Genomic DNA, 72,089 nt, shown 5'->3' on the forward strand with positions numbered 1-72,089 from the left:
TTTATAGGCATGAGTCATCGACAAATGTCACCAGCTGACATGGACCTGAGTTACAGAGCTGCACGTAGTTGTACTAGTACGCGGCAGAGGTCAGCAGTTGAGGGACAGTGCTAGCAGTTGTAGTCAAAACAATGTTCTAAAGTTATGTTTGAATAATATTTAATGTATTTGCATAATTATAATTGTTTTATATGTGTAGTAAGTAGCAGTGTGAGTGTTGTATGAGTGAAGAAGAACAGAAGTAAATGAAAATTGTTTTGTTTATTCACAAAGTACCAGTTAAATTATACAGGGGATTTACTATAATTAAATGTGCAGTCCGTTTATGGTACTAATAAATCGTGAGTAGAACACAAATTGATCGGTAATTTCAGAAGGAGTAATTTTATATTTGACACTTTTCTAAATTTATTTATTTAGCAATTGCCATAGGAAGAAATGTTTTACTATGATTGGTCATTGAAGTAAGGCGCGGATTAGCGTGGGATAATACTGCAAGTGATTTGCTGTTTGTGATATCAGCCAATCAGAAAAATGCTGGGAACAAAGCCTTTGGTGTGATCTAAGTAAGTTGGGGCTGAGGGTTCGAACTAGTAACATCTCATTGAAAGCAGCTCCAACGAAAGTACTATAAAATCGCGGAAAAATGCTAATTACGAGTTCGCGAAGTAGTACAAAGCGTATTTAAGTGAACGGTATAGTGGAAGTCGTGTGGAATTTTGTACGGAATATCAAAATTATTGCTTTTGATTGTTAGTTAAAACCGAGTGGCGTGTTGTGCGGTGTAAGACTGGAACAAGTATTACGTGTAGAGCAGAGGGCACAGCATTTGAGCGAGCATTTTCATAACTAAACGATCTAATGAACTCTATTAACTTCGGTAACGTGTGTAAATAACATAAACTGGCTACGTGGGTGATTGTGGTATGTGTGGGAACTTTACATTTTGTAGACACTTAGTACGGACTTGGCAGTATTAACTGTGATATTTATCGTAAAAATACACCTGAAAATTTACATTGCCAAGTTAAAACTTTTATTTCAGTACTAGCCACATGTCGTTTACCGGACAATTCTGTGTATGTTACGACCTACAATAGACAGTAGTGGTCTAGTATTTTCTACTACAGCTTTTAGCTAGACAAATGAACATTGCTGGACATTGGCAGGGCGGAAAAAAGTAACGTTGCCGCGCCGCAAGGTGACAACTCACCATAGTGGATTGAAGTGTGGAACACAGAAGCAGACAACAGAAAACAGCATTTTTTTCTACAAAAAGTACACTCATTCACACACAATAATCTATTGCAGTATCAGAAAGATAACAGAAATCATTATGTCACTAAAAGTAGCAACTCATCTGGCTATGTGAGATCCCAGTCAAAGTATTAAAATCTTGTGCTGAATTTGTAGTGCTACCCTTAATTACCATTGTAAGTAGTCAATGAGCCAGGGTGTGTTTCATGGAAGTCCACATTATGTGGTAGTAACTTTTATTTATAAAAGTGAAAATAAGTGAGAAGGTAGCTGAACTATCTTTCCAAGAATATTTTGTTAATAACAGCTCAGTTTGGCTTATGTAAAGGCTTCTCTACTGAGAAGGTATACAATATCACAAATTCAGTTCTACTACAACTCAACAATGAAACTCAACTTATTAGTATTTTCTATGATATTGCTAATTCTGTCAACAGAAACTAAAATAACATGTCATTCAAGTTCTTTCTCTTGAAAAGATAGAGTCACATTGTAACAATAGGAAACAAAGCAAAATACTTGTGGATGATACATCAAGAATAATGTTAGTTCAGAATGGAGAAACATTAAATAGAGTGTGCATCAAAATTTGATGTTTTTCTGTTTCTTCCTCCCCCCCCCCCCCCCCTCCTACCCACGCACCTCTTCCCGAAAGCTTTAAGTGTGAAAGTCTTTTTGTTGTGCCTATCTGCGACTCAGCATCTCCACTATATGGTGAGTAGCAACTTTCCTTCTCATTTTATTATGTTCTTTGTGTATATAAAGTGTGACAATTATTGAACTACACAAAATTGTCATAACTTCTGAACAGTTTGCATTAGGATGTTCAAACTGCACAGTTGGCCGCAGGACATGATGGGAATTTGTATGCACATGCAAGGTTTGGTTTAGCGACAAAGCCGACTTTCATTTGGATGGGTTCATCAATAAGCAAAATTGGTGCATTTGGGGGACTGAGAATCCACATTTCACAATCAAGTAGTCTCTTCACCCTCAACAGGTGATTATGTGCTGTGCAATGTCCAGTCACGGAATAATCCGTGCGATATTCCTTGATGGCATCGTGACTACCAAACAGTAAGTGAAGGTCTCGGAAGATGATTTCATCCCATTACCAAAAGTGACCCTGATTTTGACAAGATGTGGTTCATGCAAGACGGAGCTCAACCCCTTCGAAGGAAGAGTGTGTTTGATGTCCTGGAGGAGCACTTTGGAAACCACATTCTGGCTTTGGTGTACCCAGAGGCAACTGGCATGGGCCTCGATTGGCCGCCATATTCTCTGGATCTAAACACAGGTGACTCCTTTTTGTGGGGCTATATTAAAGACAAGATGTACAGCAATAAACCCAAAATCATTGATGAGTTGAAAACACCCATTCGGGACATTATTGACAGCATCAACGTTCGAACACTTCAGCGGATCAGGCAGAATTTTGCTATTCATCTGCGTCACATCATCACCAATGATGGCAGACATATTGAACATGAAAGAACGTAAATCGAAATATCTGTAGTGATGGTTACAAACTGTAGTTTGCAACTAATTTATGTTTTCTTTCATATAGTTCAATAATTCGTATGCTGTGAATGACCTACCTGGGATACTGGAGGATTCTTAAAAATGAACAATGCTTGTTGATGACACATGTACACTCTAAGACAAAGGAAATGACACACATGAAGGAATTATTTGAACAAAATGGAAATCAGTAGATGTAATGTAGATTACAATTTCAGAAAAACTGGATGATTTACTCAACAGAAAGACTTCATAAACTGGGAAAGTCAATAGTGCACTGTGCACCTCTGGCCCTTATGCAAGCATTTATTTGACTAGGCATTGATTCCTAGCATTTTTGCGTGTTCTGACGGTATCAGGCCAAATTCTGTCCAACAGGTGCATTAGATCATTAAAATACTAAACTGGTTGGAGAGCCCTGCCTGTAATGCTCCAAGCATTCTGAATTAGGGAGAGATTCAGCAACCTTGCTGGCCAAGATAGGGTTTGGCAAGCATGAAGACAAGCTGCAGAAAGTCTTGCCGGGTGTGGGTGGGCATTATCTTGCTGCAATGTAAGCCCAGTATGTTTTGCCATGAAGGACAACAAAACGGTGCATAGAATATCATTGACATACCACTGTGCTGTAAGGGTGCAATGGATGACAACCAAAGGAGGTCTGCTATGAAATGAAGTGGAACCCCTGAATACCACTCCATGTTGTTGGACCCTGCAGTGGGTGACAGTCTGGTTTGTATACGACTGCTGTCTGGAGCATCTCCAGAAAAGTCTTCACTGGTCATCAGGACTCAGTTCAAAGTGGAACTCATCTCTTGCAGACAAATCTACTCCAGTCAAAGTGATACCAGACTGAAGACGTATCTGGAGATGCCCTGGACAGCAGTGGGATCCTGACCCGACTGTCGCCCACCATACAACCTGACAACTATGCGTACTGATCTCGGGCGCTCTTTGGTTGGCATCCACAGCACCCTTACAGCACAGTTGTATCTTGTTGACGTTCAATGCCCTGTTATGTTGCACTTCATAGACAGCCAGTCTGGGCTTACATTTCAGCAAGACAATGCCCACTTGAACAAGATGAGAGTTTCTACTGCTTGTCTTTGTGTTTTCCAAACCCTACCTTGACAAGCAATGTCTCCAGATCTCTTCCCAATTGGGAATATTTGGTGCTTTACGGTCAGGGCCCCTCCAACTAGCTCTGTATTTTGACGATCTGATGCACCTACTGGATAGAATTTGGCATGACACCCCTCAGGAAAACATCCAACAACTCTATAAATCAATGCCAAGCTGAATAACTATTTACATAATGACCAGAGGGGGACCAATTCATTATTGACTTGATCAATTTGTGAAGATTTTCTCTTGAATAAATCATCCAATTTTTCTAAAATTGTAATAATTTCTTGGCTACACGTGTACATCACCTCTACCGATTCCTGCCCCATTCGGATAATTCCCTCGTACCGTATTGTTCCTTTTGTCTTAGAGTGTATATTGGTAATGCGCTCAAGCACATCCATAATAGACACAGCCAGGTGGATAATGGAACATGTTTGCAACTGGATCATATCAACACTCCACAAAAATCTTTGGTTAGCAACGTCAACAACCGTCAGTTTTCTGCAATTCTCAGAAAATGTTGTAAAAAATAGCCAACTTAGTATCAGTTCATCTCTAAATTGTGTTGCCGCGTGGTTGTGGCATCAATACGATCCTGCGCAGTGTGCTGGGAAGCGAGTGGGGCAACAATATACTAAACCTTTGAAGAAAAACTGAGTAAAATGACCACACTCAACATAGTAAATACAGTACAATGGAGTTTTTGATAGGAATGCTGTTAGTACCTCACAATTTGAAATTCATGAATCGATCTTTAAAGATCTTGGAATTGTAGAATATGATATATTAGGTATTCAGTTGGATTTCATTCAAAATACTGTGTTCATCAAATTTAAAGATGCTGAAAATTGTGGCAAACTCTTGACTGCAGGTGGCAATACTGCGAAATTCAAGCAGCACCTTCGCGAATCAGTCAGTAAAATTGCCGTAGAACATGCAGATTATCGAACAAAATGGGATGATAGCGTGGTACCTTAAACAGCACGGCACCGTTTTGAAAACTGAAAATGATAGATGGTCTGGCACTTTTCGATATCAAATCGACAGTGGTATAAGAAACGTTCGGATGAAATTAAAAAGACACATTCAGTCTTACTCATTAATTGCGAAAATTGAGCGTTTATAACATATACGGTAGTGGGCAACCGCAGACATTTTCCATTTGTTATTCTACTGACCATCTGAGTGTTAGTAGTACTAGGAGAGTACCGCTGCAGCCAGCCGCTGTGGCCGAGCGGTTCTAGGCACTTCAGACCAGAACCGCGCTGCTGCTACAGTCGCAGGCTCGAGTCCTGCCTCGGGCATGGATGTGTGTGATGTCCTTAGGCTAGTTAGGTTTAAGTAGTTCTCAGTCTAGGGGACTGATGACCTCAGATGTTAAGTCCCATAGTGCTTAGAGCACTGCAGCACTGCAGTTCCCCACGGAAATAAATGATACTTTAACGGATACAAGTGAGATCCCCAGTAATCATGAGGAAGTCGCGAGTAGGGTAGTGGCATGCACTTCACTGACACCAGTTACCACGACTGTTGCTCTAGTGAGTGCATGGGACATTTAAACCAGCACAGAAAATGGTAACGGAAACTCAAAAACCAGTAGCAGAAAGCGAACAAATCACACTACCCTCAATAGAGAGACCATCTGTGGCTGCAAATCTTACAGAAATTCTCTCCAAAGCCGAAGAAGATACGTCCCATGAAGCAAATAAAATTTGAAAGTTGAAAAGAAAAAGGAAAAACTGAGGAAATTAAGACATGTGACGCACTGGAAACAACCTGGATTTACGATATTTCCGAACCGGAGGAAAAGCTTGATAGTGGCGCCCCCTCCTCCCCCCCCGCCCCCACCTCCGACCAAATCAGCCTTCGAGGGTCAAATATTTAAAAAAAATTGATTTTTCAAAAATATGTTCATTTTGTAGCGCACGTTCTTCTGAAGAGTTTGCTGTATAAAATGTATGTGTTCGAGGAGATGCAAGACATTTTACTCGGCCTAAGAGTGCCAAAGTGCCACACCTCTTGAGAAAGCATTCTTCTATCGCACATCACTGTATTTCGCTCTGTAGAATTCAAACATGTATATATTGTGATGGAAGCCATTAAACCTATATTCAGGACAGTGGAAACTAAAATGTGTCTCTCCTGCTCCCAGCCGGCCGGTTTGACATCCTACCTCCTTAAAAAAAAAAAAAACTCACAATTAATACTGGGTGCGATTATTTGTGAACGGAAGAATAAGAACTCTTCAGAAAACTTGCCCTCTTTATAGCCTATTAGCTAATAACTTTCTCTTCTGTGTGACATAAAATTAAATATAGGAAACAAAAAACCAGTTAAGACAAGGGACAGACAAAACAGTACACATTTCTTCAATCCTCAGGTCTCAGCATTTTTTCTCTCTAATCTTGCTACCGTTTTACACGGTGTGCTTTCCTTTCTGTGAAAGAATCTATTACTTTATCAAAGTACGTCAAAAGTTTTGCTACATGAAAAATCAAAATGTCGTTGTCTAATACTGAAAAGGCTGTTACTATGAATAGTACCTGAGACTGATGTGTCTCTCGATTCGATTACGTCTATTTTGTCACTGTCTGCTAGATAACAAAATAGGTCTTTCTAATACTGCAGCAATTGTAACACATGCCAAATAAGCGAGATTGTTTTGGCACGAGTGGTCATTTTATGTACCTTATTTACATAAATAACGCGACAGATGTTCACGAAGTACTGATATCAAATGCCGATTCGGCCTACTATAAGCAAAAAGTTTAATGTTAGAAAATAATTTCACATTTCATTCATACGCCCCAGTTTCTCAAGCATGAGATCGACTAGTGGTATAATTTGTATGTGTCACCGTTATTTCTCCTTTCTCGTTCTAACAATCAATCTTGTCATCACTAATTCTGTAACAGTTCCTGCCACTGTCAAAACTTATTCTCCGGTTCCGTTATCCTGCGTTTATTACGTGTTCGTATAACGCGATTTCTGCGCTATTCTAAGAACAGAACTTAAGCGGCTGCTAATCAGGGACCCCTTAATAGTGTGGCGATCTGGCAAAAATTTTCTGTCAAAATTTCATTTTCTTTGATACACCGAGATGGTGATATGTAATCTTCTTAACTTTTATTCCTGTTAGTCGTTTATTTTAACTTTGGCGGTCTGAATCTGTGGATTTTGCTAATAATTATAACAACGCTGATCATTCGCACACCCAATGAACCACAGAAACATTACAGTGATTGGCATTGGCCCGTTTTCGGCTCAGCGCTTATAGCCCTGTCCCCTTTCGTCTGCGGGAAAGTTTTTTTATTTCTTGACGCGCAGGGGATTCCCCTAGCAGAGACATCATGTACACTATGGACGCATTCAAAAATCAACTTATAATTAGTTCAGAAATCAGCTAGGAATGCGTTAAAATGTTCAAAAACAAACTGGGTCCTTTTTCAAAATCATATGAATAATTGATAGAGAAACGTGAGCTGAATTCTAGGCGCTATGTGAAATAAGGTCTTTTTCTTCAAGAATATGAATTTGGGGCCCCAGAAATTGCCGCCTGGGCCAGATACCCTGGTTTGCATTCTCTAGATTAGGGCCTGATGGGACCCGTAGATGCAACGTTACGTTACTTCCGAAACTGATGTGTTCCAGACGCTTAGGTCAGTCGAAAATACAGTAGACACACCACGCAGAAAAAAGCAGAAACGGGCGGTCAAAAACCCTGTGGCCTCTGAAGTTACGGATGATACCTCTGAATAGCCTGTTACAGAATCATGTCAGGTAAAAGGAAAAACATAATCTGAATGTCGATACGCTACGAAATCTGTACAATCGTCTGATCTTGACATTATTAACGCACACAGTTCCAGTGACGACGGAAGTGTAAAACCAATGGAATGGGTAGACGATATAGACGACGAGGTGTCAGCATAGCCTGTCAAAAAATGTCGCACAGTCATACTCTCTGGAACATTGTCACTCTTAAGGGGCTCCGGAATGCCCTATACTTGCAATGGTAAAATAACGCTTATAAATTACATCTTTCCTCACAAAGTATTTGAGGTAGGAAGTTGAACTTGTTACAGATTATTTATTGGAATATGGGCTACAACTTAACACAGGGATTTTACAAAATTTTAGTTCAGTTATTAAAGATGATTTTTTTTCAATTGTAATGAAAATTCACAACATTTTTTTGCAATTTTTTATTTATATATTCAAAAATATACAGTTTTTTGGAAAAAGGCTGTGTTAAATTATGCAGAAGGTACTGTGTAACATTTACTGAAAGTTTGAAACGAATATGTTTGGAAGATCCTTAGAAAACATGTAATTAGTATGAGAAAATAAAAGTTTTGGGAATCGAGCGACAAAGATTGGATTAACTTTTTAGTGCATTCCAGGTCCATAGGATGGATTATCTTCATCCTCTGCAAACTCCTCCTCCAGCTTCCTCTTGTTCCTCCTCCTGTTTACTCTTGCTTGTATTTCTAGACTCTTTACAGCCCTGTCTGCAGCCCGAAGGCCTTCCTTGTCTAAAGCATGCATCGCTCGTACCATGTTAGAATGTTATTATTTACAGTAATAACACATACCTTTGGCTTTTCAACATTTCTCCTTTTCTTAAAAGCCTTCAGAGGATTTCTAATAACTTTACTTTTACTCATTATTATACTTCAACAAAACAGAGACTCAAGAAACAGAATTAATTACGAATATTTTCGAGATAACGACAGAGTAAATAAAAATGAAACAATCGACAATCACACCAGCGATATATATTGAACCATCACAGGTTAGCCACAACACATACTTTATCTCACATCACTAAAATGTACCTGATGAACACGGACGTTAATAATAACACCATTTGACAGCAGTTTAACAGCGCCACAGTGGGTCACGCCCATGTAGAACACATTTCAAAAAAAATTTAAAAAATAGTTGTAGTCTTCGGAATTGAATAAATTATATATCTATTAAAAGGTAATAGTCTGCAGATTCAGAAAACGCAAAAAAGTAAAAATTGAACTTTTCATGATTTTGAGCCCTTTTGCCGGCCGCGGTGGTCTAGCGGTTCAGGCTCTCAGTCCGGAACCGCGCGACTGCTACGGTCGCAGGTTCGAATCCTGCCTCGGGCATGGATGTGTGTGATGTCCTTAGGTTAGTTAGGTTTAAGTAGTTCTAAGTTCTAGGCGACTGATGACCACAGATGTTAAGTCCCATAGTGCTCAGAACCATTTGAACCATATATAACATTCCCAATGATACTAAGATAGTTGCTCTTAACAACTTCGTAGGGAGATTAAATGTCATATAGCATTAGAACAAGAAGTCACAAGCGAAGCAGTTAATCAAAATGGTTGAGTTCACAGTAAGTTTTAACATCGACCCGGAGACTAGAACTGGTACCACAATTATAATAAATCGTGGCATTGAAATGAGGAATGCAGAATATTTACCGAGTGAACGTGGACTCGCTTGTGCCATTCACGATGTAACTCTTGCGAACGTTAATGCTAGGACAACAGTCTGGATGATTGACTGATCTGGCCTTGTAACAATAACCAAAACGGCCTTGCTGTGCGGGTACTGCGAACGGCTGAAAGCAAGGGAAAAACACGGCCGTAATTTTTCCCGTGGGCATGCAGCTTTACTGCATGATGAAATGATGATGGCGTCCTCTTGGGTAAAATATTCCGGAAGTAAAATAGTCCCCCATTCGGATCTCCGGGCGGGGACTACTCAAGAGGATGTCGTTATCAGGAGAAAGAAAACTGGCGTTCTACGGATCGGAGCGTGGAATGTCAGATCCCTTAATCGGGCAGGTAGGTTAGAAATTTTAAAAAGGGAAATGGATAGGTTAAAGTTAGATATAGTGGGAATTAGTGAAGTTCAGTGGCAGGAGGAACAAGACTTCTGGTCAGGTGACTACAGGGTTATATCAGGTAGTGAAAATAAAGCTAATAGAAGCTGTTTCTTTGGTCAAGAACTTTACCAGTTACTTCACAAAAATGATAATAAACTTGTCATGGTAGGCGATTTTAACTGCGTAATTAGTAATGACGATCAGAAACCTGTTCCAAACAAGTTCAATGAACTTAAAGCACTGTTTGACGGTTACCGTCTTGAAGACACTTGGCGAATTTTGAACCTTAAAAAAACCGAGTAAACTTGGTTTTACAGTAATGGACATAATAGACTGGATGGGATGTACGTGTCATCTACAACCCAGGAACAAGTAGTTGAAACTGAAACAAAACCGGTGATATTCCCGGATAATTGCAGCTACATCTGCAAAATTAAATTCCCGGAAACACAATTTAGTCATAAGAAAAGCATTTGGAAGCGTAGCATTAGTCATTACGAGGATCACGTTTTGATACAAGAGCTGTTAGTCACATGGCAAGAGGTACTTAAAACGCTGTGCCACGCTAAAAGCGCGTTGGAATGGTGTCTCACGCGAGCTAAGCCTGCTGTTGGAAATTTATTAATCAACTATAGGGTCGAGAAAGTCCATTGGCTCCGATCGACCTCACATTTGTATCGGAGTTGTCTGCAAGATCTCATTGGTAAAATAACAGTTCAGCCGACCTTACTGCCGATGTTGAGTCAAATGAAGGCAGAACTTTTATGTGACCTGCGAAGGAAAACAGAAGGTACCTTTGCAAGGAGTCAACCGCGAGGTGTTTCCATCTACCACTTAGACAGGCAACGGAAGAGATCAGGAATTATTTTATAACAGAATGAAAGAGTAACATAACTGCCAGAAAACTACCGATCAGAATGAAATAAAAACGGAAATCACCGCATACTTTAGAAACGTATTCAAAGAAAGCAACGTCAACCTAGCCGCATAGTTTCTTCACGAAAAAACTCACAGGCTTACGGGAAATGATCTAACGCATCTTACCGAGCCTTTTACTTTATACGCAAATGAAGAAGCAATAAAACGAGTTCTAAAGGAAAATCTCCAGGAGTGGAAGGGGTTCCCGGTGAATTTTATCTGATATACTTTAATATTTTAGGGAAAGTTTTTGCTAGATATTGCTAATGAAATCCGTAATGGTGTCGACACACCGGAAGAATTTCTAATAGGATGCATCACTTTGATTACAAAAACTAAAGAAACACCAAAGTTACAGAATCTACGTCCGATCACACTAGTCTACGGTGACATAAATTAATCGCTCGGTGCTCTGGAGGGAGATTAAAGCAAACAATGAAAAAAGTCCAGAATGAGATTTTCACTCTGCAGCGGAGTGTGCGCTGATATGAAACTTCCTGGCAGATTAAAACTGTGTGCCCGACCGAGACTCGAACTTGGGACCTTTGCCTTTCGCGGGCAAGTACTCTACCATCTGAGCTACCGAAGCACATCTCACGCCCGGTACTCACAGCTTTACTTCTGCCAGTACCTCGTCTCCTACCTTCCAAACTTTACAGAAGCTCTCCTGCGAACCTTGCAGAACTAGCACTCCTGAAAGAAAGGATATTGCGGAGACATGGCTTAGCCACAGCCTGGGGGGTACTGGCAGAAGTAAAGCTGTGAGTACCGGGCGTGAGTCGTGCTTCGGTAGCTCAGATGGTAGAGCACTTGCCCGCGAACGGCAAAGGTCCCGAGTTCGAGTCTCGGTCGGGCACACAGTTTTAATCTGCCAGGAAGTTTCAATGAAAGAAGTGATTAATCCGTCTCAAATGTGTGCCGCTCTGGACAGAATCATGTATGACGCCTTACTGTCATACAGTTATTGTATTTCGTACACAAAAACCGACGTCTGAAAGAAAGCAGCGGTTTTTATTAACAGAAATTAAGAATGCTTTTATTAGGGTTAGTCATAAATATCTGGAAAATATCAAGATTAGAATGGGTTTTGGCACCAATTTCACACATGGAATTCAGAATATTCTGGTCAACACTGTCACAAGTCACTGTTAGTGGCAGATTAAGTAAGAAAATTCCGATCACAAGATCAATCAGATAAGATTGTCCGTTATCTATGCTGTCCCATGCAATAGCCTTAGATCGTTTTCTCCGTACCATACAATGTGAATGTCAAAGAATTTGAATAGGATGTGAAAGGCTCACATCAGAGCTTACACCGATGACTTGGATATTTTTGTGGAAAATTCACGAGATGTTGACACTTTACGTAACAGTTCTCCACCGTAGTGTGGACAGCGCGCCAGCTTGTCATGCCAGGAGGCCCGGGTTCGATTCCCGGCTGGGTTGGAGATTTTCTCCGCTCAGGGACTGGGTGTTGGGTCGTCTTCATTATCCTCATCGACGCGCAGGTCGCCGAAGTCGGGTCACCTCAAAAAGACTTGCCCCAAGCGATGCGGGTGTGTCCGCCGGGAGGCGCTCGCCACACACTTAATTTGTTTACGTAACATCCTCCGACGGTACGAAAAGCTACAGGTGCTATTATTAGCCCCAAAATGACTGTTATGTTGCCAACTGAAAATAATAAGTAGAATTCGTACTGCTAAAAATCAAAACCAAGTGCTAGCCGTCATTATGTCAAATAACCCACAAAGAATGGATGCTTTCAATTGGCGCACAACATTACGTAAAATAAGAGCGATACTAAAACTCCATTCAAGTATAGCTATGACGGAAAAAGTCAAGCTGTGCAACATATAAAACTCGCAAAACCGTGGTACCTAGCTCAGGTCCAAGCTTTAATCCATCCCATTAAAACCGTCTACCGCATGCTGGAATTGGAGGACACAATCGAACATCGTTTTGAGTGCTCGAAATATGTCATGATGTGACTCACAGCAAGGGGCATAATTCGACTGATGAATAGAATGGACATAGGCAGTATAAAGGTTTCTAACGTCATGACACCGGATTGGAAACCGTTTCGTAAAGCAAAGTGACACGCAATAATGTAGATCATGGCACACACAATTGATATAATTTTGTGACTTAAATTAATAGACAACTTGCAGTATCTGGCATACTTACGGGATGAATATGAGGAAGTAACTCGTCATCCTAAATACAGGCTTACATTACACGAATTTTCTCAAGATTCCAATGTGTAAAGCATATGATAACATTTTGTCATGAAATCTCACACAAGAAAAAAGAAGTGTAGAGTGGATTCTACAAAAGGTTCGTATAAGAAATAACTCAATGGACAATTCTTGCAGATTTCCGTACAAACGAATGAAATGTGAAAGTCTTGTAATGTATATAAGTTTTCTAGAATGAGTTTGTTTTTCGTTGTCATGTGAAATTGTTAAACGGTAAATAAATGTCTCAACAAAAAAAGAATTTGGCTGTCAGCCACGGCACCCTTACAGCACAGTGACATGCTGAAGCCCCAATATGGTGCCCTTCATGCAAAGACATCCTGGGCAGGGATTTCAGCATGAAAATGCTTGCTGATACAAGGCGAGAGTTTCTATTGCTTGTCTTGATGCTTACCTTGGCCAACAGGGTCGCCAGCTCTGTCCCCAGTTGAGAATGTTTGGAGCATTATGGTCTGAAACATTGAGCCAGCTCAATATTTTGACGATCTACATATTGAAAATTGCTCCTGCACATTACTCTTTTGTTACATTCGAAAATTTTGTATTAATTTACTACTGCCGATTTAATACAGTTTTGTTACTTTAGCAACCTTCCCCTTTCAAATGGCTCTAAGCGCTATGGGACTTAACATCGGAGGTCATCAGCCCCCTACACTTAGAATTACTTAAACCTAACTAACCTGAGGACATCACACACAATCCATGCCAGAGGCAGGATTCGAACCTGCGACCGCAGCAGCAGCGAGGCTCCAGACTGAAGCGCCAAGAACCACTCGGTCACAGCGGCCGGCTCCTTCCCCTTTCCATCCTTTCCTTTACTCACCTCCATACATTTCATCACACCTTTCTTTACCTTCCTCTGAGGTAAGTGTGTCACATTTATCTTATTAGCAAGTACAGAAGTTTCACATCTCTCTCTAACAACATCATCAACTTTGTTAACATTTTCATTCTCTAGCAATACATACATCATTTCAATCTTGCTACATTAGATTCATCACAATAAAGGATGACAGCCAAAAACAGTTGCAGGATAAAAATTTTATTAAAATTCTTGACCAAGGTTTCGGTACATATAAATATACCTTCATCAGAAGTAAAAAATCTAAAATTACATCATGCAATGGAGATAAATAAAACAATTGTATCAAAGGCGTCGTCAATAATTAAGACATCTTCTCCATTTTTAAAACATGACTATGGGCACAGGGTCAAAGCGAACAGTTTAGCACCGTTACTTCGCCTTTGGCGCAATTGTTTTATTTATCTCCATTGCATGATGTAATTTTAGATTTTTTACTTCTGATGAAGGTATATTTATATGTACCGAAACCTTGGTCAAGAATTTTAATAAAATTTTTATCCTGCAACTGTTTTTGGCTGTCATCCTTTATCGTGAAGAATTTCAACAGTTGCTGTTGCAGCCATGTTTAAAATCTTGACATTACATTCAGTTGATTGCAAATAATATTTATAGTACTGTTAGTTATACAATTTCTACATTCCTTTCCAAACTTGTATTTAGTCACACTCTCATCTACTTTGTCGACAGTTTCATTTACCTGAACACTTAAGTTTCAACTTCTTGAAATGCATCGATATTTACGTTAACATTTCTTAACTACCTCCATAGTCACATTCTTAACATCAACACTGTCTCTTTAACTTGCTTGGGGAGTCATTTCGTTACCACTGTCAACAAAAGAAATTTGTCCTACTTCTGTTAATTCAGCCTGACAAGAATTAACATTCGGGAGGACGACTGTTCAATCCCGCGTCCGGCCATCCTGATTTAGGTTTTCCGTGATTTCCCTGAATCGCTGCAGGCAAATGCCGGGATGGTTCCTTTGAAAGGGCACGGCCGACTTCCTTCCCCATCCTTCCCTAATCCGATGAGACCGATGACCTCGCTGTCTGGTCTCCTATTCCAAACAACCCAACTCAACCCAAGAATTAACAATTTCCATCTGCTTGTCACAATGGTTTTCAGTCTTGTTTTCTCTGTATGCCATATTACTGAAAGCGTCTAATTTATATTCCAAATTCTCTTTTACATTTTCTATTTTCTTCTCTAAGCAGACTTGTATTGGATTTCGGTCATTACTCACGTCTTTCAAATCTTATTTTAAGTCACTAATGTTAATGTCACTTTGGTCCAGTTTTGCTTTTATTTCGAATATAAGCTATCAATATCATTTATAATGCCACCACCTACTTGTTTAAAATATTTCATACAACAATCTGCTAGCAACTTACGTTTACTCTCAAGAGTCGACTCTTATCTAATTAGAAATGGCAGTATGATTTAAACTCATCATTCATTGCATCATTCTGAATTTTTCAATCACTTATTTTATCTACTGCTACTGAACACATAATTAAACAATATCATTCTTAAAGTTTCTTTATTGTTGGATGCTGTTCACGTATTGTCAATCCCGTTGATCTTTTGTATCCCATCTCAGGCTGCAGAATTTACATCTGGACTGACAGCTGGTTCCTCACTTGCTGACGCCTGGCCAATGTGGTGTCAATCTCCTTGTTTTGCTCTTGGCTAAAATCCACCCAAATATGGCGGCCGCGTTCTTGATTTTTCGTTAGTTGATGCTTAACATGCCACCACTCCACTTAGTTTCATACTAGTACAATTTCATCTCCAAATATCGAAACTCCAGTTTCTTTATAAATATACCCTCTGCAGTTTGTCCACATGTTCATGTCTCTTTTGCCATGCTTCATATGTATACTTTTCCTTCATAATACTTACTTGCCACTGTTACTACATTTTTAGTGTCACTTCATATTTAAACAATTTTTTATTTGTGAATTCTTACTGGCAGTGCAAAGGTAAGACTAATCCTCACTTGGAAAGGTACCTGATCTGTGATTTATTGGTGGCCATCGGTAGCTAGTCGCTGAGTGTCCATTGTCTTCCTGTAATCTCATTTTATAACAAGTTTTTAAATAATGAACAGAACACAACATCAAAGTTAACCTGACTGGTTTTCACATTCATGCTTACTCAAGACAACATGATGACTAGGATTGTCTACAAAATTTGATAGAATGTTAATCACAGATGCTTCCAACGAATTACAAAACGTTCTGACAGTGGCACTAAGATTACAGTGCACTTTCACAAGTGAATTCTGACTGATGAATATAAAAAAATTTCCTTTGATTACATATAAACTGAAAATAACGAATTTTCTGATAACTGAAAGCAGCACACAGATGTTCATGTTCTTAAATGCTGTTCATGGGCCCTTACATTTAGAACGATATATATTGGCGAACTTCTACATTGAGACATGAACTGAGTGATAGGCAGGACAGACTTTTACACACGGATGTTGTCATGAACATTTCCAAGCATGGCTAGCTGACTCATTATTGGTGGAGTATTTGTGGACATGAGTAGCGGTAATTAGTGAAATCAGTGATTACCTATTACATTTTTTAATGATACAAGGATCAAATTGAGTAGCGATGTCATTTTACCGAATGAAGTAATAATTTCGTTTAACTGTATGTTAAATCACTAAAAGTAATAAAGTTTAAAGTACTATTTAATTAATATAATAGGGGAGAAAACATATATGGGGTTCCCCAAGACTCATTGACTGGTTCGCTACGAGTGCCCTCATCCTTAATTTTAAAAAGATACAACATATTTAGTTTGGTGCATCTGGGGGTACTACACAAATGACATATATGTAACACATGGTGCCGTGCGGGATCAGCCGAGCGGTCTGGGGCGCTGCAGTCATGGACTGTGCGGCTGGTCCCGGCGGAGGTTCGAGTCCTCCCTCGGGCATGGGTGTGTGTGTTTGTCCGTAGGATAATTTAGGTTAAGTAGTGTGCAAGCTTAGGGACTGATGACCTTAGCAGTTAAGTCCCATAAGATTTCAAAGACATTTGAACATCTTTTAACACATGACGAGGAAATAATAAATAGGGTGAAAACTACAAAACCTTAGGTGTTCATATCGATGAGAATCTAAACTGGAAAAAGCACATTTTTGCACCTCCTAAAACAATTGAGTCCAGCCACATTTGTAACTAGAATCATTACACATCTTGGGGAGAGAAAAATCAGTAACTTGACATATTTCACATATTTTTTCAACATTGTCAGATGGAAAAATGTTCTGGGGTAACTTATCTTTCAGAAAGAAAGTCTTCATTGCTCAGAAACATGCTGTAAGAATAATGTGTAGCACTCATTCACGATCATCTTGTAGACACCAGTTTAAGGAGTTGTGCATTCTGACTACTGATTTGCAGCGTTATTTATTCCGTCGTGAAGTTTCTTGTAACATTCATTACTCCACATTAAGGTTGTCTTTAGTATGAAAAGGTGTGCACAACGCTGCAACATAGATTTTTGTTCACTTACTCAGTGATATCAAAATGTCTGACAGACACCAGAATTCGAAAACAAACTAGGAAAGTTTCTCCTTGTCAACTCCTATTCTGTAGAAGAATTTCTATTATTGTAACGTGCAAAATGTGGTGGGTAGGAACTATTAACTCACATCTTCCTGTCTACTTCTTAAAAAATTAAAAAAGACAACAACTTAGAAATGTTCAGCATGTAAAAATTAATTCGTGATGTGAATTTAAAGTGACTCATTCCACATCAGTATGATTTATCATGCAAAGTGCTCCACGGAACATGAAACTAACTAACCGAATTTCATGTTAATTTTTCAGGTGTCAGTTCTCCTGATTGTATTAATTTTTTAGTTAGTGCATTAATCAATTGTATTATATGGCTTAGAAGAACTAGAGCAACAGAAGTATAACATCAGTTCTGAGACCTAAAAGTTAAAATACCGAAAGCATTTTTGGGTGGGTGAAAACTTTTACTTATGAACAACATTTCACTTGACAACTTTTTAGAAAAGATAAATTGCATCTTGGAAAGAATGAAACTAGGTTATGAAATCAGCTAGGTTTTCATGAATACCCAATTATTCGCTCACAACATTTTTATGATCACTTGGAAAGTGGACATAGTCAGTTACTGATTTCTCTTAGCAGAAAGTTTTCTGTGAAATGAAATGGGTCGTCTGAATCAGCATAGTTCAAATAAACTGCTGGATCATAAGTCTCAATGAAATAGCACCTAAATGAGAATTTCAACATTTTCTATAGACATGCTATCGTAACTGATCAACAAGGGAAAAAACTTATCTAAAAAGTAGAAAGGCAGCAGATGGAATAATTCCACTTTGCTACATTTCAAAGTTCCACTATCCCAGGCTAATACCAGATATCATTTGCATTGATAAACTTTGTTTGCAAGTAGCCCCGACTGTTTTCCTTGTAACCCAAATGGGAATGTCCACCGTATGAGGACGAGAGTAGTAAGTGTTTACGCAGAGATCACGTTTTAGAAGTATGCCACAGCATGACAGGCACTGGGCAACTGACCCAGCCACTGCACATTAATAACATTTCGTGCAGTGATTAGGTGCTGGACCAAGTAAAATTTTGTAACGTGCATCAGAGCAAGATATTCTAGTGACTTCTTGTTTCGATACTGGTGCATCAGTCTCAGTTATAAACCAGTCTTCATATTTTACAATCGGCATTCCCTCACTTACTGATATCCAATTCACCTCCCTCACTATTCCTACTCAAGGTTGCAACACCCTCATTATGAGTGGTTGGGTCAGGAAGAGGACCCTCTTCTTTATCCCACTCAGAACGATTTTTCCAACTTGCATCAAACTGTTACTGAATGATTTGGCCTCACATCTCTTCAATGAGAGGTGTCTCTTTCAGATCAGTGTTCAACACACTTAAAAGTCCTGAGTGTAGTTATCCAGGTGGTTCGAAAGTTCCTGAATCCTAAGGACCTGTGGATACAAAGTTATACCCTTTTGCAGTATTCGATATTCACTTGCGCAGCAGTAAGCAAACTACTGCACATAATGCAGGGACCACCTACCTCACTTGTGGTGTCAGGAGTGATGGTCCAGGGCACTGTACAGACACTGGCTCAGCTTGACTATGCTGCCCTCTGTGGATAACCTGTCTATCCATAGTTCGTAATGCAACCGACCCTTCATTAGGTGCGAAATATCCAGTCCATCCCTTAAAGCAACTGAAATCAAAACAAACAAGCACTTTTCCAAGACAAAATTCTCACCCCCAATTCACAAAACCATGCTGTACTATCACTGAACTGGTAGGGAGCTAGGATCTGGACTAGTAAGGTCCTGAGCGAAATAAAACAATATTAGAAGTAAAATTATTTGTTTATTTGTCCCAGATGGCAATTATTTATTTACAAAAGCATGTGATATTGGTTCATTGCAGAGGCTAGGCTTGAGAACAAATTGTTAGATGCTGAGAAATATCCAGGAAATACACAGGAAATAATACATATATTTCCATGTGTCTGTGGATCATGGAAGATATAGAATAAACAGTGGTTTTAGAAAATACCAATATTAAAAAAAAGAAATTATATTTGTAGTTGAAAAGCCAACAGAAGAAATCCTCATCTCACTAGTCAGGACAATGAGTGGAACAAAAAAGACTTTGGTTTAGTGTACATATCTGTGAGGCAGAATTTTGCACCAAATAGTCTCAACCAACAGATAGAAAAATTAGTATTGAAATTTTGAAACTTGAGTTACTCCTCCATGAAACATCCAAAAGGAATTGCTCTTTCACTGATCTGAATATAAAGTAATGTATACATCTGTGAAACAGACTTTGGTACCAGTAAACCTCATTTACTTGAAAGACAGAATTTAAAAGTTCACACAGATCAAAACAAAATTATTACCTTACATAGCCAGCTGTGAAACAGCCAAAGGGAGATGTCTGTTCCGTTAATATGCGTGATCACAGTAGGCAGTGAATTTAAAATAATGTACACATCTGTGAAGCTGACTGAGAGGTTTACCTTGCACTTTTATGAGCTATGAAATCTGAGGCAAGTTGAGGGCCTGAAGCATGCAAACTAGACAAATACAGTAATGAGTCAGTTTTGGACGACATCCCAGACAGTTCCTCAACACAAATTCGAAAACATACACATAGAATACAAATTAAGTTTATACAGCAACTGAACACAACAGAAGAATGAGGGAATACAGCTGAGTCCATTCGGCCCACTAGTGTCAGACAAAATACAGGAGACAACAGACCCTAAAACGTAAACTGAAAACACATACATTTCATGAAACTGATACCTCTTATAGTTAATAACCCAGGCGGTACAGTGCTTAGCAATCAATTCATTTGGCATATATAACAATTAAGTGAGAGTTTTGTCTAGATAGTACTGGCCTAAATTTTCTGCTTGTAATGAATGGCAAAGCGGCAAAAGTATTGATTTCATAGTATTCTTTCAGTTCACACAGATACTTTGCTTGCATATGGCTCTTGAAATTTTTTGCTAACACCATCGGTTAAACCAGTTCGTTGATTAAACTTAATTATCATTTTAAGTACAAACATCTCGCAAAACTTAATCAAGATCAGTCTTTCAGCCGGGCGATGTGGCCGCGCGGTTAGAGGCGCCATGTCGCTAATTGCGCCCCCCCCCTTCCGCCCCCCCCCCCCCCCCCCCCGCCCACCCGCCGGAGGTTCGAGTCCTCCCTCGGGCATGAGTGTGTGTGTGTGTTGTTCTTAGCATAAGTTAGTTTAAGCAGTGTGTACGTCTAGGGACCGATGACCTCAGCAGTTTGCTCCTTAGGATTCCACACACATTTGAACATTTTTCAGTCTTTCACAGGTGCCTTTCAACTTCCTGGTGGGCATTTAATCCGTTAACTTCATTGATTTTTATGGAAGTCCAAATGATAAATTCCTTCATGGAAAATCCTGACGGTAGTATAAACACTTGTGCCTAAAATTTTTAAATGAACACACCTCCATTTGACTTGTACAGTCAAATGATGGTAAGTTCATTTAAAAATTATTGTATGACTGTTGCTCAGCAACATCAAAAACTGTTTGTGCACAAAAGCTGCCGTTTACAATTTCTTTTGTGAAGAAGCGAAGATTTCGGTTGAGTCTTTGTTGGGGACATGTGAACAAACATTTTCCAGCGTGCGTAGTGGCGTACAAGATATAATGTGCAGAGTGCATTACACTCTGTGGAATATACATGTTAGTGTTTGTTGATGGGACAACGTAATATAATTGCGTAACCAAATGTATTAATATGTGTTGTGCGAATAAATCAAAAGTTTATTTTGTCCCTTAAATAGCCGTTACTTGTCATTTAGCTGCATTCATCTGCGTAAACTACAGCAGTGTTCAACAGAATGCCTTCTCCCACCATCTTTGTATTTGCCATAATCTTTAATCATAGTAGCTTTTTCTCCAGTGTATTGCTCAATGAGTGCAACTAAGATTTGTCTTACGTTTCCTTCCCCGGAACATTTTTCTCGGCAGATATGGAAGCAGATTGATCCTTTCATTCTTCCATTTTCTCTGCGTATTAGCTCAGCTGGGGTAAATTGTGTGGTGCACGGTGCATATTGTTTACTATCTGTTCAAATAACTCTAAATATTCTATCCAATGTGTGTATTGATTTTGGGCATATGTTCATGTGAACCAGTTAAATTCACGGGAATTACGTCGTGTGGGGTTGCTTTCTGGGTGAAATTAGTATCTGTTTAACTTCGTATTCATGTAGAGATGTTTTCTATGTTTGAGAAGTGAAGTTTAATGCAGGGTCGAACAGTAAGGTGGCAGGCTTGCCAACTGTTAGTATATAATCGTTTACTATTCTTTTAATGACTGGACCCACTGCAGCAGACTTTGTAGCATATAGTTTAACATACTTTATTTGCCTCATCTTATTAGTGACTGTCGTTCTCTTGGTGCATGGGATGGTGTATGTATTCTGACAGTATATTCCATAGGGTAAACTTGCAAAAGTTTGTTTTCAAATAGTTTTACATACTTTAACATTGATGCTTTTAATTCTGTCTGTTGCAAAGATGCAGCAGTGGTAGATGCTGTGATCTATCTATATTTTACTTGACCTTCAACATTATCAAGCTGATTACTTTGTGAAGGTGTACTACTGATCTATATTGTCTTTGTCTTGAGAAGGTTCTACCTTTAAGCCCTGGCAGTATTTCCATGCTCTACCACTGTTTTTACCGTTATGATTTTCTGGCTGTCGATGTTTAAAAATTATTTTGATGAAGAGAAGTCAAGCACTGCATCATTCTCTCTTAGGAAATCAATGTCAAAAATCCATTCTACAATTAACCTACTTACTATTAGGAATGGATATTTTATAACTCCATTTCTTTTTTCCGCTTTCACCTGCATTTTGACATTCCGTGAATCGTATTAAATAAATTGGATGACGTAACATTCACCATAGCACTTCTGTCTAAAACAGTTGTGGTTGGTATCTTTCCTACAATAGCATGTACAGTGGCTTGGACAATCTCTTCACTATGATCACAGATTTGAAATGGTCAGTAGTTAATTTTCTCTGATGTCCATGTCATTGTTACAAAGTACTAAATTTATCAGATTACACGCTTTGCCCTCGATCCAAAGCACTGTTTACTGTTTGTGGTCATATTTAGTTTATCATATTTGATGTTGTGGGGTGGGACTCTTCTGTTACCCAAAAAATATTTACAGTGGCTTTCTGTGCTCGCCAGTTAGCATTAACAGTACAGTTTGGTACTAAAATTTCTTCTTTGTGTGATTTGTTTACATTCCAGTGATTGTGTTTCTTATAGTCATGACGTTATCCCAACCCAATTCGATGGTAACCAATTTGGTATTTGTTACCTATTTTAATAAGATTTGATGGACAGTATTTACCACGTCGAGCCTGACGTAACGGATGCATCGTCGGCTGCATCACTGATCTGATGCAATAGACAGTCTTTTGACATGCCACGACTGTAAAATTTCATGCGAGGCAGAAAGAAGTGAACGGTGCTGCTATTGTTATTGCTAATTTTGCTAGTTGCGAACACCTGCAACTGTTTGTCTTCAAAACACAAGTGATGATTCCCGATTAAGTGATATATCAATTTTTTTGTAAACAACTGATATTTGAAATTTTTACGAAGATTAATTAACTCCCAGGAAAATAATTATACAGAATGAATCAGATGGAAGCGTATGTGCTTTGAATGGTTATAGTATTAGTGATTCTGATAAAAAACGTCATACAAACATATGCACTATTCTTAACAACTTCATAGCAAACTAATTAAAACAGTGGGGAATAGGACAAGAGCAGGCGATAGTAAATGAAACATTGTGATCTCATGTTTTGTTTAATTATGTGCATTTCCTCACGAAAGACTTTCAAAAGATTCACTGTCAATTGCAATGCATTTTGCAGCCTTTGTAGACAGCTGCTGTCTTTCTGATCAGAGTTGATTCATACAGTTCTTTACTTTAGCACATGCATGTAAAACATGGGAGTAATTCCTCCTTTGTATCCACTCTAGGCTTATAGACTTCACTCTTGAGCGAACACCTCAAACAGTAATCTATTGGAATACGACTGCGCGACTTTGTTGGCCAAGAAATGACTCTACCATGACTGATCCAACTCCCAGGACAAGTTTCAATGAGGTGCTGCATCACTGCTGTACAGTGGGTGCAGGAGTTCCATCGAGCTAAAAGTACGTACGACATCATGTTGTAGAAGCAACTTCCTACAAATATTCTGGCAACACATTTTGAATGAAATCGGGGTACTGTACTCCTTTAAGAAGGTGATCTAAAACAACTGGACCAATGCGTTGGTCATCAATAATACTGGTACTGCACCACAAGTGCCGGCCGAAGTGGCCGTGCGGTTAAAGGCGCTGCAGTCTGGAACCGCAAGACCGCTACGGTCGCAGGTTCGAATCCTGCCTCGGGCATGGATGTTTGTGATGTCCTTAGGTTAGTTAGGTTTAACTAGTTCTAAGTTCTAGGGGACTAATAACCTCAGAAGTTGAGTCCCATAGTGCTCAGAGCCATTTGAACCATTTTTTTTGCACCACAAGTTGACTGAGAAGTGGTCAGTAATGGCAGCACAACATAGCCTAATGTCGATCTGGTTGTACTTGCGTGTGAGTGCTGGTGAAGGGGACGCAACTGATGCCTGTGATTTTCAGACAGTTGTGTGTTGGAAACGGTTAAAGAAAGAACACATGTCCATTTGAATTCCTTTCTCAGAATCACCAGTACTGTCACCCCTCAGAGCACGTGTCTTTTTTCCTAACTCACCATGTATCTTTGTCTTCAGGCAAAGATGTTTTACAGTGTGAAACTTGGTACACAGGGCTGTCGCCTGTGTCAGTAACTAAAATACTGGTGGCACGGCACGCTATAGGTGCATGCACTGCCAAGTGTGCCTCAGCTTACTTGCAGGCAGATGCAGCTAGTATAAGCTACTTGCCACACATTCTGAGCATCCACTACAGTGCTGCACGCGTAAGAAAGGGGTTGGTGAGGTGATGCACAGTGGCAAAAAGCAGTGTACCATGTGACTATCCATCCTATATACTGAGGGACAAAAGTCATGGGATAGCGATACACACATGTACAGATGGCGGTAGTATCGCGTACACAAGTACACTGTAGTTCCTTCTCTAGATTGTCGCACAGATGACAAAATGGTAGAAATCGAAATAGACGACAGACGGAAAGAGGAATGGCCTCTGGACCTGATGGGATACCAGTTCAATTTTGCACAGAGTACGCGAAGGAACTTGCCCCCCTTCTTGCAGCGGTGTACCGTAGGTCTCTAGAAGAGCGTAGCGTTCCAAAGGATTGGAAAAGGGCACAGGTCATCCCCGTTTTCAAGAAGGGACGTCGAACAGATGTGCAGAACTATAGACCTATATCTCTAACGTCGATCAGTTGTAGAATTTTGGAACACGTATTGTGTTCGAGTATAATGACTTTTCTGGAGACTAGAAATCTACTCTGTAGGAATCAGCATGGGTTTCGAAAAAGACGGTCATGTGAAACCCAGCTCGCGCTATTCGTCCACGAGACTCAGAGGGCCATAGACACGGGTTCACAGGTAGATGCCGTGTTTCTTGACTTCCGCAAGGCGTTCGATACAATTCCCCACAGTCGTTTAATGAACAAAGTAAGAGCATATGGACTATCAGACCAATTGTGTGATTGGATTGAGGAGTTCCTACATAACAGGACGCAGCATGTCATTCTCAATGGAGAGAGGTCCTCCGAAGTAAGAGTGATTTCAGGTGTGCCGCAGGGGAGTGTCATAGGACCGTTGCTATTCACAATATACATAAATGACCTGGTGGATGACATCGGAAGTTCACTGAGGCTTTTTGCAGATGATGCTGTGGTGTATCGAGAGGTTGTAACAATGGAAAATTGTACTGAAATGCAGGAGGATCTGCAGCGAATTGCCGCATGGTGCAGGGAATGGCAATTGAATCTCAATGTAGACAAGTGTAATGTGCTGCGAATATACAGAAAGATAGATCCTTTATCATTTAGCTACAAAATAGCAGGTCAGCAACTGGAAGCAGTTAATACCATAAATTATCTGGGAGTACGCATTAGGAGTGATTTAAAATGGAATGATCATATAATGTTGATCGTCGGTAAAGCAGATGCCAGACTGAGATTCATTGGAAGAATCCTAAGGAAATGCAATCCGAAAACAAAGGAAGTAGGTTACAGTACGGTTGTTCGCCCACTGCTTGAATACTGCTCACCAGTGTGGGATCCGCACCAGATAAGGTTGATAGAAGATATAGAGAAGATCCAACGGAGAGCAGCGCGCTTCGTTACAGGATCATTTAGTAATCGCGAAAGCGTTACGGAGATGATAGATAAACTCCAGTGGAAGACTCTGCAGTAGAGACGCTCAGTAGCTCGGTACGGGCTTTTGTCAAAGTTTCGAGAACATACTTTCATCGAAGAGTCAAGCAGTATATTGCGCCCTCCTACGTATATCTCGCGAAGAGACCATGAGGATAAAATCAGAGAGATTAGAGCCCACACAGAGGCATACCGACAATCCTTCTTTCCACGAACAATACGAGACTGGAATAGAAGGGAGAACCGATAGAGGTACTCAAGGTACCCTCCGCCACACACCGTCAGGTGGCTTGCGGAGTATGGATGTAGATGTAGATGTAGAAAAGGGCAGTGCGTTGTCAGAGTTGTCATTTGTACTCAGGTAATTCATGTGAAATGGCTGCTGACGTGATTATGGCTGCACCACGGGAATTAACAGACTTTGAACACAGAATGGTAGTTGGAGCTAGATGCATGGGACATCCCATTTTGGAAATGGTTTGGGGATCCAGTATTCCGTTATCCATAGTGCCAAGAGTGTGCTGAGAATAACACTTTCAGGCATTTCCTCTCACCACAGACAACACTTTGGTCAGTGGCCCTGGCTTGACGACCGAGAGCAGCGGCGTTTGTGTAAAGTTGTCAGTGCGAACAGTCAAGCAACACTGCAGAAATGAGTGTGGGATGTATGACTAAAGTATCCGTTAGGACAGTGTGGCGAAATTTGGCGTTAATGGGCTATGGCAGCAGAGGATCAATGTGAGTGCCTTTGCTAACACCACGATTTCACCTACAGCGCCTCTCCTGGTTTCATGACCACATTGGTTGGACCCTAGAAGACTTAAGAACTGTGGCCTGGAGAGCTGAGTGCCAATTTCACTTGGTAAGAGCTCATGGTAAGTTTCGAGTGTGACGCAGACCCCATGAGGCCATTGACCCAGGTAGTCAACGAGGCACTGTGCAACCTGGTGGTGGCCCGCTGTTGACATGGAAGGGACTGGTCCTCTGAATGTTTGGCTGCTTGGAGAACATTTTCAGCTATTTGTGGACTTCATGTTCCCAAACAACGTTGGAATTTTTATGGACGACAACGCACCAAAATGTCATGGGGCCACAACTCAATGCGATTGGTTTGAAGAACATTCTGGACAATTCGAGGGAATGGTTTGGCCAATCAGATGACCCGGCATGAACCCCTTCGAACATTAATGGGACATAATCGAGAGGTAAGTTTTTGTGCAAAATCATGAACCGGTAGCACTTTCGCAATTACGGACAGCTATAGAGGCAGCATGACTCAATATTTCTGCAGTGGACTTGCAACGACATGCTGGGTCCACACCACCTCGAGTTGTTGCACTATATTGGCAAAACGAGTTCTAACACGATATCAGGAGGTAATGGATGACTTTTGTCACCTAGTATAGTGTCATTCTTCTGTGTTTGCCCGTGGCACTTGCTTTGGGAAGCACCTAGAGCATTTAGCATTTATTTTATTGTTAGTTTAGGCATTTTGATATTACTGAGCCACTATAGTGTTCATTATGAGTGGGTTATAAAAATTATGACAAGTATTACATTAAGAAGCGGTACCTATAGTTTTCTGAGCTTTTATATTCCACTAGGAAGAGACCTAAACAGAGACAGTGGCCTGGTTAAGTGCTCACTCCAGCGTTGCCAGTTCCCACAGCAGGTAATGGCTGTGGAGCGAGGCACGGTACAGAGACTGAGAGCACTCTGGCAGCACTGCAAAGCAGTCTCCACGTCTCTCTGTGCAAAACGCAATACACAGCTGCCTTCTTACGCTACAACCACATATCAAAACCTGCCCACAGGCATTTGGCCAGTGTAGAACTGTCACACTTTGCCTGAGTGCTGCATGCCAGCACCCATCCCCTCCCACCCATTTCAATGGATAAAAAACGTGGACGACTTGCTGCCCAGGGAAGTCGAATACTCTCAGTGTCGAAGTAGACTGGGACAGGAAGGGCGACATGTGGTCTTGCAATGTTGTTGTTGTTGTTGTGGTCTTCAGTCCTGAGACTGGTTTGATACAGCTCTCCATGCTACTCTATCCTGTGAAAGCTTCTTCACCTCCCAGTACTTATTGCAACCTACATCCTTCTGAATCTGCTTAGTGTATTCATCTCTTGGTCGCCCTCTACGATTTTTATCCTCCACGCTGCCCTCCAATGATAAATTTGTGATCCCTTGATGGCTCAGAACATGCCCTACCAACCGGTCCCCTCTTCGTGTCAAGTTGTGCCACAAACTCCTCTTCTCCCCTATTTTATTCAATGCCTCCTCATTAGTTATGTGATCTACCCATCTAATCTTCAGCATTCTTCTGTTTTCGAAAGCTTCTATTCTCTTCTTGTCCAAACTATTTATCGTCCATGTTTCACTTCCATACTTGACTACACTCCATACAAATACTTTCAGAAACGACTTCCTGACGCTCAAATCTATACTCGATGTTAAAAAATTTCTCTTCTTCAGAAACGCTTTCCTTGCCATTGCCAGTCTACATTTTATATCCTCTCTACTTCGACCATCATCAGTTATTTTGCTCCCCAAATAGCAAAACTCCTTTACTACTTTAAGTGTCTCATTTCCTAATCTAATTCCCTCAGCATCACTGACTTAATTCGAAGTACATTCCATTATCCTTGTTTTGCTTTTGTTGATGTTCATCTTATAACCTCCTTTCAAGACACTGTCCATTCCGTTCAACTGCTCTTCCGAGTCCTTTGCTGTCTCTGACAGAATTACAATGTCATCCGCAAACCTAAAAGTTTTTATTTCTTCTCCATGGATTTTAATACCTACTCCGAACTTTTCTTTTGTTTCCTTTATTGCTTGCTCAATATACAGATTGAATAACATCGGGGATAGGCTACAACCCTGTCTCACTCCCTTCCGAACTACTGCTTCCCTTTCCGACTCTTATACCTGCCATCTGGTTCCTGCTGTCTCATACATCTTGCTCACCAGATGGTAGAGCTTTGTCAGGACTGGCTCTCCCAAGGCTGTCAGTAGTTCTAATGGAATGTTGTCTACTCTGGGGGCCTTGTTTCGACTCAGGTCTTTCAGTGCTCTGTCAGACTCTTCACGCAGTATTATATCTCCCATTTCATCTCCATCTTCATCCTCTTCCATTTCCATAATATTGTCCTCAAGTACATCGCCCTTGTATAGACCCTCTATATACTCCTTCCACGTTTCTGCTTTCGCTTCTTTGCTGAGAACTGGGTTTTCATCAAAGCTCTTGATATTCATGCAAGTGGTTCTCTTTTCTCCAAAGGTCTCTTTAATTTTCCTGTAGGCAGTATCTACCTTACCCCTAGTGAGATTAGCCTCTACATCCTCACATTTGTCCTCTAGCCATCCCTGCTTAGCCATTTTGCACTTCCTGTCGATCTCATTTTTGAGACGTTTGTATTCCTTTTTGCCTTCTTCATTTACTGCATTTTTGTATTTTCTCCTTTCATCAGTTAAATTCAATATTTCTTCTGTTACCCAAGGGTTTCTACGAGCCCTCGTCTTTTTACCTATTTGATCCTCTGCTGCCTTAACTATTTCATCCCTCAAAGCTACCCATTCTTCTTCTATTGTATTTCTTTCCCCCATTCCTGTCAATTGTTCCCTTATTCTCTCCCTGAAACTCTGTACAACCTCTGGTTCTTTCAGTTTACTGGGACCCATCTCCTTAAATTCCCACCTTTTTGCAGTTTCTTCAGTTTTAATCTACAGTTCATAACCAATAGCAATAGATTGTGGTCAGAGTCCACATCTGCCCCTGGAAACGTCTTACAATTTAAAGCCTGGTTCCTAAATCTCTGTCTTACCATTATATAATCTATCTGATACATTTTAGTATGTCCTGGGTTCTTCCATGTATACAAGCTTCTTTCATGATTCTTAAACCAAGTGTTAGCTATGATTAAGTTATGCTCTGTGCAAAATTCTACCAGGCGGCTTCCTCTTTCATTTCTTAGCCCCAATCCATATTCACCTATTATGTTTCCTTCTCTCCCTTTTCCTGCTCTTGAATTCCAGTCACCGATGACTATTAAATTTTCGTCTCCCTTCACTATCTGAATAATCTCTTTTATCTCATCATACATTTCATCAATTTCTTCGTCATCTGCAGAGCTAGTTGGCATATAAACTTGTCCTACTGTAGTAGGCATGGGCTTCGTGTCTATCTTGACCACAATAATGTGTTCACTATGCTGTTTATAGTAGCTTACCCGTACTCCTATTTTTTATTCATTATGAAACCTACTCCTGCATTACCCCTATTTGATTTTGTATTTATAACCCTGCATTCACCTGACCAAAAGTCTTGTTCCTCCTGCCACCGAACTTCACTAATTCCCACTATATCTAACTTTAACCTATCCATTTCCCTTTTTAAATTTTCTAACCTACCTGCCCGATTAAGGGATATGACATTCCAGGCTCCGATCCGTAGAACGCCAGTTTTCTTTCTCCTGATAACGTCCTCTTGAGTAGTCCCCGCCCGGAGATCCGTATGGGGGACTGTTTTACCTCCGAAATATTTTACCCAAGAGGACGCCATCATCATTTAATCATACAGTAAAGCTGCATGCCCTCGGGAAAAATTACGGCCGTAGTTTCCCCTTGCTTTCAGCCGTTCGCAGTACCAGAACAGCAAGGCCGTTTTGGTTAGTGTTACAAGGCCAGATCAGTCAATCATCCAGACTGTTGCCCTTGCAACTACTGAAAAGGCTGCTGCCCCTCTTCAGGAACCACACGTTTGTCTGGCCTCTCAACAGATAGCCCTCCGTTGTGGTTGCACCTACGGTATGGCTATCTGTATCGTTGAGGCACGCAAGCCTCCCCACCAACGGCGAGGTCCATGGTTCATGGTGGGGGTCTTGCAATATCTTGTTGATAGTTAACGTCACAGAGACCTGAAATAGTCTCTGCCTTAATGCATCAGAAATGTAATGTCAGATTACTGTCCAAATTACCGGCTACACAAACTGGAGGTGATGATGTATATCCAACAAGCCAGGTAGGTGCTGGCCCCGTATGACGATGACAAATTCAATTCGTCAACTTCCATTCTCCTCAGAGAACCACACTCGGATACATCCATTGTGATGCATTAAAGGTCAAGTGGGATATCTTCCAACAATATGGAAGTGGTAGGTGGCAAACTTCCATTCATTAGCAGGATAGTGAGGAAATGAAGACAGCCTAGAAAGGAGACTGTTTACAAATCACTTATGCAATCCAGTTCAAAAAAGTATTCAAGTGTGCAGGACCCATACGGGATAGGACTAACACAGGATACTGAACACATATAAAGAAGACTGGCAGATTTGTTCGACTCATGAGAGAGCGTCACGAAGATGCTGAAGAAACTAAAATGGCAAACACTTGAAGATAGAAGCCAACGAGCCTGCGGAAAGCTATTTAAGAAGTTTCGAGAACCAAAATTAAGTAAAGACTCTGGAGAAATTTTTCATCCCCCTACACATCGCACCCATAGGAACCGTGAAGACACAACTGAACTAGTTACGGCACACATAGAGGCATTTCCCGCACTGCATACACGACGGGAATGGGAAGAAACTGTCAGTATGGTAACACGCTACGTGCCATCTGCCACACACTTCACAGTGGTTTGCAGACTATGTATGTACACTCCTGGAAATTGAAATAAGAACACCGTGAATTCATTGTCCCAGGAAGGGGAAACTTTATTGGCACATTCCTGGGGTCAGATACATCACATGATCACACTGACAGAACCACAGGCACATAGACACAGGCAACAGAGCATGCACAATGTCGGCACTAGTACAGTGTATATCCACCTTTCGCAGCAATGCAGGCTGCTATTCTCCCATGGAGACGATCGTAGAGATGCTGGATGTAGTCCTGTGGAACGGCTTGCCATGCCATTTCCACCTGGCGCCTCAGTTGGACCAGCGTTCGTGCTGGACGTGCAGACCGCGTGAGACGACGCTTCATCCAGTCCCAAACATGCTCAATGGGGGACAGATCCGGAGATCTTGCTGGCCAGGGTAGTTGACTTACACGTTGGGTGGCACGTGATACATGCGGACGTGCATTGTCCTGTTGGAACAGCAAGTTCCCTTGCCGGTCTAGGAATGGTAGAACGATGGGTTCGATGACGGTTTGGATGTACCGTGCACTATTCAGTGTCCCCTCGACGATCACCAGTGGTGTACGGCCAGTGTAGGAGATCGCTCCCCACACCATGATGCCAGGTGTTGGCCCTGTGTGCCTCGGTCGTATGCAGTCCTGATTGTGGCGCTCACCTGCACGGCGCCAAACACGCATACGACCATCATTGGCACCAAGGCAGAAGCGACTCTCATCGCTGAAGACGACACGTCTCCATTCGTCCCTCCATTCACGCCTGTCGCGACACCACTGGAGGCGGGCTGCACGATGTTGGGGCGTGAGCGGAAGACGGCCTAACGGTGTGCGGGACCGTAGCCCAGCTTCATGGAAACGGTTGCGAATGGTCCTCGCCGATACCCCAGGAGCAACAGTGTCCCTAATTTGCTGGGAAGTGGCGGTGCGGTCCCCTACGGCACTGCGTAGGATCCTACGGTCTTGGCGTGCATCCGTGCGTCGCTGCGGTCCGGTCCCAGGTCGACGGGCACGTGCACCTTCCGCCGACCACTGGCGACAACATCGATGTACTGTGGAGACCTCACGCCCCACGTGTTGAGCAATTCGGCGGTACGTCCACCCGGCCTCCCGCATGCCCACTATACGCCCTCGCTCAAAGTCCGTCAACTGCACATACGGTTCACGTCCACGCTGTCGCGGCATGCTACCAGTGTTAAAGACTGCGATGGAGCTCCGTATGCCACGGCAAACTGGCTGACACTGACGGCGGCGGTACACAAATGCTGCGCAGCTAGCGCCATTCGACGGCCAACACCGCGGTTCCTGGTGTGTCCGCTGTGCCGTGCGTGTGATCATTGCTTGTACAGCCCTCTCGCAGTGTCCGGAGCAAGTATGGTGGGTCTGACACACCGGTGTCAATGTGTTCTTTTTTCCATTTCCAGGAGTGTAGATGTAAATTGCGTATCTCAGCAACGCAGTGTACATGGGATCTGTTAAGCGCAAAGGAACGTGACAAAGGCTATGAACAAATCGTTGCAAGTCCACTGCAAACATGTACTGATGGCTCTTTACAACTATAGCAAGGGAATTCTCAACGGCTCGTACATGACTGTCGCGACAATCAAGCACTCTGTCGCTGGTGAAACGGGATACATATGAGAAACGTGCGTTCCCAGTGTAACAAGACATACATATAGCTGCACGATTTAGTTTCAGCTTTGTAACGCTTGCTCAGCAATTTATTGAGTGAGTTCGGTACTTTTTCTGGAAGTAAAAAGTTGTTCGATTTCTCACAAGGAGGAGTGAGGCTGCGCGCTCATCAGTCCACCGTTGTGTCTGCAGAAGGCTTTCACCGTGTCTCAAAAGTAAGAAGTGGCAGTCGGAGGGCTGGTGGCCAGTTTCTCGGAAAAGGACCAACTTCCTGAAGTGGTGCTGTGGTCGCTCCCTGCGCTAATCCAGTTGCCACAGGCGCAGGCCGCAGTGTTGACCTGCACATCAGAAGGTGCCACCTACTGCCACCACCCTGGTGTGATGGAGTTCATTGCCTTCCCTCCAAAAATTGGGGACTGTCCAACCAAAGTATCGCCCTGACCACTCGACGTGGTGCGGACGTTTTTAATTTTCTGTACGGCCTCAGTTGGAAGTTTCGGTTTCGCTCCCCTGTTCTTGAGTGGGTCGAGGCAGAATCAGTCAGTTTTCTCCAAGTCTAGCTCGGGAATAAAGCGGTTCCATTGGAGAGATATTGGATTCAGGCCAGTTGCCTGCCGGATCTCGTGTTGTCCGACTGGCACCCACTTGCTGCAACTGGGAGATGTAAGTTTCGCTTGGGTTGTCGCAGAATCCACCTTCTGAGCAGCTCGTATTTAACCAACTCTGTTGTGCATCACTTATGCCCAATTTGTCCTACTTCAGCGTGTCTCGTTTTCTTGAAATGCGAGCTGTTCAGATGTAGAAGCCTTATTCCCTTATCTACATCTACATGGATACTCTGCAAATTACATGTAAGTGCCGGGCAGAAGGTTCATCGAACCACCTTCACAATGATTCTCTATTATTCCGGTCTCGTACAGCGCGCAGAAAAAACGAACACTTATATATCTCCGTGCGAGCTCCGACTTCCCTTGTATTAATGTGATGATCGTTTCTCCCTATGTGGGTCGGCATCAACAAAATATTTTCGCATAAGGAGGAGACAACTGAAATTGAAATTTCGTGAGAAGATTCCGCCGCAACGAAAAACGCCATTATTTTAACACCGTCTACCCCAAATCAAGTATCATATCGGTGACACTCTCCCCTATTTCTCGATAATACAAAACGTGCTGCGCTTCTTTGAAATTCCTCTATGCTCTCCGTCAATCCTGTCTGGCAAGGATCGCACACCGCGCAACAGTATTCTAAAAGAGGACGGACAAGCGTAGTGCAGTCAGCCTCTTTAGCAGATCTGTTACTTTTCTAAGTGTCCTGCCAATAAAATGCAATGTTTTGTTAATCTTCTCCACAACATTTTCTATGTGTTCCTTCCAATTTAAGTTGTTCGTAATTGTAATTCCTACGCATTTAGTTGAATTTAGGCCTTTAGGTTTCACTGATTTATTGTGTAACCGAAGTTTAACGGATTACTTTTAGCACTCGTGTGAATGACCTCACACTTTTCGTAATTTAGGGTCAATTGCCAATTTTTGACCCATACAGATATCTTTTCTAAATCGTTTGATCTTGTGAGTACTTTACTAGTCGATAAACGGCACCACCACCTGCAAACAATCTAAGACGACTGCTCAGATTGTCTCCTAAATCGTTTATACAGATAATGAAAAGCCAAGGGCCTATAACGCTACCTCGGGGAATGCCAGAAATCACATCTGTTTTACTCGGTGACTTTCCGTTAGTTACTACGAACTGTGTCCTCTCTGACAGGAAATCACGAATCCAGTCACATAACTGAGACGATATTTCATAAGCGCGCTATTTCATTACAAGCCGCTTATGTGGCACAGTGTCAAAAGCCTTCTGGAAACCTAGAAATACGAAAAAAATTTGAAATTCCTCGTCTGGTAGCAATCAGATTCTTCTTACAGCCTTCCAATTACGTACGAGTCCCACAGCGGTTAGCTTCATTTCGCTTCGGTTTATTACATTTTTGCAAAAACATTACTGTGTACTATTACTGTCAATCAATTGCTCATTTGACTTCAAAAAAAAGCTCTGTATCTCAATCTCGACTTACACTTTCGGACCACTAAATTCCTGCAACTTCCTCATGGAGAGATGACCTCTAAATAGTACAGACTCATTGTGATGAGTGTTCGTCGAGTGCAACGTCGAAGCAAATTGGAAATTTATGGTAAGGGCTATGGGATCAAACTGCTGAGGTCATCGGGCCCTAGGCTTACACACTACTTAAACTAACTTAAACTAACTTACGCTAAGGACAACACACACACCCATGCCCGAGGGAGGACTCGAACCTCCGACGGGGGGGGGGGGGGGGGAGGGAGGGGGGCCGAGCCCGCGAACCGTGACAAGACGCCCTAGACAGCACGGCTACCCCACGCGGCCAACGTAGCACCAGATTCAATAAAATAAACGATGCGCAGGTGGGTGACTGACGCCCACATGCTTTATTCCAGAATTGTTTTTTGCACAACTTATTCCCCTTAATTTCGGCCTCTTCCAGGTTTTTTGTTGCTGTATTATGTACAGTAGATCACTTGTGTCGTGCGATCCGTGGAGTTACATGTGCGTGGTTTACTTTTCTGCACACACACACACATACAAAACAGCAATTTCTCTGTTTTTGTTTGAGTGATACTAATCCCGCATAGCTGACATCACTTCGTGACGAACGCTGAATGCTTATGACGTGATACACTAACGCACGCGAAACAGTTTGATTTTCATGGCAATGCAGGATACATTCCCTTGGTTTTCTCCGTATCCTGCAGTTAGAATGACACAGTGAAGCGCATATTAAGAGTGTAGAAGCTGTACTGTCAATTTGTTCTTCTTCCATTTTGGGTACACATTGATCGCAGCTGCACCACAGGTGTTGCTAGCATGGCTCAACTGAAGTATTTTTTTCTGTTTATGTATTTTCTGTTACTGATGCAATGCAGGAATGCAATACAATACAAACAACAGCCGCAAATAATGAGTTTGACCCCAACATCACTGAAAAAATTGTAAGTAAAAAGACGAAGAAGCAAACCAGGTCACCACTGTCCCCCATGAACAACACAGACAAACTGGAGAAGAATTGGTGCAGGTTACCTTTTATAGGGGAAACGTCAAAGAGGATAAATAACATTTTGAAGGCAAAGGGTTTCTCTATGCTTTTCTGTGTCCATCATACATTAAGTAGTTGCTTGTCCAATGCAAAAGACAAACAACCAATCGTCACAAAAAGTGGCGTTAATAAGATGATATGCCTGGAATGTCAATCTTGCGATGCTGGACAAACTGCGAGGTCAATCTGCATCAGGCTTAAAGAACATCGTAGAAGCTGGAGATTGAATAAGCCTGACTCAGCCTTTGCAAAACATTGCTATAACAAAAACCACAAATACATAATAGATATAGAAGTCTTACATACTGAGGAAAAGGGAGTAAAACTCCATCCGTTAGAAATTCTGGAAATTAAAGAACAGATCTGATTATCCCCACATCTATTGTTAAATGAGCAAGCCCAATTCAATTATTCATCTCTTTTAGATGATCTCGCAACTCCTAGACAGAAGTAAAACTTTGAGCCTCAATCCACAAGTAGATAAAAAGTAAGACAGAAGTAAAACTTTGGGCCTCAATCCACAAGTGGATAAAAAGTTCTAGGGTGATGCGCAACCTTATCCCTAGATATGTCTAGTCATGAAACTTTCTGGCAGATTAAAACTGTGTGCTGGCCCGAGACTCGAACTCGGGACCTTTGCCTTTCGCGGGAAAGTGCTCTACCAACATGGTGCTCTGGTAGAGCACTTGCCCGCGAAAGGCAAAGGTCCCGAGTTCGAGCCTCGGTCCGGCACACAGCAGTTTTAATCTGCCAGGAAGTGTCATATCGGCGCACACTCCGCTGCAGAGTGAAAATCTCATTCTGGATGTTTAGTCATGTTAGTGTAATGGCTGTATTGTGTAATTCCATGTGCCATTTGTCAACAAATGGTCATTGAAGGAATTTTACATCAAGCCAAGGATCGATACATTAAGAAGTTGAAATGTTTATCTTTGTCTTATCATCATATTTATCTTTGCTTTATCATCTTTGGAAACAACAATGTACTTGAAAAGGAGCTTATAACCCGAAATCTGATCCTGCAGTAACTATTATAAAATTTGTGAACCAAGCTAAAATAATGTTTTTTTAGTTAATGTACAATGTTTGACCAAGAACCAACCGTGGATTCAGTGAAAATGATTTGTATACCTTGTATTGCGTATCAATATTATTGAATGTGAAGATTTTTTTTTCCTCGATTACGATTGCTTTTATTTTTCTTGACAAATTTACGAGAGTGATATTCTGCACTGTTAAAGTTCTAATATTCGTAAAGTGAGGCAACCAAGCCAATCTTGTTGCCTGAGACGTAGCAAGCCGCACTAGTCGCGTAACAAAGTGAGACTAGCAAAGCTCCTGAAATGGAAAGTACTGTAGGGGAGGGCATTTCAACTTCTGGAACCATGGGCGCTTTTCCACTCTGGGTAGGCAGTGGTCAGAACAAACAAAAGAGCTGATAAAAATGGTCGTAGAGGATAGAAAGAAAGCAGAAGTGTATAGAAAGATGGGGGATGAGTGGGAAAAAGAAGTAGAATTAGTTATAAAGAAAATATAGGCTACTAGAAAGCAATTCAGGGAAGAGATGCAAGAACAGAAAAGTCGATAAACAAGATCGTGAACGAAGTAATGAAGATAGTAGAGAATAACATTGCCACATTACGAGGTGCATTCAAGTTCGAAGGCCTCCGATTTTTTTTCTAATTAACTACTCACCCGAAATCGATGAAACTGGCGTTACTTCTCGACGTAATCGCCCTGCAGACGTACACATTTTTCACAACGCTGACGCCATGATTCCATGACAGCGGTGAAGGCTTCTTTAGGAGTCTGTTTTGACCACTGGAAAATCGCTGAGGCGATAGCACCACGGCTGGTGAATGTGCGGCCACGGAGAGTGTCTTTCATTGTTGGAAAAAGCCGAAAGTCACTAGGAGCCAGGTCAGGTGAGTAGGGAGCATGAGGAATCACTTCCAAGTTGTTATCACGAAGAAACTGTTGCGTAACGTTAGCTCGATGTGCGGGTGTGTTGTCTTGGTGAAACAGCATACGCGCAGCCCTTCCCGGACGTTTTTGTTCTTCAAAACATTTTCGTAGGATGCACCCGTTACCGTAGTGCCCTTTTGAATGCAATGGGTAAGGATTACGCCCTCGCTGTCCCAGAACATTTTTTCAGCACTGGCAGTTACCCGAAATTTTTTTGGTGGCGGTGAATCTGTGTGCTTCCATTGAGCTGACTGGCGCTTTGTTTCTGGATTGAAAAATGGCATCCACATCTCATCCATTGTCACAACCGACGAAAAGAAAGTCCCATTCATGCCGTCGTTGCGCGTCAACATTGCTTGGCAACATGCCACACGGGCAGCCATGTGGTCGTCCGTCAGCATTCGTGGCACCCACCTGGATGACACTTTTCGCATTTTCAGGTCGTCATGCAGGATTGTGTGCACAGAACCCACAGAAATGCCAACTCTGGAGGCGATCTGTTCAACAGTCATTCGGCGAACACCCAAAACAATTATCTCCACTTTCTCGATCGTGTCGTCAGACTGGCTTGTGCGAGCCCGAGGTTGTTTCGGTTTGTTGTCACATGATGTTCTGCCTTCATTAAACTGTCGCACCCACGAACGCACTTTCGACACATCCATAACTCCATCATCACATGTCTCCTTCAACTGTTGATGAATTTCAATTGGTTTCACACCACGCAAATTCAGAAAACGAATGATTGCATGCTGTTCAAGTAAGGAATACGTCGCCATTTTAAGTATTTAAAACAGTTCTCATTCTCGCCACTGGCGGTAAAATTCCATCTGCCATACAGTGCTGCCATCTCTGGGACGTATTGACAATGAACGCGGCCTCATTTTAAAACAATGCACATCTGTCTCTTTCCAGTCCGGAGAAAAAAAATCGGAGGCCTTAGAACTTGAATGCACCTCGTACTGTCACATATCGCTATATGACATTGTTTCATTCTCTACCACTATTTCGTTGCTATTATTTTGTGAGTACTGGACCTGTGTGCTGAGGACATAAGCTGTGAGTTTTTCGCAGTTGGATGCTGCCCCACCGATGTCTCAGGGTCCTGTCGTTGGCAGAAGGCAGTCGGTGAATCTCAGTAGGAGGCTCCTCCCCAGGGAGACGGGCAGTTTTCTGCAAGTGAGGCTGCTGTCTGCTTTGTGCTCGCGCCCTAGCCTAGCTGTGGGCTGCGAGCATCGTGCTGCCACACCTGTTCCTAGAGAGGCCGAGACTCCACAGCATTGCCCGGTCAGCAACGGACTGACAATTGATTTCACTTCAAAATCGTGGTTATCGAATCGAATTGAGTCACCTTGTCAACGGACTTGGTGCAAATGGCCCGACCACTTGAGGAAACATTGCTTCAGGCTTGTGTTTGTTAATGTGCGTTTTGTACGCGAAGAGAGTGAAGTTTCTACTCCGTTCTCCTATTTTTTCGTGAATTAAGCGGTATTCTCAAAATGGTTCAAATGGCTCTGAGCACTATGGGACTTAACTTCTGAGGTCATCAGTCCCCTAGAACTTAGAACTACTCGTACTTAAACCTAACTAACCTAAGGACATGACACACATCCATGCCCGAGGCAGGATTCGAACCTGCGAACGAAGCGGTCGCGCGGTTCCAGACAGTAGCACCTAGAACCGCTCGGCCACCCCAGGCGGCCGGTATTCTCATCCATCACATTGGCAGCAGCATTAAGTTGTACCCCCCCTCCCCCCCCCCCTCACCACCAATTACAGTTTTTTTTTGGAAAATGAAAGTGGAGAGTTGTTAACTTAGATTTGGGGCATTCGTCCCTGTACTGTCGTAGAGAGGAGGTCATCTCCGGATGGCGTATGGTATTGGTTGGCACATGATAGCTGTATAAACGTAAGTGTGGCAAACTTGGTAGCGTGATATACATTCTGAGCAGCACGTTACTTGTTTAATTTGCCACGCAACTTGTGTTGCTTAATTTGGTTATAATTTTTGGTGTCTTGTCTGTCGTTTGATTTCGTGAGCTGCCCAGATGAGCAGATGTTGTTGCGCTTTTTCCATACAGTCTTCCACACTTTTTCGTACTTCCCACAGTGTTACAGTCATTTTGTAATTTGATTTGAGGTTCAGATAACTTTGTTGTCTGTTAATTGTACTGTCAATCATCAGAGCAAATACACTCCTGGAAATTGAAATAAGAACACCGTGAATTCATTGTCCCAGGAAGGGGAAACTTTATTGACACATTCCTGGGGTCAGATACATCACATGATCACACTGACAGAACCACAGGCACATAGACACAGGCAACAGAGCATGCACAATGTCGGCACTAGTACAGTGTATATCCACCTTTCGCAGCAATGCAGGCTGCTATTCTCCCATGGAGAAGATCGTAGAGATGCTGGATGTAGTCCTGTGGAACGGCTTGCCATGCCATTTCCACCTGGCGCCTCAGTTGGACCAGCGTTCGTGCTGGACGTGCAGACCGCGTGAGACGACGCTTCATCCAGTCCCAAACATGTTCAATGGGGGACAGATCCGGAGATCTTGCTGGCCAGGGTAGTTGACTTACACCTTCTAGAGCACGTTGGGTGGCACAGGATACATGCGGACGTGCATTGTCCTGTTGGAACAGCAAGTTCCCTTGCCGGCCTAGGAATAGTAGAACGATGGGTTCGATGACGGTTTGGATGTACCGTGCACTATTCAGTGTCCCCTCGACGATCACCAGTGGTGTACGGCCAGTGTAGGAGATCGCTCCCCACATCATGATGCCGGGTGTTGGCCCTGTGTGCCTCGGTCGTATGCAGTCCTGATTGTGGCGCTCACCTGCACGGCGCCAAACACGCATACGACCATCATTGGCACCAAGGCAGAAGCGACTCTCATCGCTGAAGACGACACGTCTCCATTCGTCCCTCCATTCACGCCTGTCGCGACACCACTGGAGACGGGCTGCACGATGTTGGGGCGTGAGCGGAAGACGGCCTAACGGTGTGCGGGACCGTAGCCCAGCTTCATGGAGACGGTTGCGAATGGTCCTCGCCGATACCCCAGGAGCAACAGTGTCCCTAATTTGCTGGGAAGTGGCGGTGCGGTCCCCTACGGCACTGCGTAGGATCCTACGGTCTTGGCGTGCATCCGTGCGTCGCTGTGGTCCGGTCCCAGTCGACGGGCACGTGCACCTTCCGCCGACCACTGGCGACAACATCGATGTACTGTGGAGACCTCACGCCCCAAGTGTTGAGCAATTCGGCGGTAGGTCCACCCGGCTTCCCGCATGCCCACTATACGCCCTCGCTCAAAGTCCGTCAACTGCACATACGGTTCACGTCCACGCTGTCGCGGCATGCTACCAGTGTTAAAGACTGCGATGGAGCTCCGTATGTCACGGCAAACTGGCTGACACTGACGGCGGCGGTGCACAAATGCTGCGCAGCTAGCGCCATTCGACGGCCAACACCGCGGTTCCTGGTGTGTCCGCTGTGCCGTGCGTGTGATCATTGCTTGTACAGCCCTCTCGCAGTGTCCGGAGCAAGTATGGTGGGTCTCACACACCAGTGTCAATGTGTTCTTTTTTCCATTTCCAGGAGTGTAGATAACTGTTAACTTCAGTCTTGACATAGATTTCAAGTTCCCTCAGTCCTATAATTTTTCCACGGCTAGGCGACTCACAAATAACAAATATAATCTGTTGCACAACCAAACTGTTTTCATGCGGCGCTATTTTCGATGTTTACAGTGGCAAAATTCAGCGATCAGTTATATTAAGAATTCAGAAAAAGAACGACATTGTACCTTCACTCCCCGAGTCTTAGCAGACACAACTTCCCTGGTGACCGTTATACAGCATCTTATCTCTGGTTTCTTTTGATATCCTCCAATTAGGACGGCACAATGAGGCACTTCCTGGGAATGCAAAAAGTTGTAGCAACCATTTGAAACGTAACAGCCCAGTTAGACTCACTTAAAACATGCATTCTCCAGATGAATTCGGAATTACACATGCATACAAAAATATGCAACTCGCCTAGAAAAATTATAACTGCAAAAATAACTGCTTGGTTTCATTCTCTTCAAAGTGTAGGAGCTCTGCAAATGAAGGGAACAATTTTCATGAAGGGGGCCTCAAGCAATTAACGAGATATGTAAAGGCATTATTGTAACTATGTATTCGAGAACTTATACTCAGATAGTATCACAAATACGGCCCAATATAGAATTGTACTTGCTGTTCTGAAGTAAACATACAATATATATATATATATATATATATATATATATATATATATATATATATATATATATATATTATATGTTAATTTTAATTATTAGTTAATCAAAAAATGATCCTAAACAATGCCGAGGATTGTTCGGGATTGTTTGGAATATATATATAGGGGTAGCCATATTGGCATAAGGGAGTCACTACTTTGTGTGTATTTGGACAGAAAGCATGTAGCTTGTTGAGAATGATTCATTTCATTATTGTAATTAAATCGTACAGACGCTGTCTTCCAGGACTTCCGCTGCGACAGATCGCCAGTAACGATGAGTATTTTAACTTAAATCAAAATTAATTCACAGTAACGTTTTAGATTGTTGGTCCATTTTGTAGGCTGCACATTAATCTGCAGTTGCTGCGCGCGCTAGTGTGATGCTTGCGAGCTAAGTGTTGTTTATAATTTGTTTCTTCTGTATACACCAGTCTTTGGGGGGATTTTTTATTGGATAAATTTGCATTGTGTGTGAAGCTTTCTTGTTCTTCGTTCTTTGTGCTACACGTGAAGATATTTTTGTGTTTAGAGTTATTCACTCACGTAAGATTTGTGATAGCACTAGTTCATTGTGTAATAGAGTCTGATTTCATTTCTTCTGTACATACATAGGGGTAGTTGAGCATGATCTAGAGAGGCAACACGAAATCTGAGCCAGGTGGCTTCAATGGAATCGGAGGATGTCGCGCTAGAAAGTTCTGCGCAGGAGGTCTCGGCGGTAGGTGCATCGCCTGAAACCCAGGAAATTACCAACAGTCGAGCAGCATGAAACTAACTAGTGAGACTTGTGAAAAAAGAGTCCCCTATTGCAGATAGCAGCTCGAGTCTGGGAAATGGAAGATATTCTATTATAGGCGGAACAAATGCTAGAGAATGCCGAAGCAGACAGAAAACAAGGGGATGTTGACAGGATAAAAGCAGGACCACGCAGGAAAGAAGCGAAGAAGAGAGACAGGAATTCAGAGGAGAAAGATAAGAAAGCCGATGCAGACTGTGGTGTACACCACTTCTAACAAACACCGAACAACGCGCTCCAGTACGCGGCCGCCAAATACATCGCTGGCAGCACTTCTCCGGGCGGCCCGCTGCTTCCCTCGCTGGCCGTCTTCACACGCGGAGGATGCTAAGTTCACCGGACTTGGATACGATGTGACGTCATTATGACGTATACACGCTACATCGAAAACGATAGAAACCGTATATCGACTATTCGACTTTTGTGAACTTTCGAGAGGTTGTGACATGGTAGCGCTGTGCTCTGCACCATTCGTTGAAATGTGTTTTGCGTTCCTTGCGTTTAAATCGTGTATTGTACTGTGTTTGTGTCCCGTGCGTTATTTTTCGTTTGCTCGTCCCTAATTACGTGTTCAGCATTCGAGAGACTAATGAGAGAAAAGCTGAAAGTGTTCAGCATCGATGACGACGGGCAATTGCTTGGTTATTGTGAATCTCAAGCAGAAATTGATGTACTTCTGACCCAGCTGAAGTGTGTCGGTTATTCGCACTCGGTGAGAAGAAGCACTCAGCAGCCAAAATCTTTAGATGCGTCAAGACACTAACCTATGGTTAAGATTACATTGTGAAATCCACTTCCCCTCGTATTTCATCTCCGGTCGACGAGTTTTCTTCAACAATGCCTCATATTTTTCTTTTTAAGTTCGAAATTCAATCATTCTACACACCAGTCGTTACTGGACACTAAGGTACCTGTCTCTGCGGTCCAAGTGTAAAATTACTTGGAATTGTGGTTGATAAAAGACTACCTTGGGATGGACATATAAATTACTTAGCTAACAAACTTGCACGCGTTCTCTTTCAGCTATATAAATTAAGAAAAAAAGTCAGCAAGAGTATGCTGCTACAATCTAATATGTACTGACAAGACCAATTGTATGAAACCATACTAAAATATTGATAATAAATAAATATTATTTTCGGCGTAAGCGTTCGATACAACAATCACACAATCTAATCAGTCGGGACATAAGAAGACCACTTTTTTACGAAACGTGTTGTCCGTGGTGTTTTCAAGGCCACGGTCAGGAATATTTCTATTAATATCCAGCTCTTTTATTTTGGCGAAATACTTATACGCTGCCACACTGAGCTGTTGTCAGAATCGCACGTGTCAAAACAAACCACTAGCTGACGACAGTTTAGAATCTCGAACGTTCGTAAAAGTCGATAGGTGAGTTAATCGACTAAAGCGTATATACGTCATAATGACGTCACATCATATCCAGGTTGGGTGAACTTAGCATCCTCCTTCACACGCACGCTCCCTTACGTGGCCGAGAAATACATCGCTGGCCTCACTTCTCCGGGCGGCTCGCGGCTACCATCGCTGGCCGCATTCGCGCGCGAGCGTTTGTCGGCACACAGCAATTGCCTACGCCAGGAAACATTGCGATTCGTTTTCCCTGGAAAACAGCGACCCCAGCCGACGGCTTCATTAACTAGCAAGCCTTATATAAACCCGGCCGCCGCCGCAAACGACAGTTCTCATCGGGAAGTGCAGTACGCCGTGTTCCAGCTGCTTGTGGATGACTCGCCGCACCACTCGAGGTTACCTGGCTGCTCGGCGGGAAATCTTGCGACTTCACTTGGAGAGTCTGAACTTCACTGGACTTGGGAGTAATTACGGGACGTGTACCCCACCATGCAAATTCGGACAATGGTATAACCAAACTTTAATTCTGCACTACTTCTGAGTGTGAGCCTGGGTAGACGCTTGGCTAACATAATTGTTAAAAAGTGATATGTGATTTAATAAACCAGACTGAAGAGGTTATTGTGTTATTCCTGGTTATAACACAGACAAGAAACAATTTTGGGAAAAATATAACACAATTAGACAGGAGAATTTACCGAAGAGCCAAAGAAACTGGTACACCTGCCTAATATCGTGTAGGGCGCCCGCGAGCACGCAGAAGTGCCGCAGCACGACATGGCATGGACTCGACTAATGTCTGAAGTAGTTCTGGAGGGAACTGAAACCATGAATCCTGCAGGGCTATCCATAAATCTGTAAGAGAACGAAGGGGTGGAGATCTCTTCTGAACAGCACGTTGTAAGGTATCCCAGGTATGCCCAATAATGTTCATTTCTTGGGACTTTGGTAGCCAGCGGAAGTGTTTAAGCTCAGAAGAGTGTTTCTGGAGCCATTCCGTAGAGATTCTGGACATGTGGGGTATCGCATTGTCCTGCAGGAACTGCCGTCCGAATGCACAAAGGACATGAATGGATGCAGGTGGTCAGACAGGACGCTTACGTACGTGTCACCTGTCAGAGTCGTATCTAGCCGTATCAGGCGTCCTCTATCGCTCCAACTGCACACACCCTGCACTTATTACAGAGCCCCCACGATTTTGAACAGTCCCCTGCTGATGCAGGGTCCATGGACTAATGAGGTTGTCTCCATACCTGTACGCGTCCATCCGCTCGATACAATTTGAAACGAGACTCGTCCGACCAGGCAACTGGTTTCCAGTCATCAACAGCCCAATGTCGGTGTCGACGGGCGTAGACGAGGCGTAAGCCTTTGTGTCGTGCAGGCATGAAAAGTACACGAGTGGGCCTCCGCCTTCGAAAGCCCATATCGATGATGTTTCGTTGAATGATTCGCACGCTGACAATTGTTGATGGCCCAGCATTGAAATATGCAGCAATATGCGGAAGGGTTGCACTTCTGTAATTTTGAACAATTCTCTTCAGTCGTTCTTGGTCCCGTTCTTGCAGGATCTTTTTCGGGTCGCAGCGATGTCGGAGATTTGGTTTTTTACTGGATTCCTGATATTCGCGGTACACTCGTGAAATGGTCGTACGGGGAAATCCCCACTTCATCGCTACCTAGGATATTCTGTGTCCCATCGCTTGTGCGCCGACTACAACACCACGTTAAATCTTGATAACCTGCCATTGTAGCAGCAGTAGCCGATCTGACAACTGCGCCAGATTCTTGTTGTCTTGTATAGGCGTTCCCGACCGCAGTGCCGTAATCTGCCTGTTTACATATCTCCGTATTTGAATGAGCCTGCCTATACCAGTTTCTATGGAGCTTCAGTGCAGATTCCCAATTGAAATTTGTGGACAAACAGCTGGGCAAGATTACAGAAACGGAGGGAAGTAATGCGTCCAGACTGGCCCAGGTTCAGTCAAATTTGAAGAAAGCTGAAGATACAAACACCACAGTTTTTCAGAGGACCCAGACTATAGAGGAAACTAACTTCTCAAGTTCTCAAATTTTGCAGGCTCTTGAGGAATCTGAAACTACAGAGCCAGTTTGATTATCAGAATATGAGGACTACTTCATTCAATCGTGATGCAGACTTGCTAAGGATCGACACCGAGTGGCCATGAGTCACGACGCCTTTAATACTCCTAGCAGAGAGTAGATGGAGGGCCAATAACGAGTGGGAAAGTTGTGAAAATTTGCAGCCTAGTCGCACTCACGCATCAGTGCAAGACATCGCCAGTGCGAGAGAATCGTGTGTGACATCAGAGTCCGTGTCCCTCAACAGGCAGGATTTCGATGACAAGCATCTCTTCTCTCTGAGTAAATTCCTCACTTATAGCACAGAGTGAAACATGTATATCAAAACGAATTGGTTAGTATATGAAGACAGCATCCCACACTCCTGGCCAATTCAGAGAAAGCTGAAATTCTTGAGTAGCCACATGAGCGGAGATGTAATTGCAGAAGTGTTACCAGTCACGAGGCACTGCACAACCTTTGCAGAATTTTAATTGGAAACTTTGAAGCTTCATTGATCCATATTTGAATCAAAGTAGGCCGCATCTCAGCATCATAAAAGCTACACTGCTAGGAGTAACTAGTTTTCAAACTTATTCAGTGTACTTGAGAGGTGGCATGAGCCCCCTCTCATTTTCTATCTTACGATTTTCCTCTCTAATTGCATGCAGTGAAAAGTCGCTATTCCTTCACATGCGGACTTCCCACACAGCGTCTCTTGTCACCCGGGCGGTTCAGTGACAGGCGGGCTCTGCTGATCTGGAAAGCGTTAAGCCGACGGGTGTGAGGAAGTCGAGTGAATGCTTTGCAGACGCCGACATTGTCAAAAGACACGCCCGGAGGGGTCTGAAGTAGCGGCTGGGCTAGAGGTTCCGTTACTTCGCAGAAACTTAGCGAAAACACTTTCTGGCGGGCTACCAGCAAGGCGTGGGAAGGACTTGTGAACCCAGGCAGTTGTGGCGGGAAAATTCCCGCGCTTTCTGCAAAATAGTAACTGTGATTGGCTTGCTCAGGGCATAGTTCCGTGACGTAGCAAAATCAGCGCAGAAATTGGCGCCAAGAATCTTCATTGGTGGAATGGTAGTGCTCCTGCAATAGAGTGGAATTTTCCGCCGGTTTTCGAGTTGCTGATTGGAACGTTTAACCACGGCCACTGTCGTGGGGGCGGGAATGTTGTGTGTTCGGCCTGTACGGGTGCTCTAGGTAGTCGGCTCTCGCCTTTCGGTCGAGGGCGTCGAAGCAACCAGCCATCGCCTCCGGTACACCAAATCGTGTTCTTGCAGTTAAGAAGACAGATTGGTAAGGTATGTCCGCAGCACCGGCAGACAGGGATTTTCCTAGGTGATATCAGAGCTCAGCAGAGCGCGCCTGTTCGTCTTTTTCTAACTTTGTTCTGTCTTGGGTAGCAGCAATTAATGTTGGGTTGGCTATGTGTTTTCTCTTAAGATTTGAGTTGCAAGGAATTGGCTCCACATACGACTTCGTCATAATCCTCACAATCTAGTTTAGGGACAACTTCACATTCACAGCTTTTGTTTGAATATCCAATTTGAGCCAATTTGATGTATTGTAAATGTTTCATGTGTTTTTGTTTATTATTTTGTGTTTAGTCTTAATAAATCATATTGTTATTTTGGACAGAACTTTCATTCTGTTAATCGGTAGAGCAAACCTATCATTTCTCACTACGTTAATAAAACCTTCCTTTATTTAACTTATTTATCAAATTAAATTATTGCAGGTGCCAAACTCTTTTTCTACTCCACTTGCAGGGTTTGTTACAGTCAGTTTGCGTATCTTTTTAATCCATGTGCAGCAGCAAAAGTCGGAGTTAGAATAGGGGGGGGGGGGGGGCTTAGAGCATCATTTACATTTGTAGATTCTAGAAGAATTTAGTGTTAAATACACTGCTAGCCCCGGCACCTCGCATACTTTGACGAGATCCCAAAATGGAATCGGTATGTTGAAAATCTATACAGTATTGGCGGGCTGATTCAGTTATCCAGAAACACAAACAGAATCTTGAGAGAATTGGGAAAACTTTGCTGTATTTAAAAGAACAAAAGGCTTGACACTTGGGATGAGCACATGAAGGATTTCGATTTAGTGATGAACCAGCTCCCTCACGACTCAAATGTTCAGATGTGCATGACATCCTAAGAGACCAAACTGCTGAGGTCATCGGTCCCTAGACTTACACACTACTTAAACTAATTTAAAGTAACTTATGCTAAGAACGACAGACACACCCATGCCCGAGGGAGAACTCGAACCTACGTCGGAAGGAGCTGCGCAATTCGTGACGTGGCGCCTCAAACCGCGTGGCCACTCCATGCGGCCCCACGACTCAACCAAGATGTTGCCAGCCAAAGTTTTGATGACTCAAGGACCAGAGGACAATGTCAGGGAAGTTGCTGCATTTTCACCAAGGCAGCCGGAGAGACACAGACAGGTGATCGCAAGAGCAACTGCAAATATCAGAAAAGCAACATCACTGTGCATAGGATGAATGCGAAGAATGTGAATAAATGTTTGTTCTGCAGAGGACATAAAGTGCTGGTGAGAAACCACCGCCTTTTCTGCAAGGGGAAGAACGAATAGCAAAAGCTATTCTCCTCGCACATTCGTCCGTTCTGGATAAAACGCCTGGTTTTTCCCAAGTGCAGCTGTCCTAGAGGTGTTGCAGGTGAAGAAAGTAATTGGGAAACACCATTTCTCAAATTTGGAGGCATTCATACATTTCGGTTATTTTAATTAATGTAGTATAACTTGTATTAATGTAGTTCACTTTGTTTAATTATGTGTCCCCTGTACATAAGTTATTGTACAGAGTGTTTCAAAAATGTCCGGTATATTTGAAACAGCAATAAAAACTAAACGAGCAGCGATAGAAATACACCGATTGTTGCAATATGCTTGGGACAACAGTACATTTTCAGGCGGACAAACTTTCGAAATTACAGTAGTTACAATTTTCAACAACAGATGCTGCTGCAAGTGATGTGAAAGATATAGAAGACAATGCAGTCTGTGGGTGCGCCATTCTGTACGTCGTCTTTCTGCTGTAAGCGTGTGCTGTTCACAACGTGCAAGTGTGCTGTAGACAACATGGTTTATTCCTTAGAACAGAGGATTTTTCTGGTGTTGGAATTCCACCGCCTAGAACACAGTGTTGTTGCAACAAGACGAAGTTTTCAACGGAGGTTTAATGTAACCAAAGGACCGAAAAGCGATACAATAAAGGATCTGTTTGAAAAATTTCAATGGACTGGGAACGTGACGGATGAACGTGCCGGAAAGGTAGGGCGACCGCGTACGGCAACCACAGAGGGCAACGCGCAGCTAGTGCAGCAGATGATCCGACAGCGGCCTCGGGTTTCCGTTCGCCATGTTGCAGCTGCGGTCCAAATGACGCCAACGTCCACGTATCGTCTCGTGCGCCAGAGTTTACACCTCTATCCGTACAAAATTCAAACGCGGCAACCCCTCAGCGCCACTACCATTTCCGCACGAGAGAGATTCGCTAACGATATAGTGCACAGGATTGATGACGGCGATATGCATGTGGGCAGCATTTGGTTTACTGACGAAGCTTATTTTTACCTGGACGGCTTCGTCAATAAACAGAACTGGCGCATATGGGGAACCGAAAAGCCCCACGTTGCAGTCCCATCGTCCCTGCATCCTCAAAAAGTACTGGTCTGGGCCGCCATTTCTTCCAAAGGAATCATTGGCCTATTTTTCAGATCCGAAACGATTACTGAATCACGTTATCTGGACATTCTTCGTGAATTTGTGGCGGTACAAACTGCCTTAGACGACACTGCGAACACCTCGTGGTTTATGCAAGATGGTGCCCGGCCACATCGCACGGCCGACGTCTTTAATTTCCTGAATGAATATTTCGATGATCGTGTGATTGCTTTGGGCTATCCGAAACATACAGGAGGCGGCGTGGATTGGCCTCCCTATTCGCCAGACATGAACCCCTGTGACTTCTTTCTGTGGGGACACTTGAAAGACCAGGTGTACCGCCAGAATCCAGAAACAATTGAACAGCTGAAGCAGTACATCTCATCTGCATGTGAAGCCATTCCGCCAGACACGTTGTCAAAGGTTTCGGGTAATTTCATTCAGAGACTACGCCATATTATTGCTACGCATGGTGGATATGTGGAAAATATCGTACTATAGAGTTTCCCAGACCGCAGCGGCATCTGTTGTTGAAAATTGTAACTACTGTAATTTCGAAAGTTTGTCTGCCTGAAAATGTACTGTTGTCCCAAGCATATTGCAACAAACGGTGTATTTCTATCGCTGCTCGTTTAGTTTTTATTGCCGTTTCAAATGTACCGGTCATTTTTGAAACACCCTGTATGTGTTTAGCAATAAGTCTTTACGCAATATTTTTATGACATTTTGTGGTTGCTACAATTTATGTATATTTGTGCTTTTTGGGGGGAATTCATAGGTAAAGTTGTGTGTAGGGGATTGGAGCTAGACACATCTCACAAATTATATTTTTTTGTGAAATGTGAACATCAGTATGTTCACGTTTGACGGTCTCAGAATCACTTGGTACAATGATCCCATGTTGCAAAAGCGTAATTACTGTTTGCAGATGTTTTAGATAATCAACGGTGCGCGGTAGCCGCGCGGTCTAGGGCGCGTTGCCACGGTCCGCGCGGCTCTCCCCGTCTGTTGTTCATGGCATAAGCTAGTTTAAGTAGCATATAAGCCTAGGGATCGACGACCTCAGCAGTTTAGTCCCTTAGGAATTGAGACACATCCGAATTTTTGAAAACCACGAGCGGTTGACGCATTTCCGTAGTTTTGTTATGAAGAGTAATGGCGGTAAAATAAAATTTGGACTATCTAAAATTGTTAAATAGCGTTAATCTGGAGAAGAAAGATGATAAATAACTTGTTTTCGAGAATAAAAATCTCTCGGTGTACATGCCGCGTCAATTCAGGATAAAACTCCAAGCTTTCCACCACTACCTCCATGGTCGTCGTCAGGGCTACAACTGACTAGCGAGGTTCCCACTTTAGTATGCCAAGGACGGCTTCTGATTGGCTGGAATACGTCATAGCAACAGCGATATGGCGCGTAGTGAAGTGGTGCCCTCTACTTCCATAGATGTAGTTTCTATCCTGCGTTGCTTGCAGCGCCATCCCTGGAATCAGGAGGTAAAGTGCGGGAAGTTCTTCTCTGCGATTTTTCTTTATCCAATTCACTCTTCCAAGTGTTGCTAAGTGCATAGCCGTTGTCTCTGTTAAAGTTATTATTGCTAAGTCTAATTTCGACTGCTTCCCGGATCACAGAGTCCCAGTAATTCGATGCGTGGGCTATTACTCTGGTTTCTTCAAATAAAATCTTATGCTTGTTAAGCAGGCTATGCTCAGCCACCGCTGATTTTTCCAAATACCTGTCTTTCAGGTGGCGCTGGTGTTCGATGCAGCGGTCGGCAACGGTTCTTACAGACTGGCCCACGTAATTCTTGCCGCATTCGCAAGGAATAGTATAAATTCCCGGCACTCTTCAGCCGAGACTATCTTTGACTGATCTCAACATTTCCTTAATTTTCCTAGGTGGTCGGAAAACTGGTTTTATTCCTTGCCTCTTCAGGACTCTGTCTATCTTGCTCGTTGTAGCACCGCAAAAAGGATTCCGCGCTATGTGTTGTTCCTCTTCTTGTATATGGCTGGCATCGTGTCTTACTTTCTTGGACAATACTCATTTAATTTCACCGGCGGAATAACCATTCCTCTTGAAAACAGTCGTCAAATGGTTAATCTCGGGACCGAGGTGGTCCTTGTCGGAAATAGTCCTGGCTCTGTGTACTAAAGTATTCAGCATAGCTCTCTTCTGAGACGGATGATGGAAGCTGTGGCTATGCAGGTATAGGTCTGTATGCGTTGGCTTCCTGTACACAGAATGGCCCAGTCGCCCATCCGGCTTTCACTCCACCAACACATCTAAAAAAGGCAACTTCCCTTCCTTCTCTACCTCCAATGTAAATTTTATGTATGACGTATTCCAGCCAATCAGAAGCCGTCCTTGGCATATACAAGTGGGAACCTCGCTAGTTCACGACAGTCAGTTTTAGCCCTGACGACGACCATGGAGGTAGTGGTCGAAAGCTTGGAGTTTTATCCTGAATTGACGCTGCATGTACACCGAGAGATTTTTATTCAAGAAATACGTCGCGAAAGACTTCGTAGCGAACTTGTTTTCGATGGAGCACAAATTTTATAATAGCGGGGGAGGCATAAAAGACGGATTTTTTTTTAAAAAAAACATTGTATCGTTACTTGCGCTTCAGATAAATTTTATTTACAATATAGTATTCAAATGATGTGACCATTTTACAAAATTAATGATTGAAAACAACATCTCCCAGGTGACGGCCGTTTTCTGTGATGCATTTCTGAAGCCGCTCTCGGAAGTTGGCCTCAACTCTCTCTCTTCAACGTTGCTCTGTCAATTTGAGCGACTTCAACATGAAATGCCTCCTTCAGTTCTTCCAGTGTACGTTGTTTACGCTCGTGTGCACGTCTGGGGAACGAGGAGGCCGACTAATGTCACCAAAACGAGAAATGAAGCGACCACGAAAAACAGTCCGAATAGTTTCCTCTGACATTCCTGCTGTGTGAGCTGTGGTGCCTTCCTGCTGTAACCAAACTCACCGGATGGAATACGTTTTCTTCTTAGTTCAGGTAGGAAGAACTCAGTGATCATCAGTCTATAACGTTCCGAGGTTACAGTTACAGTGCTACCGTTAGCATCTTGGAAAACGTATGGACCAATAACATCTGTACAGGTTTCCAGAACGAGATTTTCACTCTGCTGCGGAGTGTGCGCTGATATGAAACTTCCTGGCAGATTAAAACTGTGTGCCCGACCGAGACTCGAACTCGGGACCTTTGCCTTTCGCGGGCAAGCGCTCTAACATCTCAGCTACCGAAGCACGACTCACGCCCGGTCTCACAGCTTTACTTCTGCCAGTATCTCGTCTCCTACCTTCCAAACTTTACAGAAGCTCTCCTGCGAACCTTGCAGAACTAGCACTCCTGAAAGAAAGGATATTGCGGAGACATGGCTTAGCCACAGCCTGGGGGATGTTTCCAGAATGAGATTTTCACTCTGCAGCGGAGTGTGCGCTGATATGAAACTTCCTGGCAGATTAAAACTGTGTGCCCGACCGAGACTCGAACTCGGGACCTTTGCCTTTCGCGGGCAAGCGCTCTAACATCTCAGCTACCGAAGCACGACTCACGCCCGGTCTCACAGCTTTACTTCTGCCAGTATCTCGTCTCCTACCTTCCAAACTTTACAGAAGCTCTCCTGCGAACCTTGCAGAACTAGCACTCCTGAAAGAAAGGATATTGCGGAGACATGGCTTAGCCACAGCCTGGGGGATGTTTCCAGAATGAGATTTTCACTCTGCAGCGGAGTGTGCGCTGATATGAAACTTCCTGGCAGATTAAAACTGTGTGCCCGACCGAGACTCGAACTCGGGACCTTTGCCTTTCGCGGGCAAGCGCTCTACCAGTTCTGCAAGGCTCGCAGGAGAGCTTCTGTAAAGTTTGGAAGGTAGGAGACGAGATACTGGCAGAAGTAAAGCTGTGAGACCGGGCGTGAGTCGTACTTCGGTAGCTCAGATGGTAGAGCACTTGCCCGCGAAAGGCAAAGGTCCCGAGTTCGAGTCTCGGTCGGGCACACAGTTTTAATCTGCCAGGAAATTTCATCTGTACAGGTTACAGCACACCAAACGTCACCTTGGGACTGTGTAATGGTCTCTCACGCATTTGTTTTGGATTTTCACTAGCCCAACAACAACAGTTTGGCTGATTTACCATGCTGTTCCAGTGACAACGAGCATCATCACTTATTATACAAAATAATGTTGTCATTTTGCTCAAGTACGGCCTCCATTTCTCGAGCAAAATTTAGCCGCTGTACACAAACTATACGATTCAGTTGTTGCACCATAGCCGTTTTGTAGGGATGAAATCGTAGATCAATACGCATAATACGCCTTACTGAACGATTAGTGAGGCGTCGTTCAGCAGGATGTCTCCTGGCAGATCTACCAGGGCTACGAAGCATGGCTTGCCAAATCTTCTCATTCTGTAGTGCGCACTGAGCGAGGAGGTCATGGCGGTTTTATATTCTTCACTGCTCCTCGTAAACGAAATGGTTCACCCCAACGTGAAATGATGTTAAGAGTGGGAACACTATCATATCTGGCGACGAAACTCACGCTGAGCTGCAACGATAGGTCATTATTACGCACAAAACCATCGTAAACAAACACGTCAGTCCACTCAGTCCTACTACCTGAGCCTGAATACTGTCTTACTGCCCCACCCTGTAATTGTATGCACCGTAATGTCAGCTGCCCTCCCGTGTCTGCTTGTTACTTGCGACTGTACTTTAACGTCTTAATTAAATGCAGGCTCACTAAAAGCAGTCCTCATTCTACATGTAAAGGCATGACGTCTCACTGTTGTACAGCATTTACGTAAATGACGCCATCTCAGAAGCTACAGGGTGTTTCAAAAATGACCGGTATATTTGAAACGGCAATAAAAACTAAACGAGCAGCGATAGAAATACACCGTTTGCTGCAATATGCTTGGGACAACAGTACATTTTCAGGCGGACAAACTTTCGAAATGACAGTAGTTACAATTTTCAACAACAGATGGCGCTGCAAGTGATGTGAAAGATATAGAAGACAACGCAGTCTGTGGGTGCGCCATTCCGTACGTCGTCTTTCTGCTGTAAGCGTGTGCTGTTCACAACGCGCAAGTGTGCTGTGGACAACATGGTTTATTCCTTAGAACAGAGGATTTTTCTGGTGTTGGAATTCCACCGCCTAGAACACAGTGTTGTTGCAACAAGACGAAGTTTTCAACGGAGGTTTAATGTAACCAAAGCACCGAAAAGCGATACAATAAAGGATCTGTTTGAAAAATTTCAACGGACTGGGAATGTGACGGATGAACGTGCTGGAAAGGTAGGGCGACCGCGTACGGCAACCACAGAGGGCAACGCGCAGCTAGTGCAGCAGGTGATCCGACAGCGGCCTCGGGTTTCCGTTCGCCGTGTTGCAGCTGCGGTCCAAATGACGCCAACGTCCACATATCGTCTCATGCGCCAGAGTTTACACCTCTATCCGTACAAAATTCAAACGCAGCAACCCCTCAGCGCCGCTACCATTGCTGCACGAGAGACATTCGCTAACGATATAGTGCACAGGATTGATGACGGCAATATGCATGTGGGCAGCATTTGGTTTACTGACGAAGCTTATTTTTACCTGGACGGCTTCGTCAATAAACAGAACTGGCGCATATGGGGAACCGAAAAGCCCCATGTTGCAGTCCCATCGTCCCTGCATCCTCAAAAAGTACTGGTCTGGGCCGCCATTTCTTCCAAAGGAATCATTGGCCCATTTTTCAGATCCGAAACGATTACTGCATCACGCTATCTGGACATTCTTCGTGAATTTGTGGCGGTACAAACTGCCTTAGACGACACTGCGAACACCTCGTGGTTTATGCAAGATGGTGCCCGGCCACATCGCACGGCCGACGTCTTTAATTTCCTGAATGAATGTTTCGATGATCGTGTGATTGCTTTGGGCTATCCGAAACATACAGGAGGCGGCGTGGATTGGCCTCCCTATTCGCCAGACATGAACCCCTGTGACTTCTTTCTGTGGGGACACTTGAAAGACCAGGTGTACCGCCAGAATCCAGAAACAATTGAACAGCTGAAGCAGTACATCTCATCTGCATGTGAAGCCATTCCGCCAGACACGTTGTCAAAGGTTTCGGGTAATTTCATTCAGAGACTACGCCATATTATTGCGACGCATGGTGAATATGTGGAAAATATCGTACTATAGAGTTTCCCAGACCGCAGCGCCATATGTTGTTGACAATTGTAACTACTGTAATTTCGAAAGTTTGTCTGCCTGAAAATGTACTGTTGTCCCAAGCATATTGCAACAAACGGTGTATTTCTATCGCTGCTCGTTTAGTTTTTATTACCGTTTCAAATATACCGGTCATTTTTGAAACACACTGTATAACACACACGTGATGCTCAGTGGCTAAAATGCGATGAGCTTGTGACTGATACTAGTGTGGAAGTGTGGATTAAACACGTTGAGGATTTTGTAAGCATTGTATTCATTATACTGAATCGTATTATACGGAATATATCAAACAATAAAAGCATTTTCACAAATATGGTAAAGTTCCAACATCAAAGAGCAAGTAGCTTTTCCAAGGAGTAATTATTGTTCCGTATTTCGCGTTATATGTTTCAAATCATCTTCTATTACATGATTACTAAAATAACATATCTTCTTCCACAGCGATCCAGCTGTCCCCACACCAAGCTTCATCAAAATCGGTTCAGCGGTTTAGCGGTGAAAGTGTAACAGACAGAGCTACTTTCGCTTTTATACAGGGCGATATTTTTCCACTGTGTACAAACTCTAGGGACTCATCGATGACACGATACGAAACAAAAAAGATCTAATGAACTTATATTTCCATGCTAGAGACCACTTACCAAATCATACATTGTTACAGAGCCCGCAGTCCAATATACCCCTGTACTATGCAGCCACAGTCACAGTATTGTTCAAAATGGTTTCCATGTGCCTGAACGTATGCGTGTACGCGCCCTAACATGTCCTGTCTCAGCCGTTCACATCGGCTAGGCTGCACCTGAACAGTAAGAAAAGTAGCATGAAAACGCTGCTCCACTGTCTGGACATCTGGAATGTGTTCTGGATACACGATACTTTTGAGATGGCCCCATAACCAGAAATCGCAAGGGTTAAGATCCGGTTGTAACGTCCCCTTAGAAAAATTTCTGAATTACTGTGCTGATAAACCTCTTACATTATTTGCTTTTCAAACAGCTGAGCAAAACTGAACGTACTCAAACATTCACTAAAGTGACACACAATATTTTTAGCGCAACGCAATCTGACTTTCAATAATCCCTACAAAAGAATGGCCCTGACTATCATTAACCTACACCTTTCACAAATCACTTACCTCACCAAAAATCTTCGTTACTCGAACTACTGCAATACAGCGAGCGCCACTACTGCCAGCTAAATAAAAGATTCAAACTACTGAAGGCACTAACTACTGATAAGCATAGTTAGCAAATGAAAGATTTTGATAGAGAACAAACAATGTATTTACCTTAATAGTGTTGAAAAATCATAATATACACTCCTGGAAATGGAAAAAAGAACACATTGACACCGGTGTGTCAGACCCACCATACTTGCTCCGGACACTGCGAGAGGGCTGTACAAGCAATGATCACACGCACGGCACAGCGGATACACCAGGAACCGCGGTGTTGGCCGTCGAATGGCGCTAGCTGCGCAGCATTTGTGCACCGCCGCCGTCAGTGTCAGCCAGTTTGCCGTGGCATACGGAGCTCCATCGCAGTCTTTAACAATGGTAGCATGCCGCGACAGCGTGGACGTGAACCGTATGTGCAGTTGACGGACTTTGAGCGAGGGCGTATAGTGTGCATGCGGGAGGCCGGGTGGACGTACCGCCGAATTGCTCAACATGTGGGGCGTAAGGTCTCCACAGTACATCGATGTCGCCAGTGGTCGGCGGAAGGTGCACGTGCCCGTCGACCTGGGACCGGACCGCAGCGACGTACGGATGCACGCCAAGACTGTAGGATCCTACGCAGTGCCGTAGGGGACCGCACCGCCACTTCCCAGCCAATTAGGGACACTGTTGCTCCTGAGGTATCGGCGAGGACCATTCGCAACCGTTTCCATGAAGCTGGGCTACGGTCCCGCACACCGTTAGGCCGTCTTCCGCTCACGCCCCAACATCGTGCAGCCCGCCTCCAGTGGTGTCGCGACAGGCGTGAATGGAGGGACGAATGGAGACGTGTCGTCTTCAGCGATGAGAGTCGCTTCTGCCTTGGTGCCAATGATGGTTGTATGCGTGTTTGGCGCTGTGCAGGTGAGCGCCACAATCAGGACTGCATACGGCCGAGGCACACAGGGCCAACACCCGGCATCATGGTGTGGGGAGCGAACTCCTACACTGGCCGTACACCACTGGTGATCGTCGAGGGGACACTGAATAGTGCACGGTACATCCAAACCGTCATCGAACCCATCGTTCTACCATTCCTAGACCGGCAAGGGAACTTGCTGTTCCAACAGGACAATGCACGTCCGCAGGTATCCCGTGCCACCCAACGTGCTCTAGAAGGTGTAAGTCAACTACCCTGGCCAGCAAGATCTCCGGATCTGTCCCCCATTGAGCATGTTTGGGACTGGATGAAGCGTCGTCTCACGCGGTCTGCACGTCCAGCACGAACACTGGTCCAACTGAGGCGCCAGGTGGAAATGGCATGGCAAGCCGATCCACAGGACTACATCCAGCATCTCTACGATCGTCTCCATGGGAGAATAGCAGCCTGCATTGCTGCGAAAGGTGGATATACACTGTACTAGTGCCGACATTGTGCATGCTCTGTTGCCTGTGTCTATGTGCCTGTGGTTCTGTCAGTGTGATCATGTGATGTATCTGACCCCAGGAATGTGTCAATAAAGTTTCCCCTTCCTGGGACAATGAATTCACGGTGTTCTTATTTCAATTTCCAGGAGTGTACATAGCAGTTCATGACATCCAGTCTTACAAACTTCAAAACTCCGCCATTTCTCTCCCCACATCCACCACTGCTGGCGGCTCTCCTCCAACTGCGCAACGCTACGCGCTGTTAACATCCAGCTGCCCAACACTACAATGGCAGACAACAATGCAAACTAGCCACAGACTGCACACAGCACAGCCAGTGATTTTCATACAGAGCGCCGCGTAACGTTGCCAATAAGAAAACATAAACAGCCTACTTACACGGTGAACGAGCAGACCATGCAACTGGACCCCCTAATATGATCCATCGATCAGGGAAGACGTGACTGAGATCCGTCCGGACATTAAGGGCGAAGTGGGCTGGAGCACCATCACATGCTGTTGTTGTGGTCTTCAGTCCTGAGACTGATTTGATGCAGCTCTCCATGCTACTCTATCCTGTGCAAGCTTCTTCATCTGCCAGTACCTACTGCAACCTACATCCTTCTGAATCTGCTTAGTGTATTCATCTCTTGGTCTCCCCCTACGATTTTTACCCTCCACGCTGCCCTCCGATACTAAATTGGTGATCCCTTGATGCCTCAGAACATGTCCTACCAACCGATCCCTTCTTCTGGTCAAGTTGTGCCACAAACTTCTCTTCTCTCCAATCCTATTCAATACTTCCTCATTAGTTATGTGATCTACCCATCTATTCTGCAGCATTCTTCTGTAGCATCACATTTCAAAAGCTTCTATTCTCTTCTTGTCCAAACTATTTACCGTCCATGTTTCACTTCCATACATGGCTACACTCCATACAAATACTTTCATAAATGACTTCCTGACACTTAAATCCATACTCGATGTTAACAAATTCCTCTTCTTCAGAAACGCTTTCCTTGCCATTGCCAGTCTACATTTTATATCCTCTCTACTTCGACCATCATCAGTTATTTTGCTCCCCAAATAGCAAAACTCCTTTACTACTTTAAGTGTCTCATTTCCTAATCCAATTCCCTCAGCATCACTGACTTAATTCGACTACATTCCATTATCCTCGTTTTGCTTTTGTTGATGTTCATCTTATACCCTCCTTCAAGACACCATCCATTCCGTTCAACTGCTCTTCCAAGTCCTTTGCTGTCTCTGACAGAATTACAATGTCATCGGCGAACCTCAAAGTTTTTATTTCTTCTCCATGGATTTTAATGCCTACTCCGAACTTTTCTTTTGTTTCCTTTACTGCTTGCTCAATATACAGATTGAATAACATCGGGGAGAGGCTACAACCCTGTCTTACTCCCTTCCCAACCACTGCTTCCCTTTCATGCCCCTCGACTCATAACTGCCATCTGGTTTCTGTACAAATTGTAAATAGCCTTTCGCTCCCTGTATTTTACCCCTGCCACCTTTAGAATCTGAAAGAGAGTATTCCAGTCAACATTGTCAAAAGCTTTCTCTAAGTCTACAAATGCTAGAAACGTAGGTTTGCCTTTCCTTAATCTTTCTTCTAAGATAAGTCGTAAGGTCAGTATTGCATCACGTGTTCCAGTATTTCTATGGAATCCAAACTGATCTTCCCCGAGGTCAGCTTCTACTAGTGTTTCCACTCGTCTGTAAAGAATACGTGTTAGTATTTTGCAGCTGTGGCTTATTAAACTGATTGTTCGGTAATTTTCACATCTGTCAACACCTGCTAACCACGTAACCTTCGAATCATCAATGGGTACTTCTTCCTGCAAGCGCAAGAAACGCCGATAGTTTCGGCCTGTTAGGCGACGTGGAAGGGAGATGGGCCCCTAAATAGGTCGCCAATTATCCCGGCCCACGCATTCCGGCTGCACCGATGCTGAGGATTTGCTGTCACCATACCGTGGGGTTCTGAGTACTATCGCACACATGACTGTTACAAAAGTTGATGACACCACTCCGCGTAAAAGCGGTCTCATCTGTAAGTAGGGTGGATGACACAGACCCCAGGATCGTGGTTGCCTGGAGAAGGAACCAGTGACAAAACTGCTCCCGATGTGGGAAGTCTGTCGCTAGCGAGGCCTGCGCACGGTGTACGTGATAAGGGTGGCAACAACTGCCGTGGAGAATGTTCCACACGGTCGTCTGGCTTACCCTGTACTGGCCGCGCCAGCTGCCTGGTACTGACACGGCGGTCGCCTTCCACAGCGTTAACCACATTTTCCTCCAGGTCTGATGTCCGAACATTTCGGGTAAGTCCCTCATGGTTTCCTGCTTCCTGAAACGACCCTGTCTCAGACAAACGGGGAAACAAAATTTCAAACATTGAATGTGTAAGTAGGCTGTTTATGTTTTCTTATTGGCAACGTTACGTAGCGCTCTATATGAAAATCACTGGCTGTGCTGTGTGCAGTCTGTCGCTAGTTTGCATTGTTGTCTGCCATTGTAGTGTTGGCAGCTGGATGTTAACAGCGCGTAGCGTTGCGCAGCTGGAGGTGAGCCGCCAGCAGTGGTGGATGTGGGGAGAGAGATGGCGGAGTTTTGAAATTTGTTATACTGGATATTATGAACTGCTATATATATTATGACTATTAAGCTGGCAGTAGTGGCGCTCGCTGTATTGCAGTAGTTCGAGTAACGAAGATTTTTGGTGAGGTAAGTGATTTGTGAAAGGTACAGGTTAATGTCAGTCAGGGCCATTCCTTTGTAGGGATTTCTGAAAGTCAGATTGCGTTGCGCTAAAAAAAAATAAATATTGTGTGTCAGTTTAAGCACAGTCTTGTATAAATGTTCAAAAGGGGACGTTTCAAATGCTGTGGTTGTTGTAGGCGGGGATAGGTCTCTTGCTGCCAGTTGCCACTTGCCTTTCCGCAAGTAAACACTACGTCGGCAAGCCCTCGATTCGAATACGGAAACATTGTGTACAACGCTGTATCATATCCACTACAAGCGACGAGAGAGGCAATTCTGACTTTACGGATAATAATGGAAGCAAGGCTAAAGAAAAATCAAGACACATTTATAGGATTTGTCGACCTGGAAAAAGCGTTCGACAGTATAAAATGGTGCAAGCTGTTCGAGATTCTGAAAAGAGTAGGGGTAAGCTGTAGAGAAAGACGGGTCATATACAATATGTACAACAACCAAGAGGGAATAATAAGAGTGGACGATCAAGAACGAAGTGCTCGTATTAAGAAGGGTGTAAGACAAGTCTGTAGCCTTTCTCCCCTACTCTTCAATCTGTACATCGAGGAAGCAATGATGGAAATAAAAGAAAGGTTCAGGAGTGGAATTAAAATACAAGGTGAAAGGATATCAATGATACGATTCGCTGATGACATTGCTATCCTGAATGAAAGTGAAGAAGAATTAAATGGTCTGCTGAACGGAATGAACAGTCTAATGAGTACACAGTATGGTTTTAGAGTAAATCGGAGAAAGACGAAGGTAATGAGAAGTAGTAGAAATGAGAACAGCGAGAAACTTATCATCAGGATTGATGGTCACGAAGTCAATGAAGTTAAGGAATTCTGCTACCTAGGCAGTAAAATAACCAATGACGGACGGAGCAAGGAGGACATCAAAAGCAGACTGGCTATGGCAAAAAAGGCATTTCTGGCCAAGAGAAGTCTACTAATATCAAATACCGGCCTTAATTTGAGGAAGAAATTTCTGAGGATGTACGTCTGGAGTACAGCATTGTATGGTAGTGAAACATGGACTGTGGGAAAACCGGAACAGAAGAGAATCGAAGCATTTGAGATGTGGTGCTATAGACGAATGATGAAAATTAGGTGGAGTGATAAGGTAAGGAATGAGGAGGTTCTACGCAGAATCGGAGAGGAAAGGAATATATGGAAAACACTGATAAGGAGAAGGGACAGGATGATAGGACATCTGCTAAGACATGAGGAAATGACTTCCATGGTACTACAAGGTGAGTCAACAAGTCAAGTAAATCGGACACAAGATTACGAGTTACTATGGCAGGAGAGGGCACTAGGGCGTGGCATATGAGGAACAGTACCACCCTCTAGGAGGAATCCATGCGTACTATAACTGTGGCTGCCTGATACAGCGTGTATCAGCCCGCAGTCTCTGTAAAAAAGTGTGATTGAAATAATGGCCTGTAGCATGGAAACCACGCATTTCCACATATAAGTTTGTTAGACCTTTTTTGTTCCGTATCCTCTCATCGATCAAGCCTTAGAGTTTTTATACGGTGGAAAAAATCGCCCTGTAGCGTTAGTATGAATTTTCTCTGATTGCACGTTCACATCCACTCTTAGGTTCAGTCATTGCAAAACCGCAGGACAGAAGCATCATGTGCCGAGGTATTGTTGTGCACAGTTGCAAAACGTTCTAATCGAGTCGTACGAGTGTTTCAAGAGCGGGACTTTTGTGGGCAGATGTGAGGAGGGGCCGAGCAGCAGATATAGCGGGCAGCAGCCCTCCATCTCCTAGGGGACGGCCGAGGTTGGTGCAAGGCCCCTGAGTTAAGCCTCAAAGCTATTGTCAACGGCGTGTCGGTCAGTGCACTACAGCTGTCGACAGACAGCAGGGTTTGCAAACTCTTCGTTACGGCAGCAGCAGTCCCTTCACAGAACCGCAGCTGTGTGCAACAACATTATAAAACCTAGTTGCATCTCAGACAAATTAGTTTTCACCGTTTATCGATTATTTGTGTATTTTATGTAGAAAACTGAAGGTATTATAAGTAATTTTTCACACTCATTTACTTTGCATTGTGTACACATGACAGACACCACCATTTCGTAATGCAACACATTTTTATTCGCTGGGTTGTAATCACTAGATTTCATTTTAAAAATATTTCATTTACTTTGGGTCATTTTACATAACTTGTAAACAGTAAAATCAAATAAGGCGATTTTATCTACCGTAGGGGACATAAGATGTTACTTTAGTTGATGTTAGTTTTGAGTTCTCACGAGCCATCGTATTCACGTCACGTCCTTCTGACACAGTTCTTCTCTGCGTCACTATTCTATTAACAGGCTATTTTAGTACTGTAATTTTCACATCTCGACACGGGAGAGAATTATTGTGTGACGTCCAAACATCCTTTTCTTGTGGTAATCATGTAGCGTAAATTTGAATTTGGTGGGCACAGGTCTACGGAATATGCAAGTCACACACAATTTACATGATTACACAACATATTTTTGATTAATTAAGTAAATTAAGACCATCCTCCTGGTATCAAGCCTGCACTGTGAACCCATGCTGAAAGTTAATTTTACGATTAATTTAATGTGGAACAAAGGTTACCGGTATTGTATTTTGATACTGCTAGCATATTTTATCTACAAGGAGCGGTCGAAAAGTTTCTAGCCCGAGATAGTTGCCGTCAGGAGCGATTCTAGAAGTCGGTGAAGGGAGGGGGGGGGGAGGCGCTAATAGGGAGGGTTGGGGGAATGGAATATCGCTTAAAAAAGGAGAGTTGCGGTTCTCCACCGACAAATTGGTAAAATTTGGTTTTGCTTACAGTAGTTTTTGGTAACTGTTTCGGAGTTCAGGGTAAAAACTATGTATTAATAAATAATAAGACTCCGATTTTAAGTTGAATAATATTTATTGGTTTTATGAAACTTCCTGGCAGATTAAAACTGTGTGCCCGACCGAGACTCGAACTCGGGACCTTTGCCTTTCGCGGGGAAGTGCTCTACCATCTGAGCTACCGAAGCACGACTCACGCCCGGTACTCACAGCTTCACTTCTGCCAGTATCTCGTCTCCTACCTTCCAAACTTTACAGAAGCTCTCCTGCGAACGTTGCAGAACTAGCACTCCTGAAAGAAAGGATATAGCGGAGACATGGCTTAGCCACAGCCTGGGGGATGTTTCCAGAATGAGATTTTCACTCTGCAGCGGAGTGTGCGCTGATATGATTGGTTTTGATAGTAATCTATTTACCGCTCTTATTCTTTTGTTAAAATGTGTTTGAAATACGTAGCAATCCATATTGCTACGTAATTATATAAAAAAATGACTGAATCTGTCGGAGTAATATATTCGAGGATTATTTTATCAAGTGAAATATGATTCTCCATTAGGGGGTGGCGGAGTCCCTGGTTACTGTAATGTCTCGCACAAACAACAGCACCTATTTTTCCGGTGATCCTCTGCAAGTCCAGCTTCGCTATTTTTGCCGCTAGGATGCGTTGTATACCGTAGTGTAAGCAAAATGGCGGATATAGAGAGAATAAAGAACCGTGCTGTTATTGAATATCTGCATTTGAAGGTAATGACGCCCAAGGAAATTGCGGAGGACATGCGGAATACATTTAAGGACAGTGATCCGTCTTATGCAACAGTGAAAAATTGAGTGAACGACTTCAAACGTGGAAGAAGAACGAACGAATGTGGAAGATGCACCAAGGAGTGAAAGGCCTGTTACCGGTGCCACTGATGAAACAGTGACTGCAATTCACGATGCGATTTTGCAGGTTCGTCGAACAACGTAGCAGCCCATTGAAACCACATTTGGAATCTCCAATGGGCGGGCTCATGATGTTGTGGATATTTTGGGAATGCGTAAAGTTTCATCTCGACGGGTCCCGAAAGAATTGAATACAGATCAGAGATGGGAGCGTGTGCAGTGTTGTGAAGAAATCGTCTTTGAAGCGGATGAAGACGGCTGTCTTGGAAGGTATGTGACAATGGACGAAATGTGCGTTCACCAGTGTGATTCTGAGACAAAACAACAGTCACAACAATGAAAAACGTCCATCATCTTCTATTCCACAAAAATTCCGGGTGCAAAAATCAGCCGGTAAGCTGATGGCGTCGGTTTTCTGGGACGCAGAAGGGGTATTTATGGTAGATTACTTGCAAAAGGGCGTAAAAATCAGTGCATCACACTATTGCACCCTCCTGCACCGTTTGAGAGAGGAGATAAAGAAAAAAGGGTGCGGAAAATTGGCGCACGGAGATCTTTTGCATCGGGACGAAGCACGGGCGCACAAAGCCCTCGCAACACTGGAATCTCTGCGTGACTGCGGGTTGGAATTGTTACGTCATTCGTTATATTCTCCAGATTTGGCTCCATTAGACTTTTTTCTTTTCCCAAACCTCAAAGGACTACGATTTGATAGTGATGATGCAGTGACTGATGCTGTGACCGGTTGGTCGAAATCGAAGACATTTTATTTGAATGCTTTGCACAAGGTATCTGAGCGTGCCCGCAAGTGTATTAGGGTACACGGATATTATTTTGAAAGATAAATTAGTATTATGAAATTCCTGTCATTCTTCACTAGAAACTTTTCGACCCCCCTCGTACAATGACAATGTTGTAAGTAATGGAACATGTCATATGAAACCTTGCCATATTTTACATCCTGATGGAAGACTATTAGAAGTTTTCTATTTCTCGAGAGTGTTTGAATAAGTCAATTAGAGATGGGCAAACTGAAACACGTAACTGTTTCGAAACAAATGAAACAGTACAATGTAATGTTTCGATACGCAGTTTCGAAACAGTGAAACAGTTTGTGTTTTGTAATCTAATAAACCTACACATTTTATCATCTTGAATGTCTACTGTATAAGTATGTCCATATAAGCACAAATGAGGTGCGAGAGCGATAATCATATCGCAGAAAGTGTGAAACTATCACTTAGGCGTCTTGGCAGTTTCGTATTTCCTGCAGCAAATGCTCTGCTTTCATGTCGTGAGACTTTCATACTTTTCAATTGGCTGAGGACAGCCATAGCTGAAGACAGAAGAACCACCACGAACGGAACCACATTCCGTTAGTATGGGTAATATACCCAGCCTGCTAATTTCCATGCACACAAAGGGAATCATTGTGGATAATAGGCACAGTGACTATAGACTCACAAATAACGCCAAATAATTCGAATAAATAACAAAATATAATAGAAAAAATTTTGTCTTTCAAGATGTTTCGAACCGGTACTATAAATTCACCATGCTTCCCAGCCCAGTGATATGTCAAACCGATTGCTTGCAATTATACCTACATAAAATTTATGTATATGTCTAATAACTGTCACTCTACGCCTTTTTTTTATTCAAAATGTTGTAGGCTTACTTGCGTTTCTTAATATGATTACTGTGCATGAACAGAGAAGCGTATCTTATAAAAAAAGTATAATTTAACTGAATGATTTTGACATATTTACTACTTTGAATGTGAATAGTATGCGTTGTTTTATTGTTTGGTTAGTGTTTATAAAGCAGATGTTACGCCATATCGGAATAGGGCAGTCAGCTAGAAACGAAGATTTATTTTCGGATATCTTAAGCTTCATACTATTGCTTGTCAAAAAGATTTCGACACTCTTGAAAGTGTTTCATGAAGTGGTATGTTGTCTTTCAGTACCTGTACAGCCCGAATCTCGTCCGAAACAGAGCGGAATGAAACACCAGTGTTTCGATACAGTTAGTCCGTTCCAAGCACAGGTGGACTGAAACAGCCTTATTTTGAAACAACGATACAGTTTCTGTGTCTGGCTGGAGATCGAATCTGGTCCGGTTATCCGAGACAGGGGCGGAATGAAACACCACTGTTTCGAAACATTGAACCACAGCCGTTCCGAAACACTGAAACAGTTCCACGTATCGATACACTGTATCGAAACATAGAAACAGTGGCCAAGTCTAAAGTCAATTTCTGCGAGGCCTAAACAAGGTTACAAGTGAGAACTGCAGTTTGGGCTGTTCTTTGTTCTTTTTGAAAGAGTGGTGAAAGAGTGATGCGGCAGTTTTGTAACATATCGCTATGTGATATTGTTTCGTTCTCCGCCAATATTTCAAGGTTACTATTTCGCGAGTACTGGGCCTGTGTGGTTGGGACACAAGCTTTGCATTTGTCACAAGGGGACAGTGCACTTCCAGTGTCGTTTTAGGGTACTACTGACGGCGGAAGGGAGTCAATGAATCTCATTAGGAGAGATACACCTCCCAGGGAGACGGGCAGTTCTCGCGGAATTGAGTTTTCTGCCTGCTGTTTGCTGTTGTGGATAGAGTCAGCACCCTGGTCTAGCTGTGGGCAGGGGGCGTCGTCTTGCCTAGCTATCCGTAGACAACAATGAGTTTGACATTTTTGTCTTTTCTCCGCTGACATCAAAGGTGGTGATGCCGCAACACATTTTTGTCACTGTGAGAACGACAGCTGTTTTCGCTCCAAAATCTTGGTCGTACAGTCAAACTGAGTCACCCCGCCACTGCACTTCGCACGAAGGGCCAGCCAATTGAGAAAACACGGCTGCAATCTTGTACCAACCTCATGTTGGTTAATGTGGATTTTCTGTGCCAAGAATGGGAAGTTCGTCCCGTGTTCTCCCGTTTTTTCGTCCATCGCATTGGTAACTGCACTGAGTCGTCCCCTCCATGAAGAGTTTTTTTTTTTTTTAATTTAAATAGAGAGTGGTGGGCTGTGAACTTAGATTCGTTTCTGGCTTGTCGTTGAGAGGGGGTCATCTCCGGAGGCTGCAATGTCGCGGTTTATATCTGCTCGTCCTACAGAAAACAGTTTCACTCACTCTGCTGCGATTTCTTCTCATGAAGTCCGGTCAACACGTCTTCCCGTCAAAAACGAATGTTGTTCCTCTGCAGGCTATGCTGTAATAGAACCAATAGCATTATACGAATACTGCGGGTGCGACAAATGTTTTTCAGTGTCTGGTTAACTGAGTGATTAATTGAAAGGTAATTTGTGAGAGAAAGCTTCAGCATATTTCCACCTGTTTGCTATAAAAACACTGCCACGCCCGTGATAACCTTAAATTCCAGTATCAACACTCACAAGCAATCATAAAAATTAGTAGATGTCGTGTGACTAGGGGTAGACCGTTCGTCTTTCGATTTGACGCCACTTCGGCGACTTGTGCGTCGATGGGGATCAAATGATGATGTTTAGGACAACATAACACTCAGTCCTTGAGAGGAGAAAATCTCCTACCCAGGCGGGAATCGAATCCGGGTCCATAGGATTGACATTCTGTCGCACTGACTACTGTTCTTTCCTTTTTTTTTATTCTTTGTTGATCTCATTTTGTTCTATTCCGCTCATTGTATATGTTCGGGGCGGAGGCAGACGCAAGCATAGACTCTCGTATAGCCAGCTAACTGTAATAAACCGAACCCGTTATTTAACGGATTACCAAACGCATTATCTGTGACAGAATGCTCGCTCTAATGTCATACAATTCGACCACTACGTATCTTCAGCTTGCAGTCATGGTATGTATAACATGCCACGCGGACTTTGGTTATTCAAATGTCACAGTTTACATATAAATTTTTAATTTCACATGTTAGTTTTTCTCACACGTTCGCATCCAATCTGTGACACTCCACGGCCAAGTTTTAATCATTATTCTGCAAAATTATCACGTCTATTTAGAGCTCGTTATATCTGCATCCTAACATGATAATGGCCGAGCTGTATAGACTTCACGAAGCAGTTCTTTAGCCCGCAAAATACGTGCGAACGTATTATACTTTGATTGTCTGATACACATTATAGCCAATCCGATACATCTACATCTACATCTACATTTATACTCCGCAAGGCACCCAACGGTGTGTGGCGGAGGGCACTTTACGTGCCGCTGTCATTACCTCCCTTTCCTATTGCAGTCGCGTATGGTTCGCGGGAAGAACGACTGTCTGAAAGCCTCCGTGCGCGCTCGAATCTCTCTAATTTTACATTCGTGATCTCCTCGGGAGGTATAATTAGGGGGAAGCAATATATTCGATACCTCATCCAGTAACGCACCCTCTCGAAACCTGGCGAGCAAGCTACACCGCGATGCAGAGCGCCTCTCTTGCAGAGTCTGCCACTTGAGTTTGTTAAACATCTCCGTAACGCTATCACGGTTACCAAATAACCCTGTGACGAAACGCGCCGCTCTTCTTTGGATCTTCTCTATCTCCTTCGTCAACCCGATCTGGTACGGATCCCACACTGATGAGCAATGCTCAAGTATAGGTCGAACGAGTGTTTTGTAAGCCACCTCCTTTGTTGATGGACTACATTTTCTAAGGACTCTCCCAATGAATCTCAACCTGGTACCCGCCTTACCAACAATTAATTTTATATGATCATTCCACTTCAAATCGTTCCGCACGCATACTCCCAGATATTTTACAGAAGTAACTGCTACCAGTGTTTGTTCCGCTATCATATAATCATACAATAAAGGATCCTTCTTTCTATGTATTCGCAATACATTACATTTGTCTATGTTAAGGGTCAGTTGCCACTCCCTGCACCAAGTGTGTATATTAGTAATAAACCGCACAATCCCGTCTCTTTTACATTTGACCAATAGCTAAATAGCTTTTATGAACAATTTACTAAATGAGCAAATATAGAAACTCCACAAATATAAAAATAACTCCCTCTTTAAATGACAGACTCATCGTGAAATGTTTGTTCGTTTCCTAGTCCTATAAACTGGCTAGAGTAACATTATAAAATTTCTCTGAGAGTATAATTCGCTTTCTGTTACCCCGTTTACATAGAGCTCCCAAAACCGGATTTCATAAACCGACTTCCCAATACAGCTTCAAAATCCGTTCTGGAAATCCGCTTCTGGTTGCCAGCTTTCCAGTTCCACAATCGATTTTCGCTCTCATGTTAACGCAACCGATTTTGAAACATGCTTGCACTGTCAGGTTTCGTCTTGTTTTTAAAAATTAGACTGAAGCTGTTTACATCTCGTCTGACTGAAGAGAAATAGCAATTGTGCTAACTGTATCATAAACTGTAACAGCTGTTTTGCCACGCGGATAGCAGCGCAGTGTACGGCGTCTTGCCATGTCGGAGGTTCGAGTCCTCCTACGGGCATGGGTGTTTGTGTTTTCCTTAGAGTAACTTGGTTTAAGTTAGACTAAGGAGTGTGTAAGCCTAGGGACCGATGACCTCTCCAGTTTGGTCCCATAGAACTTACAAATTTCCAATTTACCAACAGCTGTTTTCCAGGCGCCATATTTAACTGGACTAGCAAACCCGCTTCAGACCTCAATATGTAAAACGGTTTCCGAAATTCGGTTTTCGTCTTTCGGAAGATGTGTCACATGTAAACGTACTGTGTACAATCACAGTTCTCACGCTATCGTGTACTCAGTTAATAAACATAACAATATTCACTTAATATCTTACTTTCCATTCACACCATTATTCGCATAAATATGCAAATTAGCAATAATTAATTCCAGTAGTAATAATCACAATAACTAAATACATTTCTATTTCCAAAATATCCTGTGCTTGATAATCTCATAGTCCGTAATAAGCTGACACCTTACGGCCACAGTCGTAACTACTTGCAGCTTGCTGCTGGGTCAGAAGGCATCAGACATGCGATAACCGTGACTCATTGTGTGAAGCTGTCTGCGCGCTACCGCTCTTACGTACCATTAGGCGCGATATGTAGCGGTGCGGCTCAAGGCCGTCTGGTGCTGATTAGCACACACTAGCCGATATGCAGCAATACAAGTATTATAATCTGTGGCAGGGCGATTAACATTCTGAGAAGCTCATTACCTGCCTAGTTTGCCGCGCAATTTTGCTCTGTGCTAATTTTCCTGTGATTTTTTGTCAAACATCAGATCAAATAAATAATCGCAGCACTGACTTAGATTTCAAGACTCCGCCCTGTCCGACTTACCCATGATTTGGCAGCACACAAATAACGAACATAACCTGTTGTACACCCATTTTGTTGTCTCACTGTGGCGGGTTTTTCGTTGTGTACAGCGGACAAATTCAACGATCAGTTATGTTA

The sequence above is a fragment of the Schistocerca cancellata genome, chromosome 5 (assembly GCF_023864275.1).
Source record: "Schistocerca cancellata isolate TAMUIC-IGC-003103 chromosome 5, iqSchCanc2.1, whole genome shotgun sequence".
NCBI classification, from domain to species: domain Eukaryota; kingdom Metazoa; phylum Arthropoda; class Insecta; order Orthoptera; family Acrididae; genus Schistocerca; species Schistocerca cancellata.